Consider the following 72089-nt stretch of genomic DNA (forward strand, 5'->3'; position numbering starts at 1 on the left):
TTGGATCGTCTTTCGCGCTTATGCGCATTCCGTCGTAATTAACCGAACATCGCGATCGTACGGCCAAACGAACCGACATCCGACATATTTTTGAGCACATTTTAAGTTCCCTATACTTTAACTTCATTTTAGAGCTTTGAAATGGGGTTAACGGGGCTTAAACGTGCCAAAAACGCATCAAATACCAAGTTTTGGAGCTGCAGGGACCAAAACTGTAAATCTGCCAAACTAGGGGCTTACGGACCGTAAGCCAAAGCCCATACGGTCCGTAAGGGGTCCCCAGTACAGCAGATTCATTGAACCCACGGTCCGTAAGGGGTCCCCAGTACAGCAGATTCATTGAACCCAGCTGCTTGCCCCTTCAAATGGTGAAAGGTCCAAATGCCCTTTCACCCAATCAAAGGCCAAGGGCCATATTCAGTGACCATAACATTTTGACACATGTACGCACAAGATCGTGGCATGGTATTCGATAAACGATCCTAACGGTTATGCTTTTCCTATAAATACCCCCCCCCATTCTTGCAAAAACCCACAAGAATCTGATCTAAAAAGCTCTAAGTTGAAGTATTGCTTCATACCTGAGTTTCTTTGATCAAGATTAGCTTTCGGGGATCCTTTGTAAGTGTTCCTTCGATGTTTTATCGCTTTTCGAGTCCGAAAGTCGAACTATGTTTAACTTTCTGCGTTGACCAGTTTATGGTCGATGCGAAGTTCGTTGGAACTTCATAACGTGAGCGTGATCACGATGGTTATAGTCCATAGTGACTATACCTACTGATTACCACGTTATCTAGGCTCAGTGACGAGTCGTAGTTTCGGCCAAAATGTGCATTCTTGCATATTTTGTAACCAAACTACTCGTGAGCATCAAAGCCGTTTGTTTTGATGCCAAACCTGTTTTCTAATCTTAGTTAAGCATGTTCTAACATGCTTAGCTCGTCACTTTTAGTATAGTACTTATATAGGGTCGTAAGGTAAGCGATCTAAACAATCGCTTAAACTTTCGAACCCGACCCATTTGGTCGATCATTAGGATCCGACCAAACACATTAGGTGACCATAGCTATAACCTTCCGAGGTTATGCCTTGTGGTCACGATGTTAGGCGTTCCAAACGCGTTCTACGCGAACGACGCGTTAAGGTAGCATAAGCTACCTAAACGGGTCGTGATGGGTCGCAAGCACTTAGGTTAGGTTTCATTTTAGTATGTAGGCTTTGTTAAACCATATTACACGAGTCTCCATACTCGTTTGGTTTACGAACCCGCGTATTATCCGATCCTTCCTATTTGGTCCGGTATATTAACATAGCTACCTATTAGGTGCCTTGATATCCCGTGATCTTTAGCATTATCTGGTTATTATACAAGAACTCCAAAGCAATCTCAGGTGAGTACATAGAACCCCTCTCTTACTGTTTTCCAAACTGTTTTGGGGTGAAACACATGTGCCTATCTGTTACTTTCATACTTTCCATGTTTTCACATCGTATATCTGCTATTCTCATTAGTACATTATAGTACATGATTTCATTACATTTTATGCTATGTATGCCCATTGTGTGCGTATTTAGTACATTGATTTATATGAACATTTCTGTTGCATATGTTTACTCAGCATATGGACACATTGATTTACATGAACATTTCTGCTGCATATGTTTACTCAGCATATGGGCACATTGATTTACATGAACATTTCTGTTGCATATGTTTACTCAGCATATGGACACATTGATTTACATGAACATTTCTGCTTCGTATGTTTACTTAGCATACTTAGTACAATTGTTTACATCACATGCCTTCATTTTGTTATGACATTTGGTTTGTTTAACATGGGACAATACATCCATTAACATTGATCACGCCGTTCGTTAGTAGGTAGTGGTACCATAGGAATTGACAACTCCCGTTTATGAAATCCTGGGTTTGATAGGATTGGAAGGAATGACCGAATTCGATATACATAACTTAGATAAACCTTTAATTTGTTTAAGGGTTTATCGCCACAGTCTCAAGGCTTGGATGTATGCACAGTTTACAATACCGCATAAATGTTAATATCAATAGAGCATGCATTTTTCCACAGAACATAACGTTGATTTAAACCACGTTTTACTTCAATGACTTGTTTTGTGCATTTTACATATGGTTTAAGTTGATACATTTCGCTTACCATACATGATACATTTTGGGATACACATTACATGATTTACATTGAACATAAACATGTTGACATTGACATACACATTTGGTGGTTTTCATTGCACATAAACATTTAACATGGTTTACACAATAACACTTGACATTTGGTTTATACATGAACAATTTACATGGTGGATTGGTTTGGGTAAATGGTTTGAGTAACGTGGAGTATGTAATATGATGCAAACATGGTGGATAAGCCGCTGGTACTTCCTATATATAAATGTTTGTATAATATTACATATCTTAGCGTTATCTAAATCATTTCAGTTTAGACATATAACATTTTATACAAATAACATACTTTTCATAAAACATTGTCTTACAAAACAACTTATTATATTCAACTCATTTTACTTGGTTACTCGTTTAACCTTGCACTTATCTATACATATCATCTGATGTTATCGTTTTTCAAATGATTTACAATGCAAGACAAATTACAAGGTTCATGACTGACTGTTATTAAACATTTCTTTAAACTCAAGTCATGAATCCCATTTTCACAAAACCTATGTATCTCACAGGCATTTTTATGCTGACGTACCTACTTTCACATGTTTTTTCAGGAGCTATTCCATAGGATGTTGATCACGATACTAGGGCGGACCTGTGCCTTAGAGACTAAAACTGAAGATAGACTTAGTTAACTATGTTATAAACTCTTTGTTTTCCTGTTTAAGACAATGTACTACCCTTGTTTAATAAATAAAATGTAACTTTAATTTCCATGGTTGTATAACAATTAATTCTGTCCACAACACTCCCCGACGTTTTCCACCGCGATTGCATGTTATATGCGGTCGGGGTGTGACAGAAGAGTTGGTATCAGAGCCATTGGTTATAGGGAATTAGGTTATTAGTAATGCTTTGACCTAGCCTATAACTTCTAGGACCCTAACACAAGTTATCTTGTGTTTAGAGTTTAAAACATGCACATCACCTATCCTTAGGTGATAACCACAACAGGAATTTCGGTTCCGAATCCGCTTTGAAAATTAATCATCTGTTCTAGGATGATTGATTACTAGGTTTTGAACCCTCTGTTATATGGTTTTGAACCTCTTTGGATTTCAAAAAATCCCGTCAAAGTTTTGGGTTAATAGTGTGAACACGTGCGAACTGGAAGAGTGAATGCCTGTACCCTGGGTTTTCTGTCTAAGGCTAGAGTGTTCGTACAAATCCACATAATCGGACCAGTCACTCTTACCTGGGAACTCTTGGGGTGAGTGTTCACTTATAGGCGAGCATGTCTTCGCGATACACTAATTCTGACCCATTTACTTTGACTAGACATTTCATGTCGCTTGTTTGCTTTGCGATGCATAACCGCCATCTTTGCTTTTGTTGATTTTGCTTCATCTCATTCTCTTCATCCAATCATCTCACTCGTTTCATTTCATGTTTTTCTCTTCTAGAATGCCTCCTCGACGCGACAACCAGATAGCTACTGTCGAGCTGGCAGAAATTATTGCGCAACAGATGGCTGCTCAATTCCCAAATCTCTTTGCTCAATGGAACCAGGCCAACAACAACAACAATGGTACATGCAAATACAAGGATTTTAACTCGGCTAAGCCACTCAAGTTTAGTGGTTCTGAGGGAGCAACTGGGCTTCTTCAGTGGTTCGAGAGCATCGAGAACACTTTCCGTCATGTGCAGTGTCCTGACAATCGCAAGGTCGAGTTTTCTTCGAGTGTGTTTCAGAAGAGGGCTCTTACGTGGTGGAACGGGGTTATGAGAGATCAAGGTGCAGAAGTTGCTCTAGCTCAGACATGGGCTGAACTGAGAGCTCTTATGATGAGGGAGTTTTGTCCTCGTCATGAACAACGAGCGTTGGAGAAAGAATTTGATGTTTTGAAGCAAGATAGTGGCGAGCACAGGGCTTATACTGATAGGTTTGAGGAGTTGAGTCTGCTTTGCCCAACTATGGTTACCCCACTCGATAAGGCCATCGAAAGGTATATCGACGGCCTACCTGACTCAGTACAAGACATCCTCACTGGTAGCAACCTTACCACACTCCGTCAGGCAATCGAGTTATCAGCGACACTGACTGAGTCGCAGATTCAGAAGAATAAGCTACACAGGAAAGGCGACAAGGGCAAGAAACAGTCGGCTGACAAGGAAGATAGCAAGAAAGGTCAAAACAAGAAGGGAAAGGATTCTGGTTCCTCAAGGGGGTCAAGGAAGCGTAAGGCTTCCCAAAACTATGCTGTCACTGCCCAAGCTAACCAGGCAGCTCCCAACCAGCCTCCAGCAAAGAAGCCCTATTCAGGAAGTGCACCTTTGTGCAATCAATGCAACAGTCACCATCAGCCGCAATATTAGTGCCGTTTCTGTACTAACTGTGGGAAGTCGGGTCATCTTGCCGATGTTTGTCGGTTTGCTCAGAATCGCGCAGTTCAGAACGCTGCTCAACAAGTTGCTCAGCAACAGGGTCAGGCTGCACGACCAAACTACCCACCAGGTGCTTGTTATAACTGTGGGGATCTGACCCACTACAGAAATAGGTGTCCAAGGCTAGCCAACCAGAACCAGAATGCAAACCAGAATCAGGCACAGGCTCGAGGTCGAGTCTTCAACATGAATGCACAAGAAGCACAAGCAGACAACGAAGTGGTGAACGGTACGTTCTTTATTAATGATCAGCCAGCATCTGTTCTTTTTGATTCGGGTGCTGACAAGAGTTTTGTGTCATTGTCTTTTGAGACAATGCTTCGCGTGTCTAGAACGAAACTAGGTAAACCTTTGACAGTAGAGGTTGCCAGTGGAGAACCCATTGTTCTTAATTCTGTTCTACGCAACTGCCAGTTGAACCTTAACGATCATGTTTTTCCTATTGACCTCACGCCAATGCAACTTGGAAGCTTTGACGTTATCGTGGGAATGGATTGGTTGTCTAAGCATCGCGCAGAGATAGTTTGTTCTGAGAAGATTGTTCGTGTGCCACTGTCGACAGGCGAGATCCTTCAGGTTCGTGGTGAGAAGCCTGCCGGTGGTCTCAAACTCATGTCTTGTTTTAAAGCATGGAAGTATCTACGGAAGAAATATGTGGCTTTCTTAGCACATGTTACAGCAGATAAAGGAAAGGGTAAGACTATTTCAGATATTCCTGTCATTCGGGATTATTCTGAAGTTTTCCCTGAAGAGTTACCTGGTCTACCTCCAGCACGCCAAGTCGAGTTCCGTATTGACCTCGTACCTGGCGCAAATCCCATTGCCAGAGCTCCATACCGTCTTGCACCGTCGGAGATGCAAGAATTATCTAAGCAGCTTCAGGAGCTCTCCGACAAAAGTTTTATCCGTCCTAGCTTTTCACCTTGGGGTGCTCCCGTTCTCTTTGTAAAGAAGAAGGATGGATCTTTTAGGATGTGTATCGATTATCGTGAGCTCAACAAGCTTACCATCAAGAATCGATATCCCCTACCTCGCATTGATGATCTCTTTGATCAATTGCAAGGCGCTTCTTATTTTTCAAAGATTGATCTTCGATCTGGATATCATCAGCTCCGTGTGCATGAAGAAGATATTCCAAAGACAGCGTTCCGTACTCGTTATGGACATTATGAGTTCACAGTCATGCCATTCGGTTTGACTAATGCTCCTGCTGTTTTCATGGACTTAATGAATAGGGTCTGCAAACCTTACTTGGATAAGTTCATCATCGTTTTTATTGATGACATTTTGATATATTCTAAGATGCGAGCTGATCATGAGCAACATCTCCGTCTTACGTTGGAACTCCTAAAGAAAGAGCAACTTTTCGCCAAATTCTCCAAGTGTGAATTCTGGCTTAAGGAGGTTCAATTCTTGGGACATATTGTCAACGAACAAGGTATTCACGTAGATCCCTCCAAGATCAGTGCGATCAAGGATTGGGATACACCTACTACTCCTACTGAAGTTCGTTCTTTTCTTGGTCTGGCGGGTTATTACCGCCGCTTCATAGAGAATTTTTCAAAGATTGCAGTTCCTCTAACTGCTCTAACTCAGAAGAACAAGCCATTTGATTGGGGAGTCAAACAAGAGGAAGCATTTCTGACTTTGAAACAAAAGCTTTGTGACGCGCCTGTCCTAACATTGCCTGAGGGCAATGATGATTTCGTCGTTTATTGCGACGCATCTAAATTAGGTCTTGGCTGCGTCCTGATGCAAAGAAACAAAGTCATAGCATACGCATCAAGGCAGTTGAAGATACATGAGAAAAACTACACCACTCATGATCTTGAGTTGGGTGCAGTTGTCTTCGCTCTTAAGATTTGGAGACACTACTTGTACGGTACAAAGTGTGTGGTTTTCACTGACCACAAGAGTCTTCAACACATCTTCAATCAGAAAGAACTCAACATGAGACAACGACGTTGGGTTGAACTTCTAAACGACTATGACTGCGAGATTCGCTACCATCCTGGTAAGGCGAATGTCGTAGCCGATGCTTTGAGTCATAAGGAACGTACTAAGCTTCATTGTGTACGTGTTCAATCTGTTATTCAAGCTCAAACCGATATCCAAGCCCGTATTTCTCAGGCTCAACAAGTTTGTGTTTCACAAGGTTTGATGGATAAGGAATTTCCTTATCACATAACTCCTGCCCTAGAACTGAAGGACAATGGATCGTATTACTTCATGGACCGTTTGTGGGTCCCAAGCCAAGATAATCTTCGTACCTTGCTTATGGATGAAGCCCATAAGTCTCGTTATTCTATTCATCCTGGCTCAGATAAGATGTATAAGGATCTTCGTATTCAGTATTGGTGGCCTGGTATGAAGAAAGACATTGCCTTATACGTATCCAAAGGCCTTACTTGTCTTAAGGTTAAGGCTGAACATCAGCGTCCTTCCGGATTATTGGAGCAACCAGAGATCCCAGTTTGGAAATGGGAAAACATTACTATGGATCTCATTACCAAACTCCCGCGCACAAAGAAAGGTCACGATGCCATCTGGGTAATCGTGGATCGTCTTACCAAGTCAGCGCATTTCTTGCCAATCCGTGAGGATTTTTCGGCTGACAAACTTGCTCAAATCTACGTAGATGAAATTGTAGCTCAACATGGTGTTCCTTTGAACATCATTTCTGACAGAGATGCTCGTTTCACTTCTCATTTTTGGAGAACCATGCAATCTGCTATCGGGTCCCAACTTAATCTGAGCACAGCTTATCATCCGCAAACGGATGGTCAATCTGAAAGAACAATCCAGACACTGGAGGATATGCTTAGAGCTTGTGTGATCGATTTTGGTGGTAGTTGGGATTCACATCTTCCGTTGATTGAATTCTCCTACAACAACAGTTATCACTCCAGCATCAACATGGCTCCTTTCGAGGCTCTCTATGGTCGAAAATGTCGTTCACCAGTCTGCTGGAATGAGATCGGTGAGGCTCAACTTACTGGGCCTGCCCTCATTTTAGAGACAACAGAAAAGGTAAAGAAAGTTCGTGATAACCTTCAGACAGCTAGAAGCCGTCAGAAGAGTTACGCGGACCTAAAACGCAAACCCTTGGATTTTCAAGTCGGTGATCGTGTATTACTTAAGGTCTCACCTTGGAAAGGTGTGATCAGATTTGGAAAGAAAGGAAAACTTGCACCTAGATACGTTGGACCATTCAAGATCGTCGAAAGAATCGGTAAAGTAGCCTACAGACTTGAGTTACCTCCTGAACTTGGAAATGTTCATCCAACCTTTCATGTGTCCAATCTCAAGAGGTGTTTAGCCGATGAGAACCTCCACATACCGCTTGACGAAATTCGTTTTGATAAAACGCTGAAATTTGTTGAGAAACCGGTAGAAATCATGGAACGTGAAGTCAAGTGGCTTAAACGCAAGCGCATTCCTTTGGTCAAGGTTCGATGGGAATCTAAACGTGGACCCGAGTTTACTTGGGAACGTGAAGATCAAATGAAGGCAAAATATCCGCATCTTTTTCCACGAGTTTCCTCTAAATAAATTTCGGGACGAAATTTCCACAAGTATGGGAGACTGTAACATTTGTGCTTGTAATCATTATGAACAGTTCTATTATCAATAAAACAATGTTATTTTATCCCAATGTTTGTTTGGTTGTGTTTTACATTTTTCATGTTTTGACTTTTACTCAATTTCAAACTCTACATCGCTTTCTGGAGAGTTATACGCGAACTGGTGCGTAAACGTACTCAGTTTAATGCGAAAAATACTCCGGAACATCAACATATACTCAACATACCTTAAATAACCTTTACATAACTTAGAAATAAGTTTTGAAGGCTTTGGTATGGCAAAAACAAGTTAATTCGCTTACAGGGACTAAAATTGACAAACTGCGAAAGTATGCCAATTCAAACTGTAACGAACATTCCGGAACATGTCCATAAGTTAAACATGCCATAAATATCCTTTACATAGCTTAGAAATAGGCTTTGAGGGGTTTGGTATGCTAAAACAAACTTTTGGATCATTCAGGGGCTAAAAGTGTCAAAAAGTGCACAAGTTTGCACTTTCGCGCATAACTTACGTTCTGAATACATCCGGAAATCCAAAAATTTATGTAAGCATCCTTATATTATGCCTTAGTGTATGGCATGAGAAAAATCCATTCGTCGCGCAATTTGGATCGTCTTTCGCGCTTATGCGCATTCCGTCGTAATTAACCGAACATCGCGACCGTACGGCCAAACAAACCGACATCCGACATATCTTTGAGCACATTTTAAGTTCCCTATACTTTAACTTCATTTTAGAGCTTTGAAATGGGGTTAACGGGGCTTAAACGTGCCAAAAACGCATCAAATACCAAGTTTTGGAGCTGCAGGGACCAAAACTGTAAATCTGCCAAACTAGGGGCTTACGGACCGTAAGCCAAAGCCCATACGGTCCGTAAGGGGTCCCCAGTACAGCAGATTCATTGAACCCAGCTGCTTGCCCCTTCAAATGGTGAAAGGTCCAAATGCCCTTTCACCCAATCAAAGGCCAAGGGCCATATTCAGTGACCATAACATTTTGACACATGTACGCACAAGATCGTGGCACGGTATTCGATAAACGATCCTAACGGTTATGCTTTTCCTATAAATACCCCCCACATTCTTGCAAAAACCCACAAGAATCTGATCTAAAAAGCTCTAAGTTGAAATATTGCTTCATACCTGAGTTTCTTTGATCAAGATTAGCTTTCGGGGATCCTTTGTAAGTGTTCCTTCGTTGTTTTATCGCTTTTCGAGTCCGAAAGTCGAACTATGTTTGACTTTCTGCATTGACCAGTTTATGGTCGATGCGAAGTTCGTTGGAACTTCATAACGTGAGCGTGATCACGATGGTTATAGTCCATAGTGACTATACCTACTGATTACCACGTTATCTAGGCTCAGTGACGAGTCGTAGTTTCGGCCAAAATGTGCATTCTTGCATATTTTGTAACCAAACTACTTGTGAGCATCAAAGCTGTGACAATCCAACTTTCGGGGTTGGTGCCGTTTAATCCCGTAATCCTTACTTCTCATTATACTTATTCAATGGTCCTTGCTTAGATGAATTTAGTTATGTTTTGTGCTATTATAAACTTGCTAAACAAAAATAAACACAAGTATGCTTGGGCCGTACGAATGATGGGCCGCTCACACGCGCATCTCATTCAATTATTATTCAAACCCCAAACCAACCCGGTCCACAATTGGGCTTCGGGCCCGCAATGCTTGAACCACACACATGTGGGTTTGTTTATGTGTATTTTAAGGAGTTAGGGGTATACGTAAGTGAGGAGGTGATTATACAAGAAAACCCTAGCCACCTCTCCTCTACTTTTCCTTGCCCGACGGTAGACGACCCCCCCCCAATCGAAGCAACCTGCTATCTTCGAAGCATCACTCGTGTCCTTGGATCCAATCGGTACGTTAGCTTCCGGTTTATGATTGTAATTCTTAACCGATTAGTCGCGTAATGTTCATGATGTTAAGCAGTGAATAAGAACTAGGATCGTGTTATACATACTGTTAGAATGAATATCTTGATGATTGATTGAATACTTTCAGTTACGAGCAAGATTGATTGTTTATGCATTCATCAGATTTTAATTGGTTGTTTATTATTCACATAATCATATTAAGCTTAAATGGGTAGATGATTCATTGATTGTACACTGTATACTATTATAGTTTTGACTTCTGTTCATGAATGGCTTTTGTATGTCATTGGATAGGTTGCATGACTGTTTAATGAGAACACATGAATTAATGCCTGTAGGATGAAATTGAGAATGATGATCAGCACTTATGTGAATCAATAAAACTCGATGTTCGGTAGTGATTTGGGTTGTTCGAGATGTAACTGTTTCCTCGAGGGAAAATTGTCGCCCAAGGTTACCTTCGACGAAACTTAAGGATTCGTCGGCAATTCCCTTCGACGGAACTTTCGTCGCACCACATCTCGGCCCACTTGATACTGTTTGTCGGCTATATTTGATCTATACTACATGTGAATGAATTTGTCATGTTGTTAATTTTTGTTGTTAATTGATTTAGTCTTATCAACCTACATAAGAGAAGCAATAAGATAATATTGTGAATATGGGATTGTCGGCCATGATTAGAAGAATCATCAAGTCTCATTTAATGTCTAGTGATTTGTTCTTTATTATGACAATTCATGACATCAAGTGTCAGGTTAGCCCATGTGATGATGCCTTCGATAAGGAGGATCCATTGTTGTATTATCATTAGTAAAGTAATAAACCAAATCAGGAAATGTTAGGCCATGTTAAGAATTTGTATACGTGCCCAGTGATTAAGGTGTTATGTTAACTGTGTTGTCAGCTTATATAATAATGAGTAGTCATGTGCACATGTTTAGGTGGGGCCGATGACCTACTAGACCACACACACTCACACACTTTGTTGATGGTATGATGTAATAGGACCGCACGTTCACCCTGTGAACTCAAATTAATGAATGGCAATTTAGTTGGGCTAATGAAATAGAAGAAATGGTAAGCGAAGTATGTGGGCTTCGCAGGATTATATGTGGGCCGCACAGCTAACAGGGGATCACGAATTGGTATACACCTTCGGGTATCAACGGGTTAACTGTTACATGATTGGTACATACGAATTAATGTGGTGGAGTGATTTATGAATTAATTATAAGCTAGAGACAGTTTGATGATGTTGTCATGACTTAAACTATATGATTGCTACTTATACATTAAATTATATGGTATGTAATTAAGGAATATGTGAATTAATTGTATGTGGAATTTGGAATGATACGTGCTCTGCTTGTATGTAAACTGATTGTTATGTGTAAACATCATAGGACTTGGTTGACCACTCTTGGTAAACGGGTAACTAAACATACCGAGCAAATCTAAGGTGAGTTCACTACATTCGAGCATGCGTCCCAGTGGTTGGGGACAGTCAGTGGGTATCCCGTTGAGGGATAAGTCTTTTGGGTAAAAATGGGTATATTGGTTAATATTCTCACCTATCATTTTTGTAAGTCCCTTATTATGTTACCTGGAGGGTAACGGGTATTAGTTGGTAGCGCTACTTAGGTTTGGCACCCTCACACCGCTCCTAGATAGGACGGATGTGAACTAATGACCCAGTCGTGGCCCAGTACTAGATAGGAGTACGTGGGAAGGGCAGTCATGTATTTCAGGAGCCGTCTTGTTCGGAATTGAGATATTAACAATATTACTTGCATTGGTTATTGAACTGTTTTACATTCAACTGGTAACAAACGTTTTCTTAAACTGTGGACTCACCAACGTTGTCTGATACACGTGTATGCATGCTCACAGGTTATAGGTATGGGTGGATGTGGAACTTGCTGTCTGGGATATTGGAGTGGTCATGGGTCGAGAAACATGGAATCGCGAGACGAGCCTAATGGTTATCATACACATGGTTTATGAAACACTTAACAAATGATTTATGCTTCCTTTGTAATTACTATTTTGTAATACTTTATATTAATGAATGAAAGTTTGTTTAAAAATCTTGTATGAGTTCAATGTGATTGGTGGCTAGATCCTGGTACGTCACACGCCCTGCGGTGTTTCCGCATGTGGTATTTTGGGGGTGTGACAGTTTGGTTTCAGAGCCACTGGTTATAGTGAACTTGGTTTTAAAACGTTTTTTTATAAAACCAGACTATGACCGAACAGTTCTGAAAGCGCGAATACGACCATGACACTCAGCTCCAGACCGCAAGGTTCGTCTCTTGTTTACTCATTGTACTGCATAACTAGTGAACACTTACATATGACATTGCATGTAATTACACGTTTAGCACAACAGTATGAATTCATTACTTGCATGCGTTATGTGATTGGTAGTATGGTGTTTCCTTAGACATTCTGGACTCGCGTTTCGTGATATTCTTTACTAGCTACACGAGTTTGAGGAACCATTCGACATGAGTTAGGAGGAGCTGAGATGGGCATGCAAATCATAATATTATTGTCGGTGCACACATAATAATAATGTGGGGTGCATGCGAGTCCCAGTGAGGCTTAACAAGTGAAAAAGGGGTTCCGTTCCGTTATTTGATCGATGAGAAATATAACAAATCTATGGGAGTCATAGAAGTGATTGTCTTCTACTCGAACGTAATCTTTTCACTCCTCTCTTAATTCTTACGAACCTCGATGCTATCGAGTATTACCTGAACACCCACCTGAACGCCTAGCGAACTGTGTAGAATGTTAGGTGCTTGTACGAACATCCTCGGGTTGGATGTTGTAACGACAATGATTGGCTATACCTTTCTCACTTTCCTTCGTTTGCTGGAACTTAACGTATTGACGTCTTAAATCCCGAAGTGCGATCACTTCTGCAACACTCTCGCGACATACCGTGTATTACTCAGTCAACTTGCAAGAATGATGGACAAGAGGGTAAACGTAATACCTTACTGACTTCAGCCTTTGAATGATCCTAGTTACCGACAACGAACAACAGCGATTTGACTCCAATCGAATCCTTAATCCCAGCTAGCGACTCATGAGAGTCGAATCATACGAACCAATCGAAAAAAAAAAAGAAAATCGATGACCATTGACTGTAGAGCGGACTGTGTAACCGCCCACACCATGAGTAGTGCCTTAGGACGTGGCACGGAATGTGAAAAGATGGACCTTGTTGGGGAAAGGACGCATGACACCGTTACAGGCAACAATATTAGAGGCAACAGTCGCGGCGACATCAAGGTACTCGTGATCGTAGCTTACAGTATGGAAACGAAGGTGACCTCGACAAGGATTGACTGTGTTAAGTCAAGGCGACGACAACCAAGGGAATAACGGCAGTACTGGAAATTCTCGTGAAAAAAAAACACACACACACACACACACTAGAAATGAAGCTCATGGAAGGACATTTAGTATTGGCAAAGGCTATACCAGGCGTAATAGCAACACGATAGCTGGATGGGTAGCTATTCGCTTCGTCTCCGATCTGTTTGCCCTAATATTTCTTGAAACCGAACTTGTTGTGGCAGCAACAGATGGCACGTCAAAGGAAACCTCATATGTTCGTGGGATGCGAACTCGGCCTTGTGGGACAAGTGTTCGATATCGAACTTCCTTCTACTATCCGTAATGGTTTCGATGCAGTAGTTAGTATGGATCGGTTATCCAGATATCGCACAGATATACCCGGAAAGGAGAAAATCTTGTGTACCCCTCTCCCTGGTGGAGGATCATTATTTGTTCTAAAGCATCAGGGTGGTGTAAAGATTAGTACCGTTTTAGCAATGAAAGCCCAGGAGTGGCTACAGAGGGACTATCGCGCCACGTTGACAACCGTTACCAATGCTAAGGCTAAGGAAGAGAGTGAGGATCCATCAATTGTTCGTGACTCTACTCAGTGTGCTACTCGAGGGACTTTCAGGTTTACTTCCACCACAGTTAGGTAGAATCTCAGTTTGGTCTCACGCTATAGGCAGCCCTGATTACTCATATTCCTTACTGTTTTGCACCAGGAGGGTTGCAAGAACTGGCTAACCAATTACATGAACTGTTGGACAGGAGTTTTGTCGAACCTAGTTTTCGCTCTGGGGAGCCCCGATTATATACGTAAAGATAAGCCTTATCGTTCGACATGTGTACTGATTATCCAGAACTCAGCAAGGTGACAGTCAAGAACCGTTTGCCTCGACCATGTATTGACGACCTGTTGACCAGTTGCGAGGGTCGAGCTCCCATTCGAGGATTGGCTAATGAACAAGCTATCGTCAGATCGAAGTCCAAGGGGAGGATGTTCCTAGAATGGCATATCAAACGCAATGCGGCCATTACGACTTTGCATTCCATGACCTTTGAGTTAACCAACACACTGGCAGCTTTATGGATCACATGAAACGACCATGCTATTTGATGACGCTTTGAATCATTTACATGAGAAAAGAACATCATGGGCAGCTTTGTATCTTATTTGAGAGCTCCTGAAGGAGGAGCCACACCGCGCGAAGTTTTGATAAATGTAACTTCTGGATGCGAGGGGTACCTTTTTGGTTATATAGTCAACGAAGTGGGAATACACGTGGATCTTGCTAAAGAACCATTCCGTTAGATATTGTTCGACACCAAAGATCCTTTCGAGGATGCAGCAACTTCTTAGTCACACTAGACTTTATCGTAGATTCACCACGGGATTTTAGAAGATCGTGCAGCTTAAATCTCTTTAGCACAGTAGGGTGTTGTGTTCGTGAAGGACAAAACAGGAGGACGTCTTTTCAACTTTCGAATCCCAACTCTGCAATGTTTACACGCCGACACAACCCAAGAAAGTGATGACTTACGTAATGGACTTATCAGGAAGAACTGCACGAGTCACGGCCTTCAGTGGAAGCCCTGATCCTTGGATTTAAGTTGGAGGCATTACTTGGACGGTACCAAATGCACTACCTAGACCGATCACAAGGGCCTCCCGTGTGAGCTAAACATGTGATGGCACCGCTGGATGGAACTTTTGAATGAATACGACTGTGAAACCTGGACGTGCACGAGCTTTGCAGCTTGCTATCGACTCTAACATACCTGATAAGACTCGCCTTGTTCAAATTGAAGAACTGAAGGAAGGAAGTTCCCAAGATTGACCCATGCGGGGCATGGGGAAGGAACCTTTGGCAGGTCGGACGATATTTGCTACTTCATGGAACGAATACGGACCTCACTATACAGCAACCTTAGGGAACTGGTGCAGACGGAGCACACGGGTCTCGATATCATACTCATTTGAGTTTTGATAGGATGTGTTAAAACCTGAAGACCATGTACTAGTGACCGGGCCTGAAGGCCCACATAGCCACGCATGGGAACGAAGTTGACATGTGGGAAAGTCAAGGTGGGATATTAGCAACCAGAAACACGGGTATGGAAACGAGAACGAACTGCCATGGATTTTAACACTAGTCTACTTACAACTCGAAACGGAAACAATATCACCTGGGTGATCATGGATGGACTCAAGTTGCCAGCACACTTTCTGGCAATCAAGAAAACTGACGAGTCTTCACAGTTGTGAATGTTACCCTAGGAGAGGCGGCTTTTAGGCACGAGGTGCCAAATCCTGTTACCTCTGAATTTGATCTATGCATGATTTATGTCAGGCAATACACAACACCCTTGGCACCCGTCAGGACCGGAGCATTGCTTATCGTCGTTAGGCAAACGATCGGAGAAAACGAACTCTCATGGCACTCGAAGACATGCTGCGAGCATGTGTGTGACTGGCTTTGGTGCAATTGGAAGGATTCTTACCTATGGTTGGGTACTACTGCGGCAGATATCATCTTGGTAACCAAACAGCTCTGTTGAGGCATTGCATAGACAATAATGCCAACCTTCTTGTCAGACTAAGATGGTTGACAACTTAGTTACTGGTCCAGGACTGGTACTCGAAACTCTTGAGAAGGTTACTTGGATCGGGAGTCGATTGGCGGCAACGCGTGACCATCAGGAAAGCTGATAAACTTGGGAAACGTTGGAAGATCGCTGTAGGCGATCGTATCATGTTGAAAGTCTCACCCTGGGAAGGTGTGGAATGCTTGGGAAGCATGGCGAGCTTAACTGACGTCACGATGGACCATTCAACAGTCTGGGAAGAATCGGTAGCGTAACCTACAAACTCGAGTTACCCGACGAATTGGGTAACGCACATGATGTCATTTTTGTCTCGAATCTAAGGCAGTGTTTGTGCGATGAAACGCTTGTGATACTTTCTTAGAGCCTGAGCCTAACGTTAAGTTGCAGTTGTCAAGGTGCCTACTGAAATCATGCCCCAGGAGGTTAAGGTTTGCGAGCATTGTCAAACTCCAATTATGAGAGTTCGTTGGAATTCGAGACTAAGTATCCGCAATCGTACGAATCTGCTGAATCAATTCCGATGCAACTGGTGAATTTCGAGGACGAAATTCCCTTTCTAGTTGGGGATGATGTGATACCCGAGGAAAACCCACAGTCATCCACAGTTATCTTGAACTACCACTTCATTTCTCTGAGACCTCTTGTCAAATTTCGGGACGAAATTTCTTTCAAGTTGGGGATGATGTGACAATCCAACTTTCGGGGTTGGTGCCGTTTAATCCCGTAATCCTTACTTCTCATTATACTTATTCAATGGTCCTTGCTTAGATGAATTTAGTTATGTTTTGTGCTATTATAAACTTGCTAAACAAAAATAAACACAAGTATGCTTGGGCCGTACGAATGATGGGCCGCTCACACGCGCATCTCATTCAATTATTATTCAAACCCCAAACCAACCCGGTCCACAATTGGGCTTCGGGCCCGCAATGCTTGAACCACACACAGGTGGGTTTGTTTATGTGTATTTTAAGGAGTTAGGGGTATACGTAAGTGAGGAGGTGATTATACAAGAAAACCCTAGCCACCTCTCCTCTACTTTTCCTTGCCCGACGGTAGACGACCCCCCCCCCAATCGAAGCAACCTGCTATCTTCGAAGCATCACTCGTGTCCTTGGATCCGATCGGTACGTTAGCTTCCGGTTTATGATTGTAATTCTTAACCGATTAGTCGCGTAATGTTCATGATGTTAAGCAGTGAATAAGAACTAGGATCGTGTTATACATACTGTTAGAATGAATATCTTGATGATTGATTGAATACTTTCAGTTACGAGCAAGATTGATTGTTTATGCATTCATCAGATTTTAATTGGTTGTTTATTATTCACATAATCATATTAAGCTTAAATGGGTAGATGATTCATTGATTGTACACTGTATACTATTATAGTTTTGACTTCTGTTCATGAATGGCTTTTGTATGTCATTGGATAGGTTGCATGACTGTTTAATGAGAACACATGAATTAATGCCTGTAGGATGAAATTGAGAATGATGATCAGCACTTATGTGAATCAATAAAACTCGATGTTCGGTAGTGATTTGGGTTGTTCGAGATGTAGCTGTTTCCTCGATGGAAAATTGTCGCCCAAGGTTACCTTCGACGAAACTTAAGGATTCGTTGGCAATTCCCTTCGACGGAACTTTCGTCGCACCACATCTCGGCCCACTTGATACTGTTTGTCGGCTATATTTGATCTATACTACATGTGAATGAATTTGTCATGTTGTTAATTTTTGTTGTTAATTGATTTAGTCTTATCAACCTACATAAGAGAAGCAATAAGATAATATTGTGAATATGGGATTGTCGGCCATGATTAGAAGAATCATCAAGTCTCATTTAATGTCTAGTGATTTGTTCTTTATTATGACAATTCATGACATCAAGTGTCAGGTTAGCCCATGTGATGATGCCTTCGATAAGGAGGATCCATTGTTGTATTATCATTAGTAAAGTAATAAACCAAATCAGGAAATGTTAGGCCATGTTAAGAATTTGTATACGTGCCCAGTGATTAAGGTGTTATGTTAACTGTGTTGTCAGCTTATATAATAATGAGTAGTCATGTGCACATGTTTAGGTGGGGCCGATGACCTACTAGACCACACACACTCACACACTTTGTTGATGGTATGATGTAATAGGACCGCACGTTCACCCCGTGAACTCAAATTAATGAATGGCAATTTAGTTGGGCTAATGAAATAGAAGAAATGGTAAGCGAAGTATGTGGGCTTCGCAGGATTATATGTGGGCCGCACAGCTAACAGGGGATCACGAATTGGTATACACCTTCGGGTATCAACGGGTTAACTGTTACATGATTGGTACATACGAATTAATGTGGTGGAGTGATTTATGAATTAATTATAAGCTAGAGACAGTTTGATGATGTTGTCATGACTTAAACTATATGATTGCTACTTATACATTAAATTATATGGTATGTAATTAAGGAATATGTGAATTAATTGTATGTGGAATTTGGAATGATACGTGCTCTGCTTGTATGTAAACTGATTGTTATGTGTAAACATCATAGGACTTGGTTGACCACTCTTGGTAAACGGGTAACTAAACATACCGAGCAAATCTAAGGTGAGTTCACTACATTCGAGCATGCGTCCCAGTGGTTGGGGACAGTCAGTGGGTATCCCGTTGAGGGATAAGTCTTTTGGGTAAAAACGGGTATATTGGTTAATATTCTCACCTATCATTTTTGTAAGTCCCTTATTATGTTACCTGGAGGGTAACGGGTATTAGTTGGTAGCGCTACTTAGGTTTGGCACCCTCACACCGCTCCTAGATAGGACGTATGTGAACTAATGACCCAGTCGTGGCCCAGTACTAGATAGGAGTACGTGGGAAGGGCAGTCATGTATTTCAGGAGCCGTCTTGTTCGGAATTGAGATATTAACAATATTACTTGCATTGGTTATTGAACTGTTTTACATTCAACTGGTAACAAACGTTTTCTTAAACTGTGGACTCACCAACGTTGTCTGATACACGTGTATGCATGCTCACAGGTTATAGGTATGGGTGGATGTGGAACTTGCTGTCTGGGATATTGGAGTGGTCATGGGTCGAGAAACATGGAATCGCGAGACGAGCCTAATGGTTATCATACACATGGTTTATGAAACACTTAACAAATGATTTATGCTTCCGCTGAATACGATGATTTGTAATTACTATTTTGTAATACTTTATATTAATGAATGAAAGTTTGTTTAAAAATCTTGTATGAGTTCAATGTGATTGGTGGCTAGATCCTGGTACGTCACACGCCCTGCGGTGTTTCCGCATGTGGTATTTTGGGGGTGTGACAAAAGCCGTTTGTTTTGATGCCAAACCTGTTTTCTAATCTTAGTTAAGCATGTTCTAACATGCTTAGCTCGTCACTTTTAGTATAGTACTTATATAGGGTCGTAAGGTAAGCGATCTAAACAATCGCTTATACTTTCGAACCCGACCCATTTGGTCGATCATTAGGATCCGACCAAACACATTAGGTGACCATAGCTATAACCTTCCGAGGTTATGCCTTGTGGTCACGATGTTAGGCGTTCCAAACGCGTTCTACGCGAACGACGCGTTAAGGTAGCATAAGCTACCTAAACGGGTCGTGATGGGTCGCAAGCACTTAGGTTAGGTTTCATTTTAGTATGTAGGCTTTGTTAAACCATATTACACGAGTCTCCATACTCGTTTGGTTTACGAACCCGCGTATTATCCGATCCTTCCGATTTGGTCCGGTATATTAACATAGCTACCTATTAGGTGCCGTTTGATATCCCGTGATCTTTAGCATTATCTGGTTATTATACAAGAACTCCAAAGCAATCTCAGGTGAGTACATAGAACCCCTCTCTTACTGTTTTCCAAACTGTTTTGGGGTGAAACACATGTGCCTATCTGTTACTTTCATACTTTCCATGTTTTCACATCGTACATCTGCTATTCTCATTAGTACATTATAGTACATGATTTCATTACATTTTATGCTATGTATGCCCATTGTGTGCGTATTTAGTACATTGATTTATATGAACATTTCTGTTGCATATGTTTACTCAGCATATGGACACATTGATTTACATGAACATTTCTGCTGCATATGTTTACTCAGCATATGGGCACATTGATTTACATGAACATTTCTGTTGCATATGTTTACTCAGCATATGGACACATTGATTTACATGAACATTTCTGCTTCGTATGTTTACTTAGCATACTTAGTACAATTGTTTACATCACATGCCTTCATTTTGTTATGACATTTGGTTTGTTTAACATGGGACAATACATTCATTAACATTGATCACGCCGTTCGTTAGTAGGTAGTGGTACCATAGGAATTGACAACTCCCGTTTCTGAAATCCTGGGTTTGATAGGATTGGAAGGAATGACCGAATTCGATATACATAACTTAGATAAACCTTTAATTTGTTTAAGGGTTTATCGCCACAGTCTCAAGGCTTGGATGTATGCATAGTTTACAATATCGCATAAATGTTAATATCAATAGAGCATGCATTTTTCCACAGAACATAACGTTGATTTAAACCACGTTTTACTTCAAGACTTGTTTTGTGCATTTTACATATGGTTTAAGTTGATACATTTCGCTTACCATACATGATACATTTTGGGATACACATTACATGATTTACATTGAACATAAACACGTTGACATTGACATACACATTTGGTGGTTTTCATTGCACATAAACATTTAACATGGTTTACACAATAACACTTGACATTTGGTTTATACATGAACAATTTACATGGTGGATTGGTTTGGGTAAATGGTTTGAGTAACGTGGAGTATGTAATATGATGCAAACATGGTGGATACGCCGCTGGTACTTCCTATATATAAATGTTTGTATAATATTACATATCTTAGCGTTATCTAAATCATTTCAGTTTAGACATATAACATTTTATACAAATAACATACTTTTCATAAAACATTGTCTTACAAAACAACTTATTATATTCAACTCATTTTACTTGGTTACTCGTTTAACCTTGCACTTATCTATACATATCATCTGATGTTATCGTTTTTCAAATGATTTACAATGCAAGACAAATTACAAGGTTCATGACTGACTGTTATTAAACATTTCTTTAAACTCAAGTCATGAATCCCATTTTCACAAAACCTATGTATCTCACAGGCATTTTTATGCTGACGTACCTACTTTCACATGTGTTTTCAGGAGCTATTACATAGGATGTTGATCACGATACTAGGGCGGACCTGTGCCTTAGAGACTAAAACTGGAGATAGACTTAGTTAACTATGTTATAAACTCTTTGTTTTCCTGTTTAAGACAATGTACTACCCTTGTTTAATAAATAAAATGTAACTTTAATTTCCATGGTTGTATAACAATTAATTCTGTCCACAACACTCCCCGACGTTTTCCGCCGCGGTTGCATGTTATACGCGGTCGGGGTGTGACACATCGAGGCTGGTACAGATTTTATAGACTGCCCGAGTTTGGAGGAACATTTTTTTCATGTGTGCAAGAACCCTAATTGTGATGAAAGTGTTATATATCCAGTTCCAAGGTAATATGATCATTTTTTTCTATTTTAATATTTATATGTTTTGTAAAATAATCAATTTTTATATATGTATGATTCTATTTAACTTAATTAGATTCAAAATAAAAGTTCAAGTGGAAGACAATAGTGATGATGTTCCACTAATATTATTTCATCCTCTGGTTGATGAAGTCATCGAAAGAGTTGTTCTCAAGTCGGCTGAACAATTGTTTCAAGAAAATACAACACCTGTATGTATAAATAATTTTTTCCTTTGTCTATTTTTTTTCATTATATTTTCTAAAAATTTCTTATTAATTTTTTCATACAATATTTTGATTCATAGGTTGTTGAAAAAGTAATCTTTCCCGTAGATTTAAACAAGTTGATTGGAAAGAAGTTTGCCTTTAAAATTGAGATAACAACTTATAATCTTACTAACTTTGATGAGATGTATTTTGTCACGAACTTGACTGATGATGAGTCAATTATTAATGAGCTCAAAGAAAAGATGAAGATTACTGAGGTAATTTTTTTTCAATACATGATTCATATTAATACATTAATATTTACTTGATTTTTAATTCTATTATTATTTAATTCATTTTCACATTTGTTTTAGGTAAATGATAAAGAATTTATCAAAAAGAAAAGTCACATCCCAAGTGTGAAGGACGATGATGCTAACACCAGTTATGATACCAATAAAATTAACAAACGTACATTGGATGACGTCTACATGTCTTCAACTTCAAGTAGTTTCAAGGCTTTGGAGAAAGTTAGCAAGAAATAAAATTAGCTCATATTTCTATTAGTTTAAATCAGTTGTTATGATTTTTACGTTTTTAACAATGGTATTTTGGATTTTTAGTATGTTTGATGTGGTTATTTGATCGTTATATGTTTTTTTAATATCTTATTAATAATATAAAAGGTATTCTTAATTCAGATTTTATATCGGTTTACAGAACAATTCTTAATTCAGATGTCAATATGAATTAAAAGATAATAACTTTTACATCAAAAGTATCAATACAGATGTAAACAAACTTAGGATACTGATGAAACAAAAAAAAAAAACAAAATATTGTCAAAATGAAAGAAGATATTAACGACTTTTAGTGTCTTCTTTGTGTACATTTTATAATCGAAATCTAACTTCTTCTAACCCGGGATGTTCCCGGGTGATAGTGTTTGTTTAAACGATTTTTACATATAAGTTATTTCACTAATACATAATTATCATAAAGTAAGAAATAATGCGTAACAATTTTTGTGTGGGTCAAAAGGAAGTTGGGCCATTATGAAAACACTTTTTTTGAATTTAGAACGTTTAAAAATAATCAATTGTAGCCCAAGGTATGCAAATTGACCCATTTGATCCAATAGAAACAAAAATAAACACATTGACCAACCAATTTAATTTACCCATTATGTAAGGTTAATTTAGTAAGCTTGCCGCACTAAAGGCTTTTCAAAATAATAACAAATCGAACAAATTTTTATATTTATTATAGCAAGTCATTATTCCGTATAATCATTCCAAAAGATTGATTAATCTTTGGCCACTTAATAGCAACATTTTATTTACATTTAAATCCATACTTACATATATCACCAAACCAATTTTAGTAAATCTTCCAATCGATTTGCAATCAAATTTTCAATAAAATTCTTAATACAAATTTTGAAAGACAAATCGATGAATCTTACATAATTTTTGCATTATTTGATTAAAAATATAAAAAATCATTCTATAAATAGATTTTCAATCGCCTTTAATTTTCCTCAAAGATTTGTTAAATATTATTGCATTATTCCGTACTAACATTAACAAATTAACAGAATATACATTTGACGTAATGTGTATGGAAAGACTAATTATGGATGATTTATATATTACGTATTTTATAATTTAATGTTGACATCTATTTTTTAATAATAATAGATTTCCACTATATGATGAAAGTCCTATAAATACCCATATTTCGTGTAATTCTTTCTCATTCTTCAAGTCTTATACATAACACCTCCACTTACACGGTTAGTTACTGTATACTGTATTATAAATGTTCAATGTTCCAATGATAATTTTCAAGTTTTTATACAATAAGCAATTTTATTTATATGAGGCTTTATGATTCAATTTGTATTACTTACAAAAAGATGAAGATTAACTATTTTATTGTAATTCAGAATATGCTACTTTATTTTTCTTGTATTTTATATTACAACGTTTCCTGTTACAACTATATCAAAATTAATAAACCTGAAAAAGCTTATACAATCGTTTTTTTTTATTTATTTTCAGAGTATTACGAATCATGGAACGTGTTGGGAAGACATAATATTTGAATAGATCTTATCGAGACTACCTACAAAGGTAGTTTGTCGTTTCAAATGTGTTTCTAAACTATGGTGTTATGAATTATCTACACCAAAGTCTGCTTTCATCCATGCTCGGCGAGTTGGAAATTCAATACAAAAGAAGCTGCTCTCCTTGAAAGAAAATTCCATTGTCGTTGACGACATAGTAGCTGGCAACTTAGAAGTCGATACAAGCAAAACCATAACTTTTCCATACGATGTCCATCCTTCCTTTTTACGCATTATATGTTCGTTTAACGGACTGATTTTAGTTTGCATTAAAAGGAGTTACAGTGAGCTCGTCCTTTGGAATCCAACCACGAGGCGTTTTAAGTTGATATCCGACGACTACTTTATTCGTCATTTTGGTCGACACAACGATACAGGTGGAATGTACTTTGACGAGGACAACAATCTAAAAGTGCTTCACATTAATTGTTACAGTGACATCCTTACTGCTCGTGTATATTCACGACGTCGTGACTCATGGAGAAAATTAAATTTCTTGAACGGATCTCAATTAGCTTCAAACTTTTATTCATGGTCTCCTAGAATTTATTCTGGCAAAACAATATATTTCATGGTTTCCAATTACTGGATTCCACCCGGTGAAAGGAACATAGTTGCTTTCGATGTTATCTCTGAATCTTTCAGTATACTTCTTTTTCCGGAGCGTACGGAATTCAATCCTTGCCAAGGACATTTTCTAACAATTTCGAACTAGCTGCATGTGATTGTCGTTCAATATGCTGGTGAACTAATTGCAGATTTGTCAAATATGAACATGATGACTGGATCAAGGTCTTTACTTTCAATAAGGCTCGCATCGTTCAATATCTGGAGACGCAGCAAAGGACAAATATAATTCAAGACAACAAGTGGTTGATAGCAAGTATTTGGGGAGATACTGTTGAAGTCCTGTGCAATGATTCTTTTAACTACATCCAATATGTTGACAGCTACAACGGACCGAAAGGCGCATTATTTTTGGAGACAATCGTTTCGCCTTTCGATTAGAAATTATGATTTAATTTGATACTCTGTCATCTTTTGTTTCTCGAACTATCTAATTTCTTTCAAGTATCTGAAATTTAATCCTTTCGTTACTTTAATAATAAAAGAATTTCGTATTATGTTTCATCTTTTGTTATGTCTAGTAAATGTCTGTAGTAAATTACATATTTTAACATTCACATTGAGAATTAAGAATGTCATCACATATCTATTATAAATAACCCGCTATAGATTAAATAATATACATGATTATTAAATCTAAAAATAAAATATCTCCATCGACATTTAACTTACTTTACAAGCAGATTTTGTGTAATTTGTGATGTAAATGTGAGTTTAAATTTGATGTGTTTGAACTTCTCATGTAAAGGTAATTTGGTTTTAAATTAACCTGGTATATTTAAATTTTGTATTACTATAATACCATATGTCATTAAAAAATATATTATTGAAATTTACTTATATGGTTTTACACAAGTTTCCTTTTGAATTTAATATTTGTATTAGTAATTTCAAAGATTTTATACACAATTTATAACTGTGCATCCAAAAATACCCCAATCTTTTCAAAATACCAGTCAAAGCTTTACACGTATTTCAATTTAATATTTATTTTTGTTTTTTCTATTTTCGTTTAATTAATAAGGTTTAAAAAAATACTGTTATACTAAATGAGTTTGACAATAACTATGTACATTTTACAAAAGTTAACGGGGGGTTTATGTAAATATGTTTTTAATCCTTTGCTATCTGGACCGAATATCCAAGCCATTACAGAGCATGATTAAACATCAACAATTATTACTTCTCAAAACTTCACACAATCATCACATAGAGATATCTTCACCATCTCGAATTTTGTATACTAATCTATATATATAACAGATATAATCCTTTTTATATAATATTTCAATGAAGATTTATTATTTCCTAAAATAAACAAATATGTTGAAACGATTTATCTACATTTTTTTTATATAATTTCAATCATATTTTGTAATCAATGTCATAATCAAGTTCCATATATTACGTTACTAACATTAAATAATTTACATAATATACGTTCTTGTGCAAATCTGACCACAATTTTATTGGATGTATATGGCCTTTTTTTTTATTTCCTGTGTTAGGCCCATTTTAAAATCAAATAATGCATATTAGTATGTATTTAAAAACAAAGAATACAACATTGTTTATTATCATATACGAAACATTATTATATTTATATTTCAGTCTTAACTAAAAAGTTAATAATTCTACATGAAACCTTTAAACACACATGGAGGCCAATTTGGGATATTCTTCAAACCGAATAAAAAAATTTGTTAGGAAGGGAAAGAACACACTAATTAGTTTATAAATTTTATTTATGTATTTTTTTATTCAAATATAAATTTTCCTATCCCGGGATGTTCCCGGGTGATAGCCTAGTACATAAAATAAACACGAAAACATATTATATTTGACCTGAATCATTTCCCAAAAAAGTTTACGTTGAAACGTAGAACAATTTGAATTTATACCAAAACGCACATAAAAATATGCACATAAAAATGGTTTCTTTAAACGAAAACGTATTATATTTGACCTGACTCGTCTATAAAAAAAGTTTACGTCGGAATGTAGAACAAATCATATTTATAGATACCCGTACATAAAATATGCACGTAAAAAATAGCTTTTAAGTAAAGGAAGTATAAGTATAAACCGAAACAAAATATTAGTAAAAACATTAATAGGTTAAAAACGTTCGTAAAACTGTGCCAAGTAGCATCAATGGCACAACGACATCGACTCTCAACATCGTAAAAATAAAATAGATAAAATGGTAAAAATTACACTGAACGAAAAGAAGACTAAAATCGTTGAACCACGAACACCCGTTTTCGACAGAAGGTTTGCTTGTTTGCTGCTGCAGTTCCCCAGCTCCAATTTTAAACAAAAAACCAACTTAAAACTGTCATAACTTTTGTTTCGCAAGTCCGTTTTAAGTGATTCTTTTTCCTACGTGTTCGTAATAAAAATACGCATCCGTTTATCATATTTATTTGCATAAAAAAATTTGGATTATAAGCTGATAGCCTATAAATCCTCTTTTATTTCTAACTGTAAACATAATCAAATTTACGATTTACTTACTTGCATAGCGCTTCGGAACGAACACACCTTCATACGAGCTTTTGGTTTGAGTTCATGCATTTTAACTCTAATACTTGAATCCCTCAAACCTCGGCTCTAATACCAACTAGTGACGCCCACTTTTCACATTCGATAAATAACATAAACTTCATACAAATTTTTACAAAATTTGGGCATGACTCATTCGTAATACAAACGATTCCTTGCTTTTAACATCAACATTCGAAATATGTTCTAAAAACACTTTTCAAAAGATACAAAGTTTCATCAAAAGCATTTTTGTCCAAACTACCCAAAGTAATATTTAAAACTGTAAACTACTACGACCATCCTAAATAAAAGTTTAACATTTATATTACAAAATGAATTTTGACTCATTACAAAAGATAACTTGAATCGGAAGCACATAAGGGCGATAAAGTGTGTTCGGTCCGAGCTCGCCAGCATCAACCATGAGATTTACCTACCATACATAACACCAAAACATTTGTTAGTTCAAATACTAAATAAAATTCAAGGCTTCCATTCACTTATCATTATTCGACCCGTTAGCAATTTACCATTTTTGTTCACAATTCTTGTTTGAACCGTTCTTCCCGTATGACAATATTTCCGTTAACTTTCTTTCCTTCCAACATCTTGATAACATTCATGCATACATTCCATTCGACCCATTAATAATGAGCCCATACTCAAACATCGTCGCTATTCGTCATACATGTCCTAATTAACCCATTTACAACGGGTAAATTTTATCATACATACTTGAAACAATTTCATCATTTTTTACCCGTTTACAACAAGTCATTACTTAACCATTTCACATCCTACTTTCCAAACGATTTTGACTCACTTGAACGAACATACAACTCAACACTAAGGTTTAATTACTAAGCTATCATCCGTAGAACTACATAAAAGGAGAGTTAAGTTCATATGAACTTACCGTGGTCTTGCGATGCTTGCGACTTCAAGTGACTCGTGCCTTCGTCTTTCTTTGCGCCTATACATTATAACTTCATTTTTTTAGCATTCATAAACATTACTTCACATATGCATTTGGTTTATTCATCATAACTTAACATAATTACACATACATCTATTTTCACTTACATCACCATTAAATCAAGAATTCATGTCAAATTTCAACTAAATCATTCTTAGGCATTTCATCGAACATGGCGTGCGTACTAACTATGAAGCATGATGTACAAGTAGTTATAACATATCCATCCTAATTCATCAATGGGCAAATCTAGTCTTTCAAAATCAATACCATATCATACTACATATGATTTATATCAAAATTACCAATCTAAGACACCTTCTATCACATAATTTAGCGTCAACATCACAAAATTCATCCATAAACTTCACGAATTTCATTATCCTACAATTACAAGTGGGTTTTACCCTAAACCATCAATATAGTCAAATTTAAGCATAATTCAACCTCTATATGTTCATATCACTCAGCAGTCATGTTAAATCATGTACATAATTCGCGCATTACACATAACCCGATTCATCAAACATTTCCAAATCACGAAATTAGACTTACTGGATGTCAAGAACACTTAGATAATCGAAGTTCCTGGCTCATGCATTCGATTAACCTCCATTTTCCCTTTCCATTTGATGGATTTAGAAGGTCAGGGTTTAGTTTTCTTCTGGGTCTCTCTCTCTCGTTCGTACGCACACAGCCAGGAACACACTGGCCTTTTTTTGTTTTATTAATTTTTTCATTCACCTTTACACTTTTAGTCCCTTGTTTTTTAATACATGTCACATTCTTTCTTTTCACATTAACTAGGTTACCTTTCCTTTGGTTAACTTGGTTACATACATATATTTTAAACTTACTATCATTTTCTTACGGTACCGTTTAATAGTTACCGTTTTTCTGTTATTTATCATCACAAAAAAAAGTATAATATTATTTTATAACATACGAAATTTGGGGTGTTACAGTGGGGCTTGAAGGGGGGGGGGATGGGAAGCCCGTTCAAGCCCCTACACCATCCTGAGCTCGACGTTTAAGGGGGTGGCCCCTTTGGGGATTGAGGAGTTTTACCAGTGAGGGGGGGGGGGGGAGGGAGGTGGGATTGACTTTGAATGGTCATTAAGAGGCTACCTCTTAATGGAACCATTAAGAATTTTACAAATGAGAAGTTAGAAGAATGTGACATGTGATGATTTACCATTCATAGGTTACCTATTAACCATTCAGACTTGAGGTTACCTCTTATTTATTCAGATGTTTTAAACCATTAAGAGGTAGCATCTGAATGGTCATTAAGAGGCTACCAAACAACCCCTTACTCAATTGCTACATTTAAAATGAAAAATAAATATAGTGTATAAGTCATCAAAGTGTGTGCAATTTATCTATGCATTTCAAAATAAATTAAAGCAAGGAAAAGGAAAAAATAAAATAAATTTAAAATCTATCTTTTGCTCTACCATCTCACCAAATGCATCATTATTCTCTAAGTACACACTACTCAAATGCAAACTCATCCAATGCACTTCCTCAGAGTTCGACAGTTCCCAAATTTACGGTGAATCTTTTCCCTCATAATTGAAGGGGTGGTGTTCTCACCCGGGGCCGGAAGGTCACCGACTCTCACCAAACCCCACTGTGTGGCCTCTAAGAACATATAAAATCGTTTACATATCTATACATAAACGGATAGAGAAAAAATAATCTCCAACATTGAAGTTATTTATTGAATCTTTTGTGGTATGCTTCATTTGAAATTCATGCATATTAAGCTATTTGGTGCATGTTACAAATTAATTTCCATCATCGGTTATAAAGTATAAAATCAATAAATAAATCTAACAAACAATATAGAAAATGATGACGTCGGTTATGGAATGCAAACGGATACGTACGATTATCACGAATGTCTCACCAATCTAGCCGTTGGATGATATGCGGTACGCATTCTCTATGCCTGCCGATGCACAGTTCTCTCTCTCTATATAACTTCTACTCATCACGATTAATCCAAAACTTCTTCTCTCTCTAACTTCTGCTTCCCTTCCCTTTGTTCTTGAGAGAGAAAGTGCAGAGACGAAATGGCGATGGTTTACGATCGTTCGAAAACTTGCTCCGTTATCGTAAGCTTTCTCCCTCTAACTTCTTCTCGTAAGGTTTCTCTCTCTAACTTCTTCTCTTTGATATCTAGAGAGAGAGAAAGTGCAGTGGTTGACGATCAATCTCGAAAACTCGCGTCCTTCTGGTTCTTGTAAGCTTTCTCTCTCTAACTTCTTCTTTAAGATTAAGCTAATGGATACCTAAACAGTTTTCTCTCTCTAACTTAAATCTTCTATCTAGAGAGAGAAAATGAAGAGATGAAATGGCTGCCGATCAATCGAAATTGCGTCTGGCTCTCGTTAGGTTATTGAGTTGCGGATTTCGATCACAACGTATTCTAGAGAGAGAAAGTGAAGAGAAGAATTGGTACTTTTCTGTTACATGCATGATAATGTTATTCGTTTTTGGTGTTTTACTTCCTCTATCACAACAATTGCTGCAGTATTTGAGAATTGGAGGCTCTCGATTGCCTTTCAATTTAATTAAACGTAATTTTGTTTGACTTAGGGTTTTTGTGCCAAGATTTGAAGGATTCAATTTCTAAATTTGAATTATATAATATCTAATTAGTGTATTATCTCTCAAAATGTTCGTATTATTTTGGCCCTTGGAATTGCTGTTTTAAGTTTTAATCCCTGTTTACTGCATATCAGATCTATTGATTGATGTTTTTACAGTTGGATTAGTAATTCAGTATTTAACCTTGTTCACTGCATATATGGTTATGTTTTCTGTTGGTTGCTTTTGATGCAAATTAATATGATTGAATGTTGCTTGTTCATGTTGTTAATCTTAATCATAATTGAATATCAATGTCAGCCAATATCTGTCATTTATTGATACGAACATCGTTGTCAAATTGTTGGTTGATATTCCTTATCTTTGTGTCATGTGTGTACGTTGTAACTATGCTTTATTTCAAGTATATATATGTTTGGAAATTATTTGATGTATTAAATAGAGTTTCGTATATAGATATTAATAACTTCTTCATTTGCTCCTTATCAGGAACATGGTGGTGATCTCAATGAGGCTGTGTCAATGCAGATTTCACCGAAAGAGATAGAAACATATTCATTAAATTTCATATGGCACATAATTAGAAACACTAATTATAAGTCTTTTTTTCACCTTTTTACTTTTTGAAACATTTCTCTATACTACTGTTCTAGATGTCATGAAACGTCTATTGCTTCTCCACAAGTTGACCCGAACTTCACCAGAAGTGTATTTGATAGCGGACCAGGGCTCAGAACTGGTGAACCGTTCATCTCCCATCCAAGAGAAGCTAGACAGATTCCCATTGAGGTCAAGGATGGGCCCGGCTACAAAATCAGCACGTTCTGGACATGCTCCTAGAATCGAGGATGTCACTGAGACTGCAATAGAACATGTCCCAGAGACCAAGTGCTCCACAAGTTGGTGATTTACTGGATTATGGTAGTGAAGAAGAAATGATTCGGGCTGCAATTGGAGCTTCCAAACAAGATTCCCAGAATTGGCGCAAGCAGTCTCTCTATCTTTAAAGGTTTACTTTTTACCATTTTCATAATGTGATAAAACACTCCTGCTAAGTTTTCTCCTTTCTACTTAACAATGATCTTTTTCAGACTGCTGAGCAAGAGAAATTAAGCTTTACGCCAACAATGATCTGAAGTGGGACCATCAGAACCAAGGGGGTCTAAGATGGTTGAGGTGGAAGAAATGGAGACATTGACATCTCAGCACTAATCGGGTTTGTTCTCGAATATTACTTCATTTTTAGTTTATAAACTGATTTCCGTTTAAAACTGTCAAGTTTTCCTGCATGAGATACTAAGGCAGCAGCTCACAGTCACAGCCCAACACTAGTTTGGCTTGGCCTAGAATTGTTCAAACTTATGTTTGGGTTTATTTTTGGAATTATAGGCAGCTTGGGCCTGGCACATATATCTTTCAGGTTGAGCTACTTTACAATGCTTTGGAAAAGATGTTTTGGGCCTGGATGGATTTCAACAATCTCAACAAACTTTTCAAGTCCAGTTTGTTTTTGAATATTAATTCCTTTTCAATTTACTAACCGACTTTCATTCTAGAATTTCATGAATTTTACACGAGACCAGAAGGCTGCAGCTCACAGCCCAGCACTAGGTGGTTATGTTCTTGAATCATACTTCATTTTAAATTTGCCAAGGACTTTTCTATTAAAATTTCATTTTTTCCTACACGAGACCCAACACTACAGCTGATCACAGCACTAGGTGGTTACAAGTTTTTCTACACTAGACCCAAAGGCTGCAACTAGCAGCACCCGCACTAGGCAGGTATGTTCTTGAATATTACATCTTTTTCTGTTTAATAACCAGCTCACGTTTTATAATTTCAGGTTTTTCTATACAAGACTTGAAGACTGCACCACACAACTCAGCACTAGTCTGGTCTGTTCTGTTCTCGAATTTTACTTCCTTTTCAGTTTATTAAACGACTCACCTTTATAATTTTAGTTGTTTTTTTTTTATTTTTTTTTTTCAGGAGACTCAAAGACGACTGGTCACAGGCTAACACTCTTGAGGTTTGTTCTCGAATCTAACTTCTTTTTTAGTTTCACTAACAGTCCTCTGTTATAAGTTTCACATTTTTCTACAAGATAGTTGTAGACTGTAGCTCACAGCAAAGCACTAGCCACGTATGCTCATGATTCGTAATTCCTTCTCAGTTTACTAACCGACTTCCGTTTTATTATGCCATGTTTTTCTTTCTACACGAGACCCTAAGACTGTAGCTCACACTTCAGCATTAGTAAAATATGTTCCTTAATCTTACTTTCTTTTTATGTTTACAAACCGACTTCCGCTTTAAAATTTATGGTTTTCTACACGAGACCATAAAGATTGTAGCTCACATCTCTGCAGTATGAAGTTTTGTTGTCAACAAAGCTGGTTTTGGGGCTGGCCGGGTCGAACCACCCGCCGCCCAAGTCTTGGAGGGCCCGAAATAAAAAAAAAATGATTTTATATATATTTTTTAATTTTTATTATATATTTTAAGCGTTATAATTCATTCTAAGCTTCTGATCATGATAGACGCTTGTCGCAGAGCATCTGCTAAAACCATTAATACGGTTATCCCTTACTTTGGATTTGAATAATTTTATCTGCATAAACATTAAACAGCAGAAGCAACTAGATGCAAACCTAAGTAGAGCGCTAAGCTTGCTGTTCTAATTTTGTCACTTGTATCCAGAATTCAACTATATCTACTAAGTTGGAAAATTAGGAAAGCGAATGACTAGCTACAATATACTTAAAAAAAATTAAAGAACTATTAATCTTTACAACCTGACTTAGCATAACTGACACATATTTCCAGCTTATTACTGCTAAAAGTTATGTGTAATAGACTGCTAAACTTGTTGTGAATCTGATAGCCGAAGCAGGAGCAGATCGAGTTCTTGCTTGTGATCTTCATTCTTTAAACTGTTTTTTTTTTTGAAGCAAATGCATTTCAGTTGATCATGTTCATGGTCAGGTAATGGGTATTATCTATTTGAAGCAACGGTAATTGGTTATCATGTTCTTTAAACTGTTTTTTTTTTTTAATATATATTTGAGTTATGAAGGGAGTTCGCTCAAAGAATGGTGTTTGTCATCCTGCAGAAACCACATCTTGTTATATTTGTAATGGATAGCAGTATTGATCAAGCCGCATTTGACAAAGCTAAAGCATTTAAGCGGAGTGTTGTTGTTGGAGCTTTTATTGGTACAAAAATGGATGGTCATGAAAAGGGTGGTGGAAATTGCCAGACCCTGTAGTTACAAATCTATGCTAGTATATAATGTCCATTAAGACACGAATCCATTTTGACCAGTTTTCCAACCCGAAGTTAAATATTTTTCTTTTCTCATTTTTACTGTGTAGCAATTGGAGGACAGTTGGCCGAAGTCCAAGCTTGAAAGCAGAGGTGTGTGTTATTTACAATATATCTCAGATTTTAATTGTGCTTGGTCATATTATTCATGTTTAACATTACCATTGGATCTTATCCTCATGTCTCAAGGTACCTACTCTTCATTTCAAATTTTTTTTTTTTCTACACGAGATCTGAAGACTGCAACTCACAACCCATCACTAGTCGCATATGTTCTTGAAAATTACTTCCTATTCCGTTCACTAACGGACATCTGTTTTTAAATTTTAGTTTTTTCTACACGAGACCCCCCTGCAACTCGCAGCCCAACACTAGTGAGGTATGTCCTTGAATCTTATATTTTCAGTTTACTGACTGCTTCCGTTCTATAGTTTCAGATTTTTTTACACAAGATCCAAAGACTTAAGCTCACATCTCAGCACTAATCAGATTTGTTTTTGAATACTACTTCATTTTCAGTTTACAAACGATTTCCGCTTAAAAATGCCAACTTTTTTCACAAGAGACCCTAAGACGGCAGCTCACGGCCCCACATTAGTTTGGTATGTTCTCGAATATTATTTCATTTTTAGTTTACTATCTGACTTCCTTTTAAAAGTTTCAAGTTTTAAAATTTATGTTTTTTATACGAGACCCTAGACTTCATTTTTAGTTTACTAACCGATCTTTGTTTAAAAAGTTTTGTTTTTCTACACGAGACCTCAAAACTACGCTCACAGCGGCTACATGCCAATTGCCAGGTATGTTAATGGATCTTACTTTCTTTTTCGTTTACCAACCACGAATCATATGGCACATAATCAGAAACACGAATCATAATTTTTTTTTTCACCTTCTTACTTTTTGAAACATTTCTCTATACTACTGTTTTAGAAGTCATGAAACGCCTGTTGCTGCTCCACAAGTTGACCCGAACTTCACCAGAAGTATATCTGATAGCGGACCAGGGCTCAGAATTTGTGAACCATTTATCTCCCATCCCGGAGAAGTTAGACAGATTCCCATTGAGGTCAAGGATGAGCCCGGCCCCACTACATAATCAGAACGTTCCTGACATGCTCCTAGAATCGAGGATGTCACAGAGACTGCAACAGAAAATGTCCCAGAGACCAAGTGCTCCACAAGCAGTCTCTCTAGTCTCTATCTTTAAAGGTTTACTTCTTTTTAACATTTTCATAATGTGATAAAGCACTCCTGCTATGTTTTCTCCTTCCTCCTTAACATTGGTCTTTTCCAGACTGCCGAGCAAGAGAAAGCTTTACGCCAACAAGGAACTGAAGTGGAACGCATCAGAACGGAAGGTTCTAATCACTTATACTCATGATTGTTGCTTCCTTTTCAGTTTACTAACCGATCTCCATTTAAAAATTTCATGTTTTTATACACGAGATCTATAGACTGCAACTCGCAGCCCAATACAAGACCCAAAGACTGCAGCTCACATCTCAGCACTAGTTACGTTTGTCCTCGAATATTATTCCGTTTTTAGAAAGACAATACTATTACAATGCTAAGCTATATCTATAAACTAAATGATTGAGGAGGACATATGCATTAAAAATAAAATTGGATGACTTTGAACCTATTTGACTTGTTCGGCCCGTTTGTTTTGTTTGAGATAAAATACAATCCAAACCGACCCATACATTAATGGGTTGAAATTGCCAGCTCTGGTTTATTTGTTAAATAATTTCTTTGTAACTTACAATAGGTTGGAAGTTGGGAGCTCATCAATTCCAGATGAAGTTGAAGAAGCAGAAGAACAACCTCTGGTTTGAAACAGTAGTCGACTTATGTCCTCTCAATCTATTGATTCTGCTGAAGACATTGAAGAAGTACACCTAAACTTACTCTCCAGTTTCTGCAAAGAAAAAAAATAAATAAATAAATATCAGGGAAGATTTAGTTATTAATGATTGAGATGTGAGCTGCAGTCTTCGGGTCATGTGTAAAAAATCCGAAACTATAAAACGGAAGCGGTTGGTAAACTGAAAAGAATATAAGATTTACTAAGGACTTCTCTATTAAATTTTTACACGAAAAGAATATAATTTTACACGAGACCAGAAGGCTGCAGCTCACAGCCCAGCACTAGGTGGTTATGTTCTTGAGTCTTACTACTTTTTAAATTTACCACGGACTTCTCTATTAAAATTTTCATTTTACCTACACGGGGCCCAACACTACAGCTGATCACAGCCCAGATGTAGTCAGGTATGTTTTACTTTTTTTTTTCAGTGTTACTAACCTACTTTGATTTTGACGTACAAGTTATTTTTACATCATTTCTGTTTAAAAGTTTCATTTTTTCTTAAACGAGACTTAACCCTACAGCTTATCACAGCCCAGAAGTAGTTGGTATGTTCTACTTTTGTTTTCAAGTACAAATTTTTCTACACGAGATCCCATGACTGCAACTCGCAGCCCCGCACTAGGCAGCTATGTTTTCGAAGATGAAATCTTTTTTTTACATGAGATCCTGAAATTACAGTTCACTGCTGCAATGTGTTGGGATCTAAGCACATGTCAGGTATAGTCTTGAATAATACTTTATATTTAGTTTACCAACCGATTTTCGTTTTAACATCAGTGTAACACATGTCAGGTATGTTCAAGGATCTTTTATTATCTTTTCCGTTTGCCAACCGACTATCGTTTGAAAGTTTCTGTTTTTCTACACCTGACCCGAATAATGCAGTTCACAGCCCGACATCAGACATGCATGTTCTCAAATTTGCTTCTTTTTTACTGACTAACTTTCTATACAAAATCTCATATTATTTTACACGAGACCCCAAAACTGCAGTCAGGTACTAATCGATTCCATTTAAAAGTTAACACCTAGCACAAATCAGGTATGTTCTGCATTGTGCTTTGTTTTCCGTTTTACCAATTGACTTTTGTTTTAACTTATGTTTTTTACACCAGACCCCAAAACTTCATTTTTATAGTTTACTAACTGATTTTCGTTTTAAATTTTTTGTTTTTCTACATGAGACCTCAAATCTACGCTCACAGCGCCTACATGCCAGGTATGTTAATAGATCTTATTTTTTCTCTCGTTTACCAACCAACTTACTTTACAAACTTCAGTTTTTTTTAGGAGTTTGTACTCGTTGATTTGTATATACAAACCGTTTTTATGAAATTATCAAATTACTGAACCATTGAAATTCTGTTTTTATGGACCCACTATAGAACCGTAATCCTTAAGTTAAATCTTGGTATTGAATACGGTTGTTATTGATTGATTGATAGAATATGAATACAAGGCCCTATATATAGAGAAACTAATTACAATTTGATACCCTCAATAATAATACACTTGTCTATCTAAAATAACTTAGTCTAAACACCTTAGCATGTCATAAATGAAACGCATTACAACCGTCTGCAGCTCACAACCCAGAATTGGTCAGGCATTTTCTGGAATCGTTATTCCTTTTCAGTTTTACTAAATGTCGCCTGTTTTAAAATTTCACGTCTTTCTACACGAGACTCTTAAGCCTGCAGCCCACAGCCTAGCACTAGTCATGTATGCTCATGATTTTTACTAACCGATTTTCATTTCAAAATTTCATATTGGAAATGTTGTGTTTCTTTTGGGTGTCTATTGCAGCTAAACTTGTTGCTAATCTGATACCGAAGCAGGAGCAGATCGAGTTCTTGCATGTGATCTTCATTCTGGGAAATCGATGGGCCCTTTTGACATTCCAGTTGATCATGTTCATGGTCAGGTAATGGGTATTATCTATTTGATAGTTGCTGTAAATATAGTCACTCTGGTTAAATCTGCATCGATGTGAACTTGCTTATCGAGTCATCACATCTATGATTATATTCAGTTTTTTTTATATCATTACTGTTTGATTAAAAAGTACTTGCTGATATTTATTGTGCCTTATATTTTTGTGTTTCGGTTATCAAAAAATTTCATTAATTTGCTTTTTTTTTCATCACTAGCCCGTCATACTTGATTACCTTGCTAGCAAGAGAAAGTAAAATTTATTTCTACCTCAGTAAGTTTTTATTATGTTAGTTATCATGCTTTATTATTGTAAATATTTGAATACCATTATTTTGTGGATTCTTGTAATGAATTGATGAGACAGACACCTGCAGATGTCCTTAGTCATAACAAGCTGTTTTTAATTCGTTTTTCGCAAGACACTGAGCCAAATGTAATCTGCAATTGTTCATTTGGTGTTTTTTTTTTTTTTTTTCTTTTGGTGGTTGCAAGAGTTGGCGATTTAACTATCATGTCAAGCAGGCATGAGCCTGTGAATTTCACTCAACTGTACACAGAGTCAGGTTTGGAGATGATCGTATCTGTTAGATCCAGAATATCAAACCAGCAGACACTCGATCTTTATAACGGCTACATGATTTGCATATCTTAAATAAAACACATTACAACCGTCTGCAGCTCACAACCCAGAAATAGTCGGGTATTTTTTGGAATCATGCTTCCTTTCAGTTTTACTATTCTACTTTCTTTTCTGTTTTATTTCAGGCATTTCTACATCGGACTTACGGGCTGCTATTGACAATCCAACTGCAGGTTTGTTAATGATGCCTTTTAGGTTACTTCATTTTAAGTTTACCAAGAACTTAAAATTTCATTTTTTTCTTCTACATGAGACTTGATACCTACAGCTTATCACAGCCCAGATGTAGTTGGTGTGTTCTACTTACTAACCAACTTTCGTTTTAAAGTACAAATTTTTCTACACTAGACCCCAAGGCTGCAATTCTCAGCCCCGCACTAGGCAGGTATCTTCTTGAATATTACGCCTTTTTCTGTTTGCTAACTAGCTACCGGTTTATAATTTCAGGTTTTTCTATATGAGACTTGAAGACTGCAACTCACAACTCAGCACTAATCTAGTCTGTTCTGTTCTCGAATTTTACTTCCTTTTCGGTTTACTAAATGACTTCCCTTAGTAATTTTAGTTTTTTTTTTTCATTCATGAGACTCAAAGACCGCTGCTCACAACCTAACACTATTGAGGTATGTTCTCGAATCCCTTTTTTTTTAGTTTTACTAACAGTCCTCTGTTTTAAGTTTCACAATTTTCTACATGAGACTTAAAGACTGGAGCTCACAGCGTAGCAAACTAGCCACGTATGCTCATGATTCTTAATTGCTTAACAATTAACTGACCGGCTTTCATTTTATTATGTCAAGTTTTTCTACACGAGACCCTAAGACGGCAGCTCACACTTTGTCATTAGTCAGATATGTTCTTGAATCTTACTTCTTTTTATGTTTACTAACCGATTTCCGTTTTAAAATTTATGTTTTTTCTACATGAGACTCTAAAGATTGGTTAAGCGGAATTTGACCATGCTCAAGCATTTTAGCAGAGTGTTGTTGTTGGAGCTGTTATGGGTACAAAAATGGATGGTCATGCAAAGGGTGGTGGAGCTCTTAGTGTGTAAGTGTCATGCTCATGATTCTTAATTGCTTAACAATTTACTGACCGGCTTTCATTTTATTATGTCAAGTTTTTCTACACGAGACCCTAAGACGGCAGCTCACACTTTGTCATTAGTCAGATATGTTCTTGAATCTTACTTCTTTTTATGTTTACTAACCGATTTCCGTTTTAAAATTTATGTTTTTTCTACATGAGACCCTAAAGATTGGTTAAGCGGCATTTGACCATGCTCAAGCATTTTAGCAGAGTGTTGTTGTTGGAGCTCTTATGGGTACAAAAATGGATGGTCATGCAAAGGGTGGTGGAGCTCTTAGTGTGTAAGTGTCATGTTCTCTGTCTTTTTATTTTGGTTTATTTGTGTTAAAATTTTAGTGCTTATTTAATATTTCATGCATTGAACTTTAAATGGTTACCAGGTTCGTGTAACCCAATTTGTCCAGACCCTAACCTGGATGTGCCACACTATGGGTAACCTGAAACATGGGTTGGTGGGTCACTAAAAAAAACATAAAAGCTAGATAAAAAACAGGTTTGCAGGTTGAAAGCAGGTTGGCAGGTCGACACAAATAACTAGACAGTTAGTCATGTTGACGTGAATGCCTGAGTATTACCCAAACCCATTTATCTCCAACTACCTGTTTCATGCTACCCATTTATCCCCAACTCTAACCTGTTTCATGCTAGGTTAGTGTCATGATTCTCTATCTGCGGCCCCTAGATACTAGCATTATATTATTACACAACACACGTGAATTGTACTAGCATTATATGAGGAGGATTGAAGAAGAAGAGCTTTCATTAGACGCAACTCACAGCCTAGCACTAGTGAGGTATGGTCTTGAATGGTACTTTTTTTCAGTTTTCCGTTGCCTTCAAGTTTAAACTTTTAGGTTCTTCACGAGACTTGAAGACTAGCTCATAGCCCAGCACCAGTCAGATATGTTTTCGACTTTCGTTTTAGAATTTCATGAATTTTACATGAGACCTGAATGCTAGATAAAAAACAGGTTTGCAGGTTTACTAAACGACTACTCTTTATAATCTCTGGTTCTTCTTCACAAGACTCAAAGGCCTAACACTATCGAGGTATGTTCTGGAATCTTACATTTTTTCTGTTTTACTTACCGTCATCTATTTTAAGTGTCACATTTTTCTACATGAGACTCGAAGACTGCAGCTCACAGCCTAGCACTAGCAATGTATGCTCATGATTGTTATTTCAAATTTATTATGTAAAGTTTTTATACACGAGACCCTAAGACGGCCGCTCATACTTCAGCATTAGTTAGATATGTTCTCGAATCTTACTTCCTTTTATGTTTACAGCATATCAAATTTATTGATTTATGTTTAATTTCTATTGGATTAGTAATTGATATACAACCTTGTACACTGCAATAGCTTTCTTTAACTTATGCTTGATTAGTGTAGTACCTGGGTAAAGATCCGGTACAAAATGTCCTTAACATAGGAAGTGTAGGAAAGCGGGTCAAACGAACTCTGGTGGAGCTCATTCCAGCGGCGTTGGAACCGCCTCGTCGAAACCTAACCAGAAACCAAAACCCTTTAACCCTAAACCCTAAAGCTAAATCCTAAACCATAATTCTAAAATCTAAAATCGAAACAACCCTAAGCAAAACCCTAAACATTGAACCCTAAAGCTAAACCCTAAATACCAATGCTAAACCCTAAAGCTAAAACAGAAAAGTTAAACTCTAAACCCTAAAAGCTAAACACTATATATATTTGAACAAGATTCGACGAGACGGTTCCAACGCTACTGGAATGAGATCAATCGGAGTTCGTTTGACCCGGTTTCCTACACTTCCTAGGTTAAGATTGTTTTGTATTTGATCCTTTCCCTGGGGTACCTCCGTGTTAGAAACTCACCAGTGATTTAATAAGTTTGGACTTTGATTCATGAGCGACTTATATAACTTGCTATCAACCCAATTAGGTTATAATCTGTTTAAACATTTTAAGACGGTCCAACACATGAACACACATCAATCAAATTGTCTAGAAAGATCTTTGATTTCTAGTTATTCTGAAAGTTGCTTCTGTTTGATTTTTGGATCACATATATTCTGTTTTTATTTTCTTAAATGTTGTTTCTGTTTTCATTTCCTCTGTTTGATTTCTGAAGTTCTTATGAAACTTGTTTCGGTTTTCTTTATAATCTCTATGTTTGTACTTGTTCGTTCATTGCTGTTTTAGAAACTGAATAGTTCAATGTATACAGACAGAAACCGGTGCCAGATTCATATAGGCAGCACTGTTTCAGAGCTACTTCCTTCACAAGGACTCATGTAATTAATTTGTCTTTTGACTGATTGACTTCTGATCCGTCCCTAGCATTCAAGTAACATTCAACGTGTAATTAGTTTTAAATTTAATTTTTTTTTTATTAGAATAGGTTGCATTAGCAAAGTAGAGACTTGATAATAAGTACTTATACACAAATGATGCAGCAAACTGTGATCATCATTTAATTTAAGTAGTAGTATCTATAACCATGCTTTCATAATATCTTTGAGGTTACATCTTACCCATAGTTCTATATGTAGCTGTTTTCAAAAGAATTACATATACCTTTCTCAATGCTTGATTGTATGTGTATTTGGAGATAGCAAGCAATTAAAAAATTCTTTGGAACGAGCTGATTTGGGTTGTGTTATATTTTAAAAGGGTTTTAAAAATTGTATTGCTGACTACATTGACTTTTTTCTGATGTGGCGTGTACAAACCGTTTGACTTTCTGATGTGGGTTCTATATTCTGGATGCAGGAGCTGACACAAATGTAGTTATCCTGCATAACCTAATCCTTTGCAGCTCACAACCCAGAAATAGTCAGGTATTTTCTGGAATTATTCTTCCTTTTCAGTTTTACTAACCGTTGTCTGCTTTAAAATTTCACATTTTTCTACACAAGACTCAATAATTACAGCCCACAGCGTAACACTAGTCACGTATGCTCATGATTCTTACTTCCTTTTCAGTTTGCTAACCAATTTCCATTTCAAAATTTCAAGTTTTTCTACAGGAACCTGAAGACTGCAACTCACAGCCCATCACTAGTCACGTGTGCTCTCAATGTTATTTCCTTATCAACTGGCATCTATTTTTAAATTTCTGGAATCTTATATCTTTTTCATTTTACTAATCAGGTAAGTTCTTGAATATTACTTCATTTTCAGTTTACAAACTGATTTTGGTTTTAAAATGTCAGGTTTTTCTACATGAGACTCTAAGACAGCAACTCACAGCCCAACACTAGTGAGGTATGTTCCCATTTATTATTTCATTTTTAGTTACTGACCGACTTCCTTTCAAAAATTCTGTTTTTTCTACACGAGACCCAAAGACCACAACTCACAGCCTAGCACTAGTGAGCCAGTGAGGTATGTTCTCAAATATTACTTCCTTTTCAGTTTACTATCGACTGCCATTTTAAAATTTTACGGTCTTCACGAGACTTGAATGTTGGAATATTTATAATCAAGAAATTTGATGTAATTAGAAGTCAAACTGTGCTTAAAAGAAAGTGTGTCTGTTTGTATTATTGTGCTGATTGGTTTAGGTTGTGTCATTTAGTTTAATGGTTATCTGAACGTTTCATGTAAGGGTATAAATGCCCATTAACGACGACATTTGTAAGTGTGTGAAATAGAATATTAGTGTGTGGTTCTTTGTATCTCTGTTTCACCAAGAGAGTCCCTGCACATTCATGTGCATACTCATATTCATATATTGTTCATTCAAGCATATCTAAATTGATCCAAGTTTTATAATTAAACACGGGTCCTTTTATTGAAGACTCAAGCTCATAACCCAACACTAGTCTGGTATGTTTTCAAATATAACTACCCTTTCAATTTATTAACCGAATTTTGTTTTAGAATTTCATGTATTTCACACGGGACCAGAAGACTGCACCTCACAGCCAAGCATTAGGTAGTTATGTTCTTGAACCTTCATTTTAAGTTTACTAAGCGACTTCTGTTTTAAAATGTCATTTTTTTTCTGCACGTTACTTGAAACCTACAGCTTATCACAGCCCATAAGTAGTCGGCATGTTACACCTACTAACCAACTTTCGTTTTAAAGTACACATTTTTCTACATGAGATCCCAAGGCTGCAACTCATAGCCCCGCACTAGGCAGGTATGTTTTCGAATATTACATCTTTCTCTGTTTAATAACCAGCGCCCATTTTATAATGCAGGTTTTTCTATACAGGACTTGAAGAATGCATTGCATCTCACAACTCAGCGCTAGTCTGGTCTGTTCTCAAATGACTTCTCTTTGCAATTTTAGGTTTTTCTTCATGAGACTCAAAGACTAATACTATTGAAGTATGTTCTCGAATTGTACTTTCTTTTCAGTTTACAACTGGCTTCCAATTTAAACTTATAGGTTATTCACGAGACTTGAAGACTCCAGGTCATAACCCCAACACTAGTCAGTTAAGTTTTCGAATATTTCTTCCTTTACAATTTACTAACCGACGATCGTTTAAGGAATTTCATGTGTTTTACACGAGACTCAAAGACAGCTTCTCAAAGCCTAACACTATTGAGGTATGTTCTCGGATATTACATCATTTTCTGTTTAACCAGCTACGGGTTTATAATTTATAGCTTTTCAATACGAGACTTGAAGACTGCACCTAACAACTCAGCACTAGTCTGGTCTGTTTACTAAAAAAGGATAGGTGCACGGTATCCTTAGCCGCGGAGGGGATCTCCCCTCCCAGTTCACTACCCGACAAAGATCCCTGGCGGTAAATATCCTCTTGTCATACTCGAGTGGGATCGAACCCAAGACCTCTCCGTGTGAGGGTCCCCGAGAGAGTTAGCGAGGATGTCGGTGGCCACTGGGCCAAGACCCAGTGGTCTGTTTACTAAACGACTTCTCTTTGCAAATTTAGGTTTTTCTTCGCGAGACTCAAAGACGGCTGTGCTCATAACCTAACACTATTGAGGTATGTTCTAGAATCTTACTTCTTTTTTTTTTTTTTTTCAGTTTTACCACCCGTCCTCTGTTTTAAGTTTCACATTTTTTTCTACATGAGGCTTGAAGATTGTAGCTCACAGCGAAACACACGCAACGTATGCTCATGATTCTTAATTTCTTCTCGGTTTACTAATCGACTTCCATTTTATTATGTCAAGTTTTTAGAAGATAGGGTAGGGTTCGGCTACAAAATCCAAATTTCCTAAAAAAGTGCAAAAAGTCATAAAACACTATAATTTCAGCCATAAAACACACCTAAAACCCACAAATAACAAAGTAAAGATTACTAAAATACCATATTCAAACCTTAATAGTCCATAAAAACTTTAAACACACAATCATAGAACTATGAATATAAAACACAATATGCTAATCAACATAAAACACAATAATGTTTGTAATTCGATAATCAGAGCTTTATCATCCACATACATGTTGTTTTAGTAATCTTCATTTTGTTATTTGCGGGTTTTGGGTGTGTTTATGATTGACATTTTTATGTTTTATGGCTTTTTACACTTCTTAGAAAATTTAAACTTTGTAGCTAACTCCTAGCCTAGAAGATATATTGTATATTAGGAGATTATTATTAGTTTGTATTTGTATTTATTTCTTTCCTAGTTTAGCTTCTAGTTTTTTGGGCGTAATCTCTGTATATATATTTTCGATAGTCATTAAGAATATTCAAGAAATTACGATTACATTTAGAAAGTTTTCAAATATTATTTTACAGCCAAGGACAACTCAGGTATGCCCCGAATAGTAATTCGTTTTCAGTTTAATAACCGACTTTTGTTTTGAAGTTTCGGTTTTTTACCTAAGACCCCAAAACTACAATTCACAGCCTCACTAGTAAGGTACGTTTTAGAATAGTACTTCATTTTTCCTAGAATAACCAATTTTCTTTTAATTTTTTTTTTCGACAGCAGACCCCAAAACAACAGCTCACAACCCGCATGTGTCAGGTATGTTCACGAAAAATTTCTATACAAACCCCAATATGCTCACTAGTCAGGTATGTTCACCAATATTACTTTATTTTTTAGTTTATTAACCGTCCTTTGTTTTAGAATTAAATTTTTTCAACACGAGACCACAAAATTGTCGTTCATAATTACACTAGTCAAGGTATGATCAGTACTTCGTTTTGTAGTTTTACACTGACTTTCGTTATGAAATTTCTGTTTTTATACAAGAGAACCCAAAACTGCAGTTTCTAACCGCACTAGTCAGGTATGTTCTCAATCAACCCAAAACTTCTTGTTTCTATATTCTTTGACTTGGTATGTTGGTATGCTGTTCGTTTTGGAGCCGAGGGTCTCTCTGAAAGCAGCCTCTCTATCCCTAGGAATTGAGGCAAGGTTTGTCTACATCCCACCCTCCCCAGACCCTATAAGTAGCTCTGCTATTTTTGGGATTTACTGGGTATGGTTGTTGTTTTTGTTGATAAAAAAACATAATAAGAGAGACTATATATAGATTACATAAATGCACTTAGCTACTCTCTAGAATAAACATTTGTCTAACTTTTTTATTTGTCTAACATTCCCCCGAAAGTTGAGGGCGGGGAACGACCTGCAACTTGGACCTCAAGAACTCGAATCTTTGTGAAGACAGAGATTTCGTGAAAGACATCAGCGACCTGATCATCGGTCTTGAGAAACTGAACATTTAGATTTTCTTTAGCAACCTGTTCTTGGAGGGCCCGAAATAAAAAAAATGATATATATATATATATATATATATATATATATATATATATATATATATATATATATTAATTTTTATTATATATTTTAAGCGTTATAATTCATTTTAAGCTTCTGATCATGATGGACGCTTGTCGCAGAGCATTTGCTAAAACCATTAATACTGTTATCTGCATAAACATTAAACAGCAGAAGCAACTAGATGCAAACCTAAGTAGAGCGCTAAGCTTGCTGTTCTAATTTTGTCACTTGTATCCAGAATTCAACTATATCTACTAAGTTGGAAAATTAGGAAAGCGAATGACTAGCTACAATATACTTAAAAAAAATTAAAGAACTATTAATCTTTACAACCTGACTTAGCATAACTGACACATATTTCCAGCTTATTACTGCTAAAAGTTATGTGTAATAGACTGCTAAACTTGTTGTGAATCTGATAGCCGAAGCAGGAGCAGATCGAGTTCTTGCTTGTGATCTTCCTTCTGGGAAATCGATGGGCTATTTTGACATTTCAGTTGATCATGTTCATGGTCAGGTAATGGGTATTATCTATTTGAAGCAACGGTAATTGGTTATCATGTTCTTTAAACTGTTTTATATATATATATATATATTTGAGTTATGAAGGGAGTTCGCTCAAAGAATGGTGTTTGTCATCCTGCAGAAACCACATCTTGTTATATTTGTAATGGATAGCAGTATTGATCAAGCCGCATTTGACAAAGCTAAAGCATTTAAGCGGAGTGTTGTTGTTGGAGCTTTTATTGGTACAAAAATGGATGGTCATGAAAAGGGTGGTGGAAATTGCCAGACCCTGTAGTTACAAATCTATGCTAGTATATAATGTCCATTAAGACACGAATCCATTTTGACCAGTTTTCCAACCCGAAGTTAAATATTTTTCTTTTCTCATTTTTACTGTGTAGCAATTGGAGGACAGTTGGCCGAAGTCCAAGCTTGAAAGCAGAGGTGTGTGTTATTTACAATATATCTCAGATTTTAATTGTGCTTGGTCATATTATTCATGTTTAACATTACCATTGGATCTTATCCTCATGTCTCAAGGTACCTACTCTTCATTTCAAATTTTTTTTTTTTCTACACGAGATCTGAAGACTGCAACTCACAACCCATCACTAGTCGCATATGTTCTTGAAAATTACTTCCTATTCCGTTCACTAACGGACATCTGTTTTTAAATTTTAGTTTTTTCTACACGAGACCCCCCTGCAACTCGCAGCCCAACACTAGTGAGGTATGTCCTTGAATCTTATATTTTCAGTTTACTGACTGCTTCCGTTCTATAGTTTCAGATTTTTTTACACAAGATCCAAAGACTTAAGCTCACATCTCAGCAGTGGCGGATCTAGAAAATCCGCCAAGCCGTAACGTTTTATAAAAAAGCCGTAACGAAATCGTAAAAACGTTAAATTTTTCCAAAATTTACACTAATTTTACACTACCACTGAAGCGCCAAGCCGTAGCGGAGGTTGCCCCTTCTTATATGCTAGGTCCGCCCCTGCATCTCAGCACTAATCAGATTTGTTTTTGAATACTACTTCATTTTCAGTTTACAAACGATTTCCGCTTAAAAATGCCAACTTTTTTCACAAGAGACCCTAAGACGGCAGCTCACGGCCCCACATTAGTTTGGTATGTTCTCGAATATTATTTCATTTTTAGTTTACTATCTGACTTCCTTTTAAAAGTTTCAAGTTTTAAAATTTATGTTTTTTATACGAGACCCTGAAACTTCATTTTTAGTTTACTAACCGATCTTTGTTTAAAAAGTTTTGTTTTTCTACACGAGACCTCAAAACTACGCTCACAGCGGCTACATGCCAATTGCCAGGTATGTTAATGGATCTTACTTTCTTTTTCGTTTACCAACCACGAATCATATGGCACATAATCAGAAACACGAATCATAATTTTTTTTTTTCACCTTCTTACTTTTTGAAACATTTCTCTATACTACTGTTTTAGAAGTCATGAAACGCCTGTTGCTGCTCCACAAGTTGACCCGAACTTCACCAGAAGTATATCTGATAGCGGACCAGGGCTCAGAATTTGTGAACCATTTATCTCCCATCCCGGAGAAGTTAGACAGATTCCCATTGAGGTCAAGGATGAGCCCGGCCCCACTACATAATCAGAACGTTCCTGACATGCTCCTAGAATCGAGGATGTCACAGAGACTGCAACAGAAAATGTCCCAGAGACCAAGTGCTCCACAAGCAGTCTCTCTAGTCTCTATCTTTAAAGGTTTACTTCTTTTTAACATTTTCATAATGTGATAAAGCACTCCTGCTATGTTTTCTCCTTCCTCCTTAACATTGGTCTTTTCCAGACTGCCGAGCAAGAGAAAGCTTTACGCCAACAAGGAACTGAAGTGGAACGCATCAGAACGGAAGGTTCTAATCACTTATACTCATGATTGTTGCTTCCTTTTCAGTTTACTAACCGATCTCCATTTAAAAATTTCATGTTTTTATACACGAGATCTATAGACTGCAACTCGCAGCCCAATACAAGACCCAAAGACTGCAGCTCACATCTCAGCACTAGTTACGTTTGTCCTCGAATATTATTCCGTTTTTAGAAAGACAATACTATTACAATGCTAAGCTATATCTATAAACTAAATGATTGAGGAGGACATATGCATTAAAAATAAAATTGGATGACTTTGAACCTATTTGACTTGTTCGGCCCGTTTGTTTTGTTTGAGATAAAATACAATCCAAACCGACCCATACATTAATGGGTTGAAATTGCCAGCTCTGGTTTATTTGTTAAATAATTTCTTTGTAACTTACAATAGGTTGGAAGTTGGGAGCTCATCAATTCCAGATGAAGTTGAAGAAGCAGAAGAACAACCTCTGGTTTGAAACAGTAGTCGACTTATGTCCTCTCAATCTATTGATTCTGCTGAAGACATTGAAGAAGTACACCTAAACTTACTCTCCAGTTTCTGCAAAGAAAAAAAAAAATAAATAAATATCAGGGAAGATTTAGTTATTAATGATTGAGATGTGAGCTGCAGTCTTCGGGTCATGTGTAAAAAATCCGAAACTATAAAACGGAAGCGGTTGGTAAACTGAAAAGAATATAAGATTTACTAAGGACTTCTCTATTAAATTTTTACACGAAAAGAATATAATTTTACACGAGACCAGAAGGCTGCAGCTCACAGCCCAGCACTAGGTGGTTATGTTCTTGAGTCTTACTACTTTTTAAATTTACCACGGACTTCTCTATTAAAATTTTCATTTTACCTACACGGGGCCCAACACTACAGCTGATCACAGCCCAGATGTAGTCAGGTATGTTTTACTTTTTTTTTTCAGTGTTACTAACCTACTTTGATTTTGACGTACAAGTTATTTTTACATCATTTCTGTTTAAAAGTTTCATTTTTTCTTAAACGAGACTTAACCCTACAGCTTATCACAGCCCAGAAGTAGTTGGTATGTTCTACTTTTGTTTTCAAGTACAAATTTTTCTACACGAGATCCCATGACTGCAACTCGCAGCCCCGCACTAGGCAGCTATGTTTTCGAAGATGAAATCTTTTTTTTACATGAGATCCTGAAATTACAGTTCACTGCTGCAATGTGTTGGGATCTAAGCACATGTCAGGTATAGTCTTGAATAATACTTTATATTTAGTTTACCAACCGATTTTCGTTTTAACATCAGTGTAACACATGTCAGGTATGTTCAAGGATCTTTTATTATCTTTTCCGTTTGCCAACCGACTATCGTTTGAAAGTTTCTGTTTTTCTACACCTGACCCGAATAATGCAGTTCACAGCCCGACATCAGACATGCATGTTCTCAAATTTGCTTCTTTTTTACTGACTAACTTTCTATACAAAATCTCATATTATTTTACACGAGACCCCAAAACTGCAGTCAGGTACTAATCGATTCCATTTAAAAGTTAACACCTAGCACAAATCAGGTATGTTCTGCATTGTGCTTTGTTTTCCGTTTTACCAATTGACTTTTGTTTTAACTTATGTTTTTTACACCAGACCCCAAAACTTCATTTTTATAGTTTACTAACTGATTTTCGTTTTAAATTTTTTGTTTTTCTACATGAGACCTCAAATCTACGCTCACAGCGCCTACATGCCAGGTATGTTAATAGATCTTATTTTTTCTCTCGTTTACCAACCAACTTACTTTACAAACTTCAGTTTTTTTTAGGAGTTTGTACTCGTTGATTTGTATATACAAACCGTTTTTATGAAATTATCAAATTACTGAACCATTGAAATTCTGTTTTTATGGACCCACTATAGAACCGTAATCCTTAAGTTAAATCTTGGTATTGAATACGGTTGTTATTGATTGATTGATAGAATATGAATACAAGGCCCTATATATAGAGAAACTAATTACAATTTGATACCCTCAATAATAATACACTTGTCTATCTAAAATAACTTAGTCTAAACACCTTAGCATGTCATAAATGAAACGCATTACAACCGTCTGCAGCTCACAACCCAGAATTGGTCAGGCATTTTCTGGAATCGTTATTCCTTTTCAGTTTTACTAAATGTCGCCTGTTTTAAAATTTCACGTCTTTCTACACGAGACTCTTAAGCCTGCAGCCCACAGCCTAGCACTAGTCATGTATGCTCATGATTTTTACTAACCGATTTTCATTTCAAAATTTCATATTGGAAATGTTGTGTTTCTTTTGGGTGTCTATTGCAGCTAAACTTGTTGCTAATCTGATACCGAAGCAGGAGCAGATCGAGTTCTTGCATGTGATCTTCATTCTGGGAAATCGATGGGCCCTTTTGACATTCCAGTTGATCATGTTCATGGTCAGGTAATGGGTATTATCTATTTGATAGTTGCTGTAAATATAGTCACTCTGGTTAAATCTGCATCGATGTGAACTTGCTTATCGAGTCATCACATCTATGATTATATTCAGTTTTTTTTTATATCATTACTGTTTGATTAAAAAGTACTTGCTGATATTTATTGTGCCTTATATTTTTGTGTTTCGGTTATCAAAAAATTTCATTAATTTGCTTTTTTTTTCATCACTAGCCCGTCATACTTGATTACCTTGCTAGCAAGAGAAAGTAAAATTTATTTCTACCTCAGTAAGTTTTTATTATGTTAGTTATCATGCTTTATTATTGTAAATATTTGAATACCATTATTTTGTGGATTCTTGTAATGAATTGATGAGACAGACACCTGCAGATGTCCTTAGTCATAACAAGCTGTTTTTAATTCGTTTTTCGCAAGACACTGAGCCAAATGTAATCTGCAATTGTTCATTTGGTGTTTTTTTTTTTTTTTTTCTTTTGGTGGTTGCAAGAGTTGGCGATTTAACTATCATGTCAAGCAGGCATGAGCCTGTGAATTTCACTCAACTGTACACAGAGTCAGGTTTGGAGATGATCGTATCTGTTAGATCCAGAATATCAAACCAGCAGACACTCGATCTTTATAACGGCTACATGATTTGCATATCTTAAATAAAACACATTACAACCGTCTGCAGCTCACAACCCAGAAATAGTCGGGTATTTTTTGGAATCATGCTTCCTTTCAGTTTTACTATTCTACTTTCTTTTCTGTTTTATTTCAGGCATTTCTACATCGGACTTACGGGCTGCTATTGACAATCCAACTGCAGGTTTGTTAATGATGCCTTTTAGGTTACTTCATTTTAAGTTTACCAAGAACTTAAAATTTCATTTTTTTCTTCTACATGAGACTTGATACCTACAGCTTATCACAGCCCAGATGTAGTTGGTGTGTTCTACTTACTAACCAACTTTCGTTTTAAAGTACAAATTTTTCTACACTAGACCCCAAGGCTGCAATTCGCAGCCCCGCACTAGGCAGGTATCTTCTTGAATATTACGCCTTTTTCTGTTTGCTAACTAGCTACCGGTTTATAATTTCAGGTTTTTCTATATGAGACTTGAAGACTGCAACTCACAACTCAGCACTAATCTAGTCTGTTCTGTTCTCGAATTTTACTTCCTTTTCGGTTTACTAAATGACTTCCCTTAGTAATTTTAGTTTTTTTTTTTCATTCATGAGACTCAAAGACCGCTGCTCACAACCTAACACTATTGAGGTATGTTCTCGAATCCTTTTTTTTTAGTTTTACTAACAGTCCTCTGTTTTAAGTTTCACAATTTTCTACATGAGACTTAAAGACTGGAGCTCACAGCGTAGCAAACTAGCCACGTATGCTCATGATTCTTAATTGCTTAACAATTAACTGACCGGCTTTCATTTTATTATGTCAAGTTTTTCTACACGAGACCCTAAGACGGCAGCTCACACTTTGTCATTAGTCAGATATCTGAATCCTAGATTTATATATCAACTTTAAGGACAATTACACCAAAATAGCCGGTAAGCGGGCAACAAGCTGCGCCGCTACCCCTTTTTGTTCTTGAATCTTACTTCTTTTTATGTTTACTAACCGATTTCCGTTTTAAAATTTATGTTTTTTCTACATGAGACCCTAAAGATTGGTTAAGCGGCATTTGACCATGCTCAAGCATTTTAGCAGAGTGTTGTTGTTGGAGCTCTTATGGGTACAAAAATGGATGGTCATGCAAAGGGTGGTGGAGCTCTTAGTGTGTAAGTGTCATGCTCATGATTCTTAATTGCTTAACAATTTACTGACCGGCTTTCATTTTATTATGTCAAGTTTTTCTACACGAGACCCTAAGACGGCAGCTCACACTTTGTCATTAGTCAGATATGTTCTTGAATCTTACTTCTTTTTATGTTTACTAACCGATTTCCGTTTTAAAATTTATGTTTTTTTCTACATGAGACTCTAAAGATTGGTTAAGCAGAATTTGACCATGCTCAAGCATTTTAGCAGAGTGTTGTTGTTGGAGCTCTTATGGGTACAAAAATGGATGGTCATGCAAAGGGTGGTGGAGCTCTTAGTGTGTAAGTGTCATGCTCATGATTCTTAATTGCTTAACAATTTACTGACCGGCTTTCATTTTATTATGTCAAGTTTTTCTACACGAGACCCTAAGACGGCAGCTCACACTTTGTCATTAGTCAGATATGTTCTTGAATCTTACTTCTTTTTATGTTTACTAACCGATTTCCGTTTTAAAATTTATGTTTTTTCTACATGAGACCCTAAAGATTGGTTAAGCGGCATTTGACCATGCTCAAGCATTTTAGCAGAGTGTTGTTGTTGGAGCTCTTATGGGTACAAAAATGGATGGTCATGCAAAGGGTGGTGGAGCTCTTAGTGTGTAAGTGTCATGCTCATGATTCTTAATTGCTTAACAATTTACTGACCGGCTTTCATTTTATTATGTCAAGTTTTTCTACACGAGACCCTAAGACGGCAGCTCACACTTTGTCATTAGTCAGATATGTTCTTGAATCTTACTTCTTTTTATGTTTACTAACCGATTTCCGTTTTAAAATTTATGTTTTTTCTACATGAGACTCTAAAGATTGGTTAAGCGGAATTTGACCATGCTCAAGCATTTTAGCAGAGTGTTGTTGTTGGAGCTCTTATGGGTACAAAAATGGATGGTCATGCAAAGGGTGGTGGAGCTCTTAGTGTGTAAGTGTCATGCTCATGATTTTTAATTGCTTAACAATTTACTGACCGGCTTTCATTTTATTATGTCAAGTTTTTCTACACGAGACCCTAAGATGGCAGCTCACACTTTGTCATTAGTCAGATATGTTCTTGAATCTTACTTCTTTTTATGTTTACTAACCGATTTCCGTTTTAAAATTTATGTTTTTTCTACATGAGACCCTAAAGATTGGTTAAGCGGCATTTGACCATGCTCAAGCATTTTAGCAGAGTGTTGTTGTTGGAGCTCTTATGGGTACAAAAATGGATGGTCATGCAAAGGGTGGTGGAGCTCTTAGTGTGTAAGTGTCATGCTCATGATTCTTAATTGCTTAACAATTTACTGACCGGCTTTCATTTTATTATGTCAAGTTTTTCTACACGAGACCCTAAGACGGCAACTCACACTTTGTCATTAGTCAGATATGTTCTTGAATCTTACTTCTTTTTATGTTTACTAACCGATTTCCGTTTTAAAATTTATGTTTTTTCTACATGAGACCCTAAAGATTGGTTAAGCGACATTTGACCATGCTCAAGCATTTTAGCAGAGTGTTGTTGTTGGAGCTCTTATGGGTACAAAAATGGATGGTCATGCAAAGGGTGGTGGAGCTCTTAGTGTGTAAGTGTCATGTTCTCTGTCTTTTTATTTTGGTTTATTTGTGTTACAATTTTAGTGCTTATTTAATATTTCATGCATTGAACTTTAAATGGTTACCAGGTTCGTATAACCCAATTTGTCCAGACCCCCTGGATGTGCCACACTATGGGTAACCTGAAACATGGGTTGGTGGGTCAGTAAAGACTGCTGCTCACAACCTAACACTATTGAGGTATGTTCTCTAATCCTTTTTTTTAGTTTTACTAACAGTCCTCTGTTTTAAGTTTCACAATTTTCTACATTAGACTTAAAGACTGGAGCTCACAGCGTAGCAAACTAGCCACGTATGCTCATGATTCTTAATTGCTTAACAATTTACTGACCGGCTTTCATTTTATTATGTCAAGTTTTTCTACACGAGACCCTAAGATGGCGGCTCTCATGGCCAATTTAGATAAACAAACTGGAGAGGTAAGTACTGAATCTGTTTGTTTAAGATAAACAAACTGGAGAGCTAAATGACTTCCCTTAGTAATTTTAGTTTTTTTTTTCATTCATGAGACTCAAAGACCGCTGCTCACAACCCAACTTAGATAAACAAACTGGAGAGCTAAATGACTTCCCTTAGTAATTTTAGTTTTTTTTTTCATTCATGAGACTCAAAGACCGCTGCTCACAACCTAACACTATTGAGGTATGTTCTCGAATCCTTTTTTTTAGTTTTACTAACAGTCCTCTGTTTTAAGTTTCACAATTTTCTACATGAGACTTAAAGACTGGAGCTCACAGCGTAGCAAACTAGCCACGTATGCTCATGATTCTTAATTGCTTAACAATTTACTGACCGGCTTTCATTTTATTATGTCAAGTTTTTTCTACACGAGACCCTAAGATGGCGGCTCTCATGGCCAACTTAGATAAACAAACTGGAGAGGTAAGTACTGAATCTGTTTGTTTAAGATGTCGTGAATTAAGTACTAAATTTGTTTTTTAAGATGTCGTGAATTAAAGGGTGAAGTTGGCAGGTTGTCAAGACAAAACGAAAGTCTGGTGAATGAGATGTCGAACATAAAAGAGTCAACTTTTTCGTAAAAAGAAATGAGTCTATGTATTTGAAGAAAATTAAAGGATATGAAGCTGAAATTGAGGCTTTAACTTGCAAATTAAACGAAAAACTTCAAATTATAGACTTAGCTCATGACACGATGAGTGAGAAAACAAAAGGAATTTCTGAAAAATGCAAAGAGTTGTCAAATGCACAACTAAAAATCGTTGGAACTTGAAAAGAAATTAAATCAATTCAGGGATTCTTCTTTTGTAATGAAACACATGATAGGTGGGTTAAAAAAGAGTAATGACAAGACCAGTGTGGGCTAAGAAGAATGAAGTCTCACCTCCTCTTGGTCATGACTATTCATTCCTGCCTGATGAAGATGAGTTAATGGACTTTGTGTCTGAGAGTGATGATGCTAAGAAGAAAAATAACAGGGAACCTTTGAAAAAGAAAAATTCATCTCCTAAGAATAAAAATCAAACTTTTGTTCAGGGAAGTGACATGAAAAACGAAACCACTGTTATTGAAAATGAATCAAATGTAGAGTTTGCAAAAAATAAAAACATAGAAAAATCTGTATCTAAGCAAACTGAACAAGATTCTTCCAAGGCATCATCATCTGATGAGGGATCTAGCTCAAAGACTTCAGCTAAAAAGTCTTCGAAAAGGAGATCGTGCTTCAAGTGTCACACAAAGGGACATGTAGCTAGTTGTTGTCCTAACAAAAAGTCTGGAGCACAAGTTAGTGAGAGAAAGAGAGAGAAATCACTAGAGAAGAGTGGTGATAATATGGAGAAAATGTCAAACTCTCCAAAGAAATCTGTTCCTAAGCAACATGAGGGTGTTGCTGTTGGTGTAGATAAGGCTGAAAAAGAAACTCCACAAGTTACTCGTTTTCAAAGAAATCAACCAAGATTTCAGCCTGAATCTACATCAGGCAGATATGAGAGACCTAGAAGCAGTTCACCAAAAATGAACAATTTTATTGAAAATTAAAGTAATTTCAGAAGTCAAGGTCAATATCAAACTCGATACCAAAATAATAGTGATCGAACTTTTTATAATAATGGCTTTAGAAATTACAACAATCAAGATTATAGGAATCAAAACTCAAGGTACCAAAACCAAAATAGTTCAAACACATATAGGAACCCTCAGGACCATAGACCTAGTGGAAATCAAAATCAAATTCCATTAACAGGTTTGAGATCCAAGACTCCTGTTAGGAGTAATGGATATTGGATGGATGTTTCAGTAGTTGGTGAATTTGGACGACCCAAGACCATTAAGGCTTGGGTCCCCCAATCTAACTAATTTTATGGTTGGTGTGTGCAGGAGCTGCTAAGCAGGATTATCAACTTATGGTATGTTGATAGTGGTTGTTCTAGGCACATGACGGGGGATGCAAGATTGTTGAATGAGTTTGAAAATTATGATGGTGGACATGTGAACTTTGCTGGTGTTAAAGGTGGTAGAATTACAGGTAGAGGAAAAGTGACCAATGGGAAGATCACACTAGACAAAGTGAACTATGTTGAGCAGCTTAAGCACAATCTGATAAGCGTGTCACAAGTCTGCGACAAGGGTCACTCGGTCCATTTTACCAAGACTGAAACATTAGTATTGAAACCAGGTTTGGTGATTCCGGACGATTGGATAGTGATGAGAGCGCCAAGGAGAAATGACAGTTATGTCATGGACATGGGTGCCAAGGATCCGACTGCTGTGGTGGCGTGTTTACTATCAAAAGCATCTGAAACTGAATCAATGTTGTGACACAGACGCATGACCCATATTCACTATCGCAAAATGAACTATAATATTAAAAATGAATTAGTGAAAGGAGTTCCAATGCAGAGGTTTCACGTGGAAGATAAATGTCTTCCATGTCAAAAGGGAAAACAACATAAGAAACTCACAAATCAAAAACAATAAATTCCATAGATCCAGTGAACGTGAGGAGCATAGGTGGAAAATACTATTGTCTTGTTGTCACAGATGATTACTCACGTTATTCATGGGTTTTCTTTTTAGGTACAAAAGATGAGACAGCGGAGATGCTGATAGATCTTTTTACAAAATTGGAAAACGTCCATGAAGCAAGGATCAAGAGGATAAGGAGTGATAATGGCACGGAGTTCAAGAAGCGGATTCTGGATCTCTACTGTCTTCGAAGGGGAATTGAATATCAATATTATGCTCCTTATACGCCTCAACAGAATGGAGTTGCTGAGAGGAAACACAGGACGTTGATTGAAGCTGCTAGGACTATGCTTTCAGATTCAAAGCTTCCAGTTCTTTTCTGGGAGAAGCTGTGAATATAGCTTGCTACGTCCTAAACAAAGTTTTAATCGTTGAACGTTTTAACAAAACATGTCATGAATTAATGTTTAACGAGAAACTACACTTAACCTGCTTTGAGCCATTTGGATTACCATGCACCATTGTGCGAAACAAAGATAAACAAAAATTCGTTGAGATGGCTGACGAAGGCTACTTTCTAGGTTACGTGCCTGGCACACCGAATAAAAGGGGTTTTAATCTAAAAACTGGTAAAATTGAGGTTATTTTAATGTTGAAATTACTACATACAAACCTCAAAAATCAACGAGTGGTCCAGCTATATTATATGTTTATGAAAGTGTTTTTAAATCATTTAATATTCCTGAGTTTTCAAATGCATCTACTCTCAGTTGATTCAAACAGTGATCCGTGAAGACGATGAAGGCGAGTTCATGCCTAGATCGACTATGACAGATGCTCCGGAAACTTCTTCAAGTGCTACTGTTTATGATTCAAGCGAAAGTGAGTCTGAACCCATTCAGGGGGAGGATTTAATTAATCCGTTTGCGAATCAGAATATTCAGGGGGAGGTTGGATCAAACCTGGGTGATAATTTAGAAGTGGATACCGTTGCTACTACACGAGCAAATAGAGATCATCCAGTTGACATGATACTTGGAGATCCTACTGCAGGTGTTCAGATAAGGAGTGCTTGTATAGTTGCTTTATTTCCTAAGAGGAGCCGAAAAACATTCATATGGCTCTAAAAGATAACTCTTGGGTTGAGGCTATGTAAGAGGAATTGGCCCAGTTTGCTAAGTTGAAGGTTTGGGAGTTCGTTGACCTTCCTAAAGGTGAAAGGGAAATAGGCACTAAGTGGTTGTTTAAGTGCAAGAAAGATGACAGAGGAATTGTGACGCGAAACAAAGCTCGATTGGTGGTCAAAGGTTTCAATCTGCAAGAAGGAATTGATTGCAATGAAGTGTTTGCACTGGTGGCAAGGTTGGAAGCAATTCGTTTGTTCCTAGCCTTCGCATCATTCAAGTGCTTCAAAGTTTACCAACTAGACGTAAAGAGTGCGTTTCTTTACGGGAAAGTCCAAGAAGTGGTGTATGTCTCACAACCAGATGGGTTCGTTGATCCAGATTATATAGATCGTGTGTACAAGCTTGATAAGGCTTTGTATGGATTACATCAAGCACCTAGGGCGTGGTACGAAACATTGTCAACACATCTGATAAAGAATGGTTTTAAAAGAGGTCAGATTGACAGTACACTATTCATTAAGAGGAAGAAGGAAGATTTTCTGTTGGTACAGGTATACGTGGATGACATCATCTTTGGGTCATCAGATGAAAACATGTGTAAAGAGTTTGAGCAGCTGATAAAGAGCAAGTTCGAAATGAGCGCTTTGGGTGAGCTATCTTACTTTCTTGGATTACAAGTTGACCAGAAGGAGGATGGGATGTTTATTCATCAGACAAAGTATGTGTATGACATTTTGTCTCGATTCAAAATGGATGATTGCGCTACTTTCAATACACCCATATGCGAAAATCACAATCTTAGCCCAACTCATGAAAGTACTGAAGATGTTGATCCAACTCAATACAGGGCGATGATTGGTTCTCTAATGTACTTGACTGCTTCAAGACCAGATATCATGTTTGCCGTATGTCTGTGTGCCAGATATCAGGCTAATCCGAAAGAGTCACACATGAAAGCGGTGAAGCGTATTCTTCGTTACTTAAAGGGGAAACCTAAACTTGGGTTGTGGTATACAGCTAATAGTGATTTGAAGTTTGTTGCTTACACTGACCCAGACTTTGGAAAATGCAAGTCTTTCAACCGATATCAAATCGCTTCAGATCGCCATTCACTTGGCATAAACAATCAGAACTCCCCCTCTCAACAACCTATTTTCCCATTTTAGATTTCAAAACACTTAAGTTTGTTTTAATCAAAATAGGTTTTCCGGAAAATAAGTTTAGTTGATTTTACCAATTGTAGGGACATGGTTCATCATATTGTCTTTCAACCAAATATCACTTGTAGGAAAATGCAAGTACAACTTAATGTCCTTGATTTACCATTTGCAAGTATGAACAATCAAACCTTTGTACCACTTGTAAGAACCAATCACCGAAGTGAATTTCTCATGAAATGTGCCGATTCCTGCTCCTCACTTACCAACCTGGGAGTTCCGGCAAGTCACACTTAACCTATTCAAAACATTTTAAGAAAGATGCCGATTCATGTTCCACGATTACAAACTTGGAAACTCCGGCAAGTCAAGTGTTTAATCAAAAAAAAAATATCCACCCAAGCCTGACCGGCCTTGGGTGTTACCAAGTCATCAACACTCGGTTTCTTACCTCCCATTTTCTTTTTATAGAACTCTTTAACCCCTTTGACTTTTCGATCAACCATTTTACCAAAAATGTGTTTTACCTTGCGGTTAAAGGTCTTTTCAACATCAAAAACCTTTTTGTCTGAATAAAATTGGTTTGAAATTTCAACTTTACCAATTTTCTTTTTGAAATTTTCAGCCCGAAGTGGTGGAAAATTCTCATCATCCATAGTCGAAACTAATTCTTCATTATTTTTCTCAACCTGTGGCTCCTCTGATTTTGTGGAATCAGATTCATCACCAGACGATAGCTCTTCTGATTTTGACCTATCAGAATCATTGCTAGAACTATCAACAGACTTCTTAACAACCCATTTCTGGTTGTCAGATTTAGCTCTTTTCTTGTAAAACCTGTTTGAACATTCACCAATTTCAAATTTTGAATTTTTGAATAATTTGGTTTTATCAATTGGTGGTTCAAACTCAATCACTGTCTCTTTTAGTTTAGAAACTCGCTGTTTAGTTTGAATTGCCTGTGAACAGTTAATGGCAATATGACCACTTTTTCCACACTTGAAACAGGTTCGAGTTTTCTTCTTCTGATCAAAAGTCTTCATCTTATCTTGCTTCTTTGCAAGTTACTCTCTGTTTGATTGTCTCCAGAGTTCTTTCTTTTCTTCTTCTTCTTCTGCTGATGTACCTGAAACAAATGTCATCTTTGATTTAAAATCTCGAACATATTTTTCATTTTTCTGTTGGAGTAAAACCAAGACCTTTCTTTTTGAAATTACCGTTATGGTTTAGTTTCTTTTGAAAACCAGAACCAGAAATGTAACCCTTTTTCTTGTTTAATCTTTGTTGAACTCTTGAGGTGTATTTTTTAGGTTTATCAGTAAGATTTAAACCTTTTATTTCAGAAATATTAATTTCTGTCAGTTTGAAAACCTTTTTGATCATTTCAGTTTTAACACCTCTTATTGGAAATTCCTTATCAGAATATAATTTATCCGAATCATTCAAAGTATATGCCACTTTAAATGCTTCATCATTCAAATTAGATTTTGATAACAGGAATTCTTTATCATAAACTCTTTTGCCCTGTTTTTCATTTTGACCCGGAATGTTGGACTAAGACTTTGACTCTGACATAGACTCCGACTTTGACTCCTCTGTTTCATCGTTATCTAACACATGATCCACCACTTTCTTCATCAATTGAGATTGTTGATCAGTGTCAGACGATGTAAACGTGACATCAATATTTTCTGGCAAATTGACTGACGACTCCGACTCCCACTGTAAGTTTGTTGCCTTTTGTACTCTTTCAGAATTTGGATTTCTGGGCAAATATCCATTTTCCAGTGGGGGTGGACACTTGTTATAGCTGACATCTTGTTTCTTACTAGAATTCTTCTTGTCAGTCTTTTTCTTTGTGTCATTCTTCTTTTTGTTCTTCTTCTCTGAAGTCTTTTCTTCAGTTTGTTCTTCTGTCACCTCATCCTCTTCAAATGCCTTCATACCTTCAACAGTTGGATAAATCCTGTCAATGACATAAGAAGTACATGAGTAACTTTTCAACAAACGATTAACTCTTTCAGTTTCAATTCTTTGAGCCTCCAGTTTCTATTCTAAAACAGCGCACTTCTCAATGTAGTTGTTCACAACTTTCTATTTGATCATAAATACTCCTTGAAGTGTCTTCATTGCTGTTGCCTGTTCTTCACTTGTACCATTGTACATATTCATTGCTTTGTTCAACACATCATAAGATTCCTTTAACCTGTTCATGTTGTTGATTAACTCACTATTTTTCTTTTTTATGATCTCACAGGTTTCACAATTCACATGAATCTTTTTTGCATTAACTTCTTTACTAATCTTGAATTTTGGAACTTCTTTCACTTCCCTTCTCACCACCGGAACATCTTCATCATCACTGCTTACCGGTGTTTTTACCTTTTTCTTTTTCTGTTTCGCTTTTTCATCTTCACTATCACTTTCTGCCAGCATTTTCAGATGATCTCTCATTCTTTTTGCATAATATTCCGTGTCATCATCACTATCTTCTTCGATTCTAGCAACAAAAGCTGTGTGAACTGGAGCTTTGTTAGAATCATAATTATTCCAAGTAAAATTCTCCCAGCTAAACCTTTCAGGTAACTTTTCATCATCTTGGTCTATCACACATGCTTTGCCATCAGCTGGTATATATTTGTCCCAGTTGAATCCTGTTGATGAATTCTTCTCATCCTGATTCACCATACAAGCTCTCTTTGAAGATTCTTCAATCACATTTCTTCCATGTGCAGTTTGTGCCTGTTGTTGAGTTGGTTGTTGAGCAACTTGATGATAGATGGCCTTTCGGTAGTAATCATTGTTGTTGAAAGGATTTTGAGCTCCACTTGCTTCGCGATTAGTGCACTCCCTCTTGAAGTGTCCTTTTTCCCTGCAACGAAAACAAGTGACTTTAGATTTCTCAAAACCTAAAGTAGAAACATTAGCTTCACGTAGATCATTTCTTCCTGTGATCCGCTTGAATTTCTCAGCTCTCCTCAACACACTAGCCAAACACCATTTTATATCCATTAGCTCCATCTCCTCAGCATCTATTTGATCGTAATCCTCTTTTGTAAGCATTGGATTCTCGATCTTTCCTACAACAAAACTACTGTATGATTCTAACACCATTCCCAACAAAGACATGTGATTTTTAGCAACTTCCTCTGAGTAATCTTGATCATTCTCAAGATTTAATACAATATTGCACTGTAATTTCCTTCCATTCTTTGTTGCTGAAATGTTCGGATCAAAAGATGGAAATGATGAGAAACTTGTGTTGCTGTTTGATCCTTTTGATGAACTTCCTGATGAGCCTTTAGCATTGAACGCAGTTTCAACCTTTGGTGATAAATTGATGGTTTTATCATTCAACCCTACTTTGTAGTAAAGCTCAATGTCTTGTTCACCATCAAAATCTTTCATTCTAACAATCTTCCTTTGCTCCATTTCTTGAGCTTCGAACTTTTCAATGAATTTACTCAAAGTTAGCGTGTTAAATCCTTTCTTGTTTCTGAGCATCATCAAATACGTGCCCCATGTTTCGTGTGGCAATGCATCTGCTAATTTTTCAATCAACTCCTCATTATCTTTGTTGATGCTTACTCTTCTCATGTTCACCAACAAATTGCAGTATCTATCAATAATCTACTTTGTGCTCTCATTTTTCAAACCACGAAACAAATCAAACTCTTTCTTCAGAAGTGATTTCTTGTTCTTGATCATTTCTTGACTACCAACAAACTTTGATCTTAAAGCTTTCCAAATCGAATAAGAACTTCCATTATGTTGCAATAAGACGATGATGTCTTCTTTCAGAGCTTGTTGTAGCAGACTGAGCATCATTTTCTCATTTTTATATTTCTTTTTATCATCAATGCTCATATCCTTGATAGCAATCTCCTCTTCATCGTCATTTGTCGGTCTAACGTATTTTGTCTTAACACATTCCCAAACATCTAAATAGTTAGCTTGTACCCAATTCTCAAAACGTCCTTCCCAACCCTTATATTCCTTGATGTTCATGAGCTTAGGCGGTTTTTGCATAGTACCCGTTTCATTTTCCAACATCGTGTTCTGTGCAAGACTGATCGGGGTAACCGGGGTAGCGAATGCGTTGTAAAATTCCTCGTCCATATTTCGGAATTCAAGAAATTCTCAAAACTGTCTGTTCAAGCGGAATAACTAGTTCAAGCGAGACCCTTTGAAGCGGAACCTCTGATTCAAGCGGAATCAACAAGATGTTTCAAGCGGGATCTGATTTTCAAGCGAATCTAACTAGAATTTCAAGCGGAATACTGGTTTTCGAGCGGAATCAACAGACTATTTCAAGCGAAATAACGATTTCAAGCGAAATCAGTCCAAACTTTCAAGCGGAATATGGAGTTCAAGCGAAATCAACCCTGAAATGCTGCTGATGTCATCATTTTATCGCTGAATTTTAAGCGGAATCAGAAATTATGTCAGTTTAAATCGATTTAAAGCTTGAAACTTTCAAGGCTTTGTTAAAATACAATTCCGAGTTCAATGTGTAAAAATCAGAACATTTTAACCGTGAAAAGTTATAAATTTTGAAAAAGAAGGTGTAGAAATCAGAATTCGCAGCTGAATTTGTATAAACTCTTCCTCCTGAGCTCTGATACCACTTGCAAGATCGTTTTGAAACCCGAACGAGTCGATCAGAAGAGTTTTTCTCTATACGAAAGGCGGAAACAGACGTATAGAGGTCAATTCAGCAAGAATATCACTTTAAAATGTCGATTTTATTGATTAGATGACGTTTTACAGCGAGTCGACACTTCGGCAGCACTTCGTGGCTAAAACCGGAAAATCGTCTATGATTCCGCTCCAAATGGCCTTTATATAGGCGATGAGGTTCCGCTTGAACATGAGCTGTTCATTTCAAGCGGAATCAGACATGTTGTCTTGAGCGGAATAAGAACTATGTGATTTCGCTTGAAAGGTCCTAATGTCATTTCAAACGAAATCTCTACTAATTTCCACTTTTTTTTTTGTTTTTCGTGCCCTGATCTAACTATTTCTATACAAGACTCGATACAAGACGAAGTTGACAGACGGATGCACCAACAGGATTTGTCTTTAGCTTCAGCTCCCCCTTTCGGTAAACTCTTTCTTCAAGCTCCCCCTTTCTTTAAGCTTCCGTGCTTTTGGGGTCGGCACTTGGCTTTCCGGTTACAAGCTCCCCCTTGCGTTGAGCTCGTCTTCAAACTCTCCCTAAGATTCGGCTATCGGGATCGTAATCTGCCATAACATCTTCAATTTCTCAAACATTTATAAATGAAAACGTTTTGAACATCCAGGATTAAAAACCTGGCTCTCTTAGCATAAGCTAAAATATTTCAAATATGCGACAGTGAAAGCTTTTTTGATTGTCTAGGAATCGTGACCTGGCTCTTAAAACTTTTTAAATCAAGAACCTGGCTCTAAATATAATAATATGAATATATCCAGAATCAAGATCGAAAACTGGCTCTTTACAAAAAAATTTAACAATTTAAGAATTCAACTCCCTCAAAGTTAATCATCCAAGTCCAACTTAATGACCTTGGAGATATCACAAGCTGTTTTTGATTTTTGAGTAAAAACTTCAAGTTTCAAATTAATGAACTTGTTTATTTTCAGAAACATGATCAGCATATTTAGACTTTGAAACTTAGCTCTCGATCATCGGTTGTCGAAAATAAAGTGAAATCAAAATCTTTTTGTATTTTTCTGAAACATAAAGCAGTAAAGAAATATTTACAAACATATTTACAAACAATATTTTTGTTTGAGTTCGTGTTAGAGCATCATATCAGTTTTTGACAAATCACTAGTACCGTTGAGCTTTAAACACTTTAAGTTCTAAACGATTCACTTAGATTGTCAGTATACTGATCCTCTTAAATTTTCACACAAAGTTCAACTGTTTCGAGATACGAGATTAGTGATTTAAGAACTTAACTTATTCGCGTGTCCCACCTTAGAATATACTCCCGTATCAAAATTCCCTTGATTCAGTCTTACAGGTGAGTATACAATTTGATATCTGTAATCTAGGTTAGTGCGAGACCTTGAGAGCTCAGGTATGAACTACCGTTCAGTCAAAGAGATGAAGGCTCGACTCTAGGTGTATTCCCTTTAGGGAATCTTTTCTTCAACTGCAATTGATTCATATCTTTCGATATTTTTTCAATTTTTATGCAGAGGGTAAGCTTTTTAAAGCGCGTAAAGTATTATACGAGGTCTAGGCCATTGCTTCCGCAATATCAGAAGACCAGGTATAATACCCTAGATATCAAACAATATAAAATAGTATCTCAGAATCAGGCAATCTCTCAAACTAGATTTCGGGGGTTACCCATATATCCGAGAGATGTTCCGCACGAGATAAGTAAGTATTTGATATTTAGGTTTTTATCTCGAAAACAATCTACTAAGCGTGTAAAAACCTACTAGCATATCATCAGTGAGACCGTTTATCACATTTGACTTTCCATTTCTTTAGCGTACTGTGATTGTCTACTGATGTACTATGATTTTCTCTTTTTACACAAAAACTCATTTTGATTTTTATCATGTTTTTGGTTTTTTTCAAAATTTTTAATGTTTTTGTATTTTCTGAAATTTTTACTCCCCCTAAACTTCAAAACATTTAAAGAAAATTTGACAACCCGATGTAGATTGCTTTGCCTCGCCATCTATTTTCTGCTTCTCATGCTCTGTCTTGTAGAAAATATACCCCCATGATTTACAACACACTGATATTTTACAGTTTGAAAACCGTTTTTCAATCTTGTGAAATTAATTATGTTTGTTCCGCCGTGAGGGTTTAGGCATATTCACTCAACATATTTTTGTAAATTTTTGAATTTTTGACAAAATTTAAAAACAAACATATTTTTTATTTTTCAAATTTTTGACAAAATAAAAACATATTTTTGGTTTTTTAAAATTTTCAATTTTTAGGGTTTTGAAATATGGTTTATTTATGTACAAAAATGAACAAACTCCCTGTTTTCAATCGTAGGGATCAGCAGCCTCTTTCTCTCGTGCCAGGCTGCTCTTTGTTCCTTCTTGATAATAATCAGAATTCTTGAGCACCTGCACATTTACACAACTCAATTATTTGAACAAGTTAGCCCAGGTTTGTTTGACCTTAGACATTTCAACACAATAAGCTTCATTCAATCTTGGAAAATTATCGTCATTTTTAACAAACAGCTTTTCATCTTTTACTTCATCCTTTTTGATTGAATCAGTTTTCTGTTCCGAAGTAGGTTGTGTTTTAACTACCCAGCCTTGTCCTCTTGAAGCACTTCTCTTGTAAAAATGGGATTCTTTTTGAACATTTTGATTTTGAACAACATTTGGTTTCCAAAACTGGTTTGGTTTTGTTGCATCAACAGTTGTTTTCCAACTTTGTGTTGTTCTAAATCTGGGTGTCACTGATTTCCATGTTTGTTGTGAGTCAGCCTTTGACATTTTCGGCTTCCAAGTTTTCTTTGATTCAAACTTGGTTGATTTCTGATTCACAACATCAGACTTCTTTTTCGTTTCAACGCCAACAGGTTTAAGATTTGGACAATTTCGACTGAGATGTCCAATTTGTTCACACTTAAAGCATGTACTCTTGGACACATCTTTAACCTTTTGTTGTTGCCTTTTCTTTTGAGCATAGAACTCTTCATTAGACTGTCGTCTAAATTGGAGTTCTTTCTTTTCTTCAGAACTTGTTTCGTGAACAAAATTCATCTTTTTCTGATAATTTGGTGTTTTATTTCTTTTCCAATTTTGTTTCTTTTAATAACCCAACCCAGCCTTCATGTTTTTCTTCTTGTAACCAGGTTTGTTATAAAAAGTTTTGTGACTTTTTCCAGCAAAGTTTGAAATTTCAGACTTTTGAATCTCTACCAGTTTGAAAACTTTGTTGATTTTATCTGAAATCACATTTTGAATTGGGAATTCATTATCCGAAAATAGTTTGTCTGATCCAATCATGGTATAAACTAATCCTTTTGAATCATCATTCTCAACTTTTTTAGATTTTGAGTGTTTAAGATAACTATAATGAAAACTTCCCTATTTTTCATCTTGTGATTCAAACTTATCTGTTTTGGTAGACTCCTCTGCTAGAACACTTTCAACAACCTTACCAACCACCTTTGAATCACTGATGTCATCAGATTTGGTGTAAGTCACATCGATGAATGTATAATTATTTGTCACACCCCCCAAAATCCACCTGCGGAGTGCTACTGCTTGGAGGAGTGACTGACCAGGATCCAGCCACCAATCATATTGAACAGGCATATAAGTAGTTATAAAATCCAACCAATACAATTGGTGTTCAAACAAAACATAGTTTAAGTTGCAAGCGGAAGCATAAGATTTAAAACCAAAACATAAGTTCAATTGTTTCCAAGTTTAACATGGCACGCAGCTATCCATGTCCCACAACGACTCTCCTCCGTGCAAGCTCCAGCTAAGTACCTATGGTCCTGCAAAGCATGTAGTAACGAGTCAACAACAAGTTGAGTGAGTTCACGGTTGGGTGTTCGTTTTAAGTTGTTTCGAAAACAGTTTCCTTTATCTGGCATCCTGCCGTGGGGGTTACCCCATAATTAAAAACGTGACTTGTTTATTCCCGGTTACTCTGGCATTCCAGCCGTGGGGGCTACCCCGTGTTAGTTATCTGGCATTTCAGCCGTGGGGGCTACCCCATGTATACACTAGACTCGTTACCATATCGACTGCTGACTGTAGTCATGTTTATGTGCCCTGAAACTGTCAATGTCTATCATCATTGACGTGCCCCAGATCCATTAGTTCACGCCCGTCCTCTGCGGTACCGCTTCGACCATGACCGTTGGGTATTGGTCATCACCTCTCATATATAAGGCTCGTAGTGGTTTGGGACACATCCTCCAAACAAGATGTGTTCTTAGATCCGGTATTTGCGTAGGTTCTTGGAGGGTCCACGGATGCCTCCAAGACCCAAGTAATGAGCCGATTCACAAACCCATGTTATAGGTATGTTATAAGGGAAGTGTCGTGTACCCGGGTATTGGCAAAACTCTAAAAATTTTGGAACGAGTCAAAGGGTAGGTCTTGGTAATTCTACTTGATCCGGTTCTTGCGTAGGGTCTTGGAAGGATCCACGTATGCCTCCTAGACCTAAGTAATGAGTCGATCCACGAACTCGTGTTATAGGTCTGTTATAAGGGAAGTGTCGTGTACCCGAGTATTGGGCAAAACTATAAAAATTTTGGAACTAGTCAAAGGGTAGTTCTAGGGATTTCGCTGAGATGTGGTATTTGCGTAGGGTCTTGGAATGGTCCACGGACGCCTTCTAGACCCAAGTAATGAGCCGATTCACAAACCCGTGTTATAGGTCTGTTATAAGGGAAGTGTCGTGTACCGGGTATTGGCAAAACTATAAAAATTTTGAAACGAGTCAAAGGGTAGGTCTTGGGAATTCTACTTCATCCGGTTCTTGCGTAAGGTCTTGAAGGGTCCACGGATGGCTCCTAGACCTAACTAATGAGCGATCCATGAACCCGTGTTACAGGTCTGTTATAAGGGAAGTGTCGTGTACCCGGGTATTGGGCAAAACTATAAAAATTTTGGAACGAGTCAAAGGGTAGTTCTAGGGATTTCTCTGAGATCCGGTATTTGCGTAGGGTCTTGTAAGGGTCCACGGACGCCTTCTAGACCCAAGTAATGAGCCGATTCACAAACCCGTGTTATAGGTCTGTTATAAGTGAAGTGTCGTGTACCCGGGTATTGACAAAACTATAAAAATTTTGGAACGAGTCAATGGGTAGGTCTTGGGAATTCTACTTTATCCGGTTCTTGCGTAGGGTATTGGAAGGGTCAACGTATGCCTCCTAGACCTAAGTAATGAGCCGATCCACGAACTCGTGTTATAGGTCTGTTATAAGGGAAGTGTCGTGTACCCGGGTATTGGGCAAAACTATAGAAAGTTTGGAATGAGTCAAAGGGTAGGTCTATGGATTTCTCATTGATCCGGTATTTGCGTAGGGGGTTGGAAGTGTCTACAGACGCCTCCTAGACCCAAGTAATGATCCGATTCACAAACCCGTGTTATAGGTTTGTTATTAGGGAAGTTTCGTGTACCCGGGTATTGGGCAAAACTCTAAAAAGTTTGGAACGAGTCAAAGCGTAGGTCTAGGGATTTCTCTTAGATCCGACATTTGCGTAGGGTCTTGGAAAGGTTTACGGACGCCTCCTAGACCCAAGTAATGAGCCGATTCACAAACCCGTGTTATACGTCTGTTACAAGGGAAGTGTCGTTTACCCGGGTAGTGAACAAAACTATAAAAAGATTGGAACGAGTCAAAGGGTAGGTCTAGGGAATTCTTCTAGATCTGGATCTTACGTAGGGTCTTGGAAGGGTCCACGGACACCTCCTAGACCCAATTTATGAGCCGATTCACAATCCCGTGTTATATGTTTGTTGTAAGGAGGTGTCATGTATCCGGGTATTGGGCAAAGGTATAAAAAGTTTGGAACGAGTCAAAGGGTAGGCTTAGGGATTTCTCTTAGATCCGGTTTTTGCATAGGGTCTTGGAAGGGTCCACGGACGCCTCCTAGACCTAAGTAATGAGCCGATTCACAATCCCGAGTTACAGGTGTTTTATAAGCCAAGTGTCGTGTACCCGGGTATTGGGCAAAACTATACAAAGTTTGGAACGAGCAAAGGGTAGGTTTAGGGATTTCTCTTAGATCTGTTATTTGCGTAGGGTCTTGGAAGGGTCCATGGAAACCTCCTAGACCCATGTAATGTGCTGATTCACAAACCCATGTTGTAGGTCTGTTCTAAGGGAAGTGTCGTGTACCCGGGTATTTGGTAGAACTATAAAAAGTTTGGAACGAGTCAAATAGTAGGTCTATGAATTTCTCTTTGATCCGGTATTTACGAAGGGTCTTGGAAGGGTCTACGGACGCCTCCTAGACCCAAGTAATTAGCCGATTCACAAACACGTGTTATAGGTCTGTTATAAGGGAAGTGTTGTGTACCTGGGTGTTGAGCAAAACTATAAAAAGTTTGGAACGAGTCACAGCGTAGGTCTAGGGATTTCTCTTAGATCCGGCATTTATGTAGGGTCTTGGAAAGGTCTTCGTAGGCCTCCAAAACCCAAGTAATGAGGGTATTCACAAACCAGTCTTATACGTCTGTTGTAAGGGAAATGTCGTTTACCCGGGTATTAGACAAAACTATAAAAAGTTTGGAACGAGTCAAAGGGTAGGTCATGGGAATTCCCCATGATCCGGTTCTTGTGTAGGGTCTTGGAAGGGTCCACGGACGCCTCCTAGACCCAAGTAATGAGCCAATCCATGAACCCATGTTATAGGTCTGTTATAAGGGAAGTGTCGTGTACCCGGGTGTTGAGCAAAACTATAAAAATTTGGAACAAGTCAAAGGGTAGGTCTATGGATTTCTCTTAGATCCGGTATTTGTGTAGGTTCTTGGAGAGTCCACGGACGCCTCCTAGACCCAAGTAATGAGCCAATCCACGAACCCATGTTATAGGTCTGTTATAAGGGAAGTGTCGTGTACCCGGGTATTGGGCAAAACTATAAAAATTTTGGAACGAGTCAAAGGGTAGGTCTATGGATTTCTCTTAGATCCGGTATTTGTGTAGGTTCTTGGAATGGTCCACGGACGCCTTCTAGACCCAAGTAATGAGACGATTCACAAACCCGTGTTATAGGTCTGTTATAAGTGAAGTGTCGTGTACCCGGGTATAGGCAAAACTATAAAAACTTTGGAACGAGTCAAAGGGTAGGTCTTGGGAATACTACTTCATCCGGTTCTTGCGTAGGGTCTTGGAAGGGTCCACGGATGCATCCTAGACCTAAGTAATGAGCCGATCCATAAACCCGTGTTATAGGTCTGTTATAAGGTAAGTGTCGTGTACCCGGGTATTGGGCAAAACTATAAAAATTTTGGAACGAGTCAAAGGGTAGTTCTATGGATTTCTCTGAGATCCGGTATTTGCGTAGGGTCTTGGAAAAGGGTCCACGGACGCCTTCTAGACCCAAGTAATGAGCCGATTCACAAACCCGTGTTATAGGTCTGTTATAAGGGAAGTGTCGTGTACCCGGGTATTGGCAAAACTATAAAAATTTTGAAACGAGTCAAAGGGTAGGTCTTGGGAATTCTACTTCATCCGGTTCTTGCGTAGGGTCTTGGAAGGGTCCACGTATGCCTCCTAGACCTAAGTAATGAGCCGATCCACGAACTCGTGTTATAGGTCTGTTATAAGGGA

General features: G+C 37.3%; 8 long non-coding RNA genes across 9 annotated transcripts; all 8 read left to right on the forward strand.

Annotated features, from left to right (window-relative positions):
* Positions 1-30242: 30242 nt before the first annotated feature.
* Positions 30243-31752, forward strand: LOC110883743. The gene is made up of 4 exons (XR_004890991.1): positions 30243-30271; positions 30348-30405; positions 30495-30620; positions 31263-31752. It is a non-coding gene; the product is annotated as an uncharacterized LOC110883743 (long non-coding RNA).
* A 103-nt stretch (positions 31753-31855) lies between these two features.
* On the forward strand, positions 31856-32956 carry LOC110883744. 2 transcript variants are annotated; one of them, XR_002560608.2, is made up of 5 exons: positions 31856-31989; positions 32163-32384; positions 32465-32557; positions 32620-32671; positions 32766-32956. It is a non-coding gene; the product is annotated as an uncharacterized LOC110883744 (long non-coding RNA). The 2 variants fall into 2 exon arrangements; XR_002560609.2 differs by having other exon boundaries at positions 31870-32384; positions 32479-32557.
* A 778-nt stretch (positions 32957-33734) lies between these two features.
* Positions 33735-34468, forward strand: LOC118491253. The gene is made up of 3 exons (XR_004890992.1): positions 33735-33790; positions 33890-34194; positions 34432-34468. It is a non-coding gene; the product is annotated as an uncharacterized LOC118491253 (long non-coding RNA).
* Positions 34469-34843: 375 nt separating this feature from the next.
* On the forward strand, positions 34844-36019 carry LOC110883745. The gene is made up of 4 exons (XR_002560610.2): positions 34844-34901; positions 35035-35313; positions 35399-35615; positions 35873-36019. It is a non-coding gene; the product is annotated as an uncharacterized LOC110883745 (long non-coding RNA).
* Positions 36020-39142: 3123 nt separating this feature from the next.
* LOC118491254 lies at positions 39143-40903 on the forward strand. The gene is made up of 3 exons (XR_004890993.1): positions 39143-39599; positions 39670-39919; positions 40019-40903. It is a non-coding gene; the product is annotated as an uncharacterized LOC118491254 (long non-coding RNA).
* Positions 40904-41837: 934 nt separating this feature from the next.
* On the forward strand, positions 41838-44148 carry LOC110883747. Its single transcript, XR_004890994.1, has 5 exons — positions 41838-41911; positions 42390-42457; positions 42636-42770; positions 42833-43885; positions 43989-44148. It is a non-coding gene; the product is annotated as an uncharacterized LOC110883747 (long non-coding RNA).
* Positions 44149-45310: 1162 nt separating this feature from the next.
* On the forward strand, positions 45311-47574 carry LOC110883748. Its single transcript, XR_002560612.2, has 3 exons — positions 45311-46895; positions 46996-47300; positions 47538-47574. It is a non-coding gene; the product is annotated as an uncharacterized LOC110883748 (long non-coding RNA).
* A 548-nt stretch (positions 47575-48122) lies between these two features.
* On the forward strand, positions 48123-50244 carry LOC110883749. Its single transcript, XR_002560613.2, has 4 exons — positions 48123-48183; positions 48318-48596; positions 48682-48898; positions 49156-50244. It is a non-coding gene; the product is annotated as an uncharacterized LOC110883749 (long non-coding RNA).
* The last annotated feature ends 21845 nt before the right edge of the window (positions 50245-72089 follow it).

This window comes from Helianthus annuus, chromosome 4 (genome assembly GCF_002127325.2).
Source record: "Helianthus annuus cultivar XRQ/B chromosome 4, HanXRQr2.0-SUNRISE, whole genome shotgun sequence".
Taxonomy (NCBI): Eukaryota; Viridiplantae; Streptophyta; class Magnoliopsida; order Asterales; family Asteraceae; genus Helianthus; species Helianthus annuus.